Genomic DNA, 72,089 nt, shown 5'->3' with positions numbered 1-72,089 from the left:
AAAAAAATATATATAATATGATAAAGTCACCCCCTGAGATGCTAGTGATGACGTCACATCTGTCATCATGACGTCACATCTCAAAACCGGTACCTAACTCGAGATTCAAATTACAGATCTTTATTTAGAAATTATTACACATAAGTTTGATTATATTGTATTATATTTATATTTTTTACCTCATATATCATTAGAATATAAGTGGACATCCAATAATACACTTGTGTTTGCGAGATATTAGTGAATCATTACGCCATGCGCTACAACACTCATATCTTCCAAGTAACCTGAATTAATGCACAGTTTTTTGTGTGAATAAAAATAGTTATATTTAATATAAAAACCATCACTTATTAAATAAACTTTGTCACTTTATTTACATCAACGGCTTCGTTAACTACTGGTGATTGTGGTTTTAGTTTAACTTGTTATTTCGAGGTTTATTATATATCCCAGGTCACCCAAGTGTTATATTATATAAAACTATAAAATAAATAATCCAATAATATTAATATATCTTAAGTTTGCTGAATAAATTAGTTATTATAGATATTATCCATTAACCGTAGATAATATGAGATAGGGTATTTAGAGGTTATTAAGGCATGGTATTATATTATTAATGAGGTAATATATGGGCTGGTAATATATAATAGGAGGTGTTAGAGGCGGTAATGACCTCATCTCTCAGAATACCAGGAGAGAGCTTTGCCGCCAACCTATGACGTCATACCACGTGACCACCAGGGGCTTGGTTGTTCCAATAATATAACGAATACATCAAATAAATAATAAACTTTTTGAGTTATTAAAATATAAATAATACTTTTTTATAATATATTATATTTTATTATATGATATTTGATGTAATTTTATCTTTTTAATGGTTGTTTTAATAAGATAGTTTTTTTTAAGAGTTTTAGGTTTGTTAGTTTGAGTTATGGGGTGGTAGACGCTGTTTACACTGTGAGCGGCGGTTCATGAGGTGATACATTACCTCCTTATTTCCTCCATATCTCCCGCTATAAACCTTCAAAATGTCGACACGCAGTAGCAGAAAAGTCACAGTAACAACCACTACATCATCAAGTAGCGGTACAGAGACACCTAAAGCCGGAACAAGCAGTAGTACACCAGGAGCCTATAGTAAGCCACGTTCCTCCCCCCTGAGTCCAACAAGGCTCTCACGTCTCCAGGAAAAAGCTGAATTACAAAGCTTAAATGACCGCTTGGCAGCTTACATCGACCGTGTACGACATCTTGAGACAGAGAACAACCGTCTTAACATCCAAGTTGAGACAATACAGGAGAGTGTGACCAAGGAGGTGTCATCTATGAGAGGACTTTATGAACAGGAGTTAAGTGATGCCAGACGGTTATTAGACGACACTGCTAAGGAGAAAGCTCAGCTACAGATTGATGTTGGCAAGTTAAAGACCGATAATGAAGACCTAAGGCTGAAGTAAGGAGAAACAATGAGTTTTTATTAATATTAGTATTGTGTTATAATCATAGGTACAGATTAACCCAAGTTCCTCTGTCTTAAGTAACTCATTAATGACCCTTAAAGACCGATAATGAAGACCTAAGGCTGAAGTAAGGAGAAACAATGAGTTTTTATTAATATTAGTATTGTGTTATAATCATAGGTATAGATTAACCCAAGTTCCTCTGTCTTAAGTAACTCATTAATGACCCTTAAAGACCGATAATGAAGACCTAAGGCTGAAGTAAGGAGAAATAATGAGTTTTTATTAATATTAGTATTGTGTTATAATCATAGGTATAGATTAACCCAAGTTCCTCTGTCTTAAGTAACTCATTAATGACCCTTAAAGACCGATAATGAAGACCTAAGGCTGAAGTAAGGAGAAATAATGAGTTTTTATTAATATTAGTATTGTGTTATAATCATAGGTATAGATTAACCCAAGTTCCTCTGTCTTAAGTAACTCATTAATGACCCTTAAAGACCGATAATGAAGACCTAAGGCTGAAGTAAGGAGAAATAATGAGTTTTTATTAATATTAGTATTGTGTTATAATCATAGGTATAGATTAACCCAAGTTCCTCTGTCTTAAGTAACTCATTAATGACCCTTAAAGACCGATAATGAAGACCTAAGGCTGAAGTAAGGAGAAATAATGAGTTTTTATTAATATTAGTATTGTGTTATAATCATAGGTATAGATTAACCCAAGTTCCTCTGTCTTAAGTAACTCATTAATGACCCTTAAAGACCGATAATGAAGACCTAAGGCTGAAGTAAGGAGAAATAATGAGTTTTTATTAATATTAGTATTGTGTTATAATCATAGGTATAGATTAACCCAAGTTCCTCTGTCTTAAGTAACTCATTAATGACCCTTAAAGACCGATAATGAAGACCTAAGGCTGAAGTAAGGAGAAATAATGAGTTTTTATTAATATTAGTATTGTGTTATAATCATAGGTATAGATTAACCCAAGTTCCTCTGTCTTAAGTAACTCATTAATGACCCTTAAAGACCGATAATGAAGACCTAAGGCTGAAGTAAGGAGAAATAATGAGTTTTTATTAATATTAGTATTGTGTTATAATCATAGGTACAGATTAACCCAAGTTCCTTCTGTCTTAAGTAACTCATTAATGACCCTTAAAGACCGATAATGAAGACCTAAGGCTGAAGTAAGGAGAAATAATGAGTTTTTATTAATATTAGTATTGTGTTATAATCATAGGTATAGATTAACCCAAGTTCCTGTGTCTTAAGTAACTCATTAATGACCCTTAAAGACCGATAATGAAGACCTAAGGCTGAAGTAAGGAGAAATAATGAGTTTTTATTAATATTAGTATTGTGTTATAATCATAGGTATAGATTAACCCAAGTTCCTCTGTCTTAAGTAACTCATTAATGACCCTTAAAGATAGTGGAAACCTCAAGTAAGACCAATAAGTAACACCAATTACCCCATAATTGGTGTTACTTATTGTGTTTCATAGTTCATGTGGTCGCTGCTTTACGTGGGGGAAATATTTGTACATTTTATTAATTATTTCCTTATTTATTGGTGCCATTGTTGTTCATGCTCATTCTTTAGTTATTTAATCCTGTCATTTTGGTGCTAAATTGGTATTACTCACTGTTCTTCTCATTGTACCTAGTTGGGCAGTGCTTGTTAAAGGAGGCATGTTCTTGCTTACAGGAAGTACACCTCAGCTTGTGTGTATGTTTACCTGTGTGTATGTTTGTGTATGACTGTGTGTGGACGTGTTATGTATGTACGGTCCGACTAATTTCCCAAATGTAGCTGGAATGAAGTCAAATAATGGTCGTACAAGCGTAATTCGGGCTGTGAATCACTTCTCGATTATTATTTGGTGTCATAAAGTAAAAAAAAAATTGGTAAACTTAATTTAATCTGAGTTGAGTTGTTAGGTTAGGTACATGCACTTGATCTGTTAACTCAGATTAAAGTAAGTTTTCCAATTTTTTTTGACTTTATGACACCAAATACTAGTCGAGAAGTGATTGGCAGTCCGATTTATTCATGTAGGACCATTATTGGACTTTATTGCGGCTACATTTGGGTAATTAGTCGGACCATCTGCTGTATGTGTGTGTTTGTCATTCTAACTCTTGTCCTATTTATCTGTCCTTCTTTATTATTCTTTAGTTTTTATCACTTGTCTGTTTGTCTGTTCTGGGAGAAAAATGAAGGAGGTCACGAAGATGTTGAAAATTCCTGAAGGGGGTGAAAAAGGTTGAGAACCACTGGTCTAACCTAACCCATTGTTAACCTGATAAGAAAATAAGGAGTCTGCAATAGGCCGGTTGGTCAGTTCATGGCAGCTCCTGTCGAGAGTTACTACCACTCTTTATCATCCATGAATCTATCCAGCCTCCTTTTAAAACTTTCCAGAGTTCCCGCACTTACTACAAAGTTGCTAAGCTTGTTCCACTCGTCCACCACCCTATTTGTGAACCATTTCCTTCCTATCTCCCTCCTAAACCTAAACTTATTCAGCTTAAATCCGTTGCTCCGAGTCCTATCCTGCTCGGATATTATAAGAACTTTATCTATATCCCCTTTATTGATTCCTATCACCCACTTAAATACTTCTATCATATCTCCCCGCACTCTTCATCTTTCTAGGGAATGCAAGTTAAGTTTCTTTAACCTATCCTGATATGGAAGGTTTCAAAGTCCCGGAATCATTTTCATCATTCTTCGCTGCACCGACTCCGGCGAATTGATATCCATTCTATAATAGGGGCACCAGAACTGAACCGCATAATCGAGGTGCGGCCTGACTAGCGCAAGATATAGTTGCAATAAGACCTCTGCACTCTTATTACTTACACTTCTAGATATAAAACCCAATACTCTGTTTGCCTTATTTTGAACATTAACTCATTGTTTTCTAGGCCGTAGGTCCGGGCTTACAAGTACCCCGAAGTCTCTTTCACAAGTCGACTTCTCTAGGTTGATGTTGTTAAGGCTGTATACATTGACAGTACTGTATTTGTTCTTCCAATATTAAGTATGCTGCACTTGGTGTTGAATTTCATTTGCCATTTTTCAGACCACCCCTGCAGTTTATTTAGATCCTCCTGTAGTGCATTTGCCTCCTGCCCTGAATTAATCTGCAGCCCTATTTTGGTGTCATCCGCAAACTTGCTTATGTCACTGCTGATCCCAGTATCTAGATTGTTTATATAGATTATGAACAAAAGTGGGCCCAGTACTGACCCCTTTGTAAACCCATGTTGAGAGTCGTAGGTTAATTTCTTTTTCTCTAAATGCGATCGGATGTTGTTTGCTATAATTGATTCAAGAAATTTCCCCACTACTGACGTCAAACTGATCGGCCTGTTTCCACAAGTCTGGCACAACTCCCGTGTCTAATGATTTTGGAAACAAATTTACAAGGGTTCCGCTAATATTTACCTAACCTGTTCTTGTCCGTCTTTAGCACCCTATCTGTTCCACCCTCTGTTCCACCCTATCTGTTCCACCCTCTGTACTTCCTCAGGATTAGGTCAACGTTATAAAAATGTCATTCCCAATACTGTACAAATTAATGTAATAATTTGTCATATATTTTAACAACAGCAGAAATTAACGTAGCAATTTGTCATATATTTTAACAACAGCAGAAATTAACGTAGCAATTTGTCATATATTTTAACAGTGGAATTTAACGTAACATTTTGTCATATATTTTAACAACAGCGGAAATTAACATAATATTTTGTCCTATATTTTAACAACAGCGGAAATTAACGTAGCAATTTGTCGTATATTTTAACACAGAGGATTTTAATTAGTGTTACAGGAAATGTTATAATCTGTGTTAGTTATCATGGTCGTTACAAGACTTGATGTTTGTTCCAATTTACTTTACTTGTTTATTGTTTTGGTTGTGTTGCTGTGACGTGTGTGTGTTGTGGTGTGTGTGTGTGTGTGTGTGTGTATGTTGTGGTGTGTGTGTGTGTGTGTGTCTGTCTTAGGTAAAGGTTTTAGGGTAAGTCCGGGATAAAACAGGATTTAAACCAAACATTAACCTAGAATTCGGGTTTATTGCGTAAGGTCGGAGGTTTAGCATTATCTGAGCGTGGTTTATTTGGAGATGTGCTGTGATTGGTTGCTTTGTGTACCTGTGTGTTTGTTTACATAGAGGTGTGCTGTGATTGGCTGCTTCGTGTTTAGGCATGTTCCAGTGTGTATGTTTATATTTAGGTCTGCTGTGATTGGCTGCTTCGTGTTGCGTGACATTATTTAGGATTTTGTGAGATAGAGAGAGTAGGCGTATTGAGAGAGAGAGAGAGAGAAAGGCGTATCTACATGAGAGAGACGGAGGGGAGGCGTATTCCCACCTTAATAGTGTGGGAACCTCAGTATGAATGGCTTCGTTGGGGGGAGGGAACTATATTTTATGAATGGCTCGATTTAAATGACCACAATTGTATGAATGAACTTACTACAGTACTACTACAATAACTACCACCACTACTACTACTACTACTACTACTACTACTACTGTGAATGAATAGACCCAGAGAAGAGGGTAATACCTACATAGTGTGGTGAGGGTTTGAATATAGGATGGCAAGCTGTGTGTGACCCTGAGAATTAGTTGTTTAGAGGTGTTGGGTGAATGGATGATTAGGATGAGTTGGGTGAGGTTGGATGATTGTGAAAGACTGGGTGGGAGTCATTCTCTCTCTCTCGTGGGTGTGTGTGTGTGTGGTTTTAAAAGTACTTTGGCAGGTTTTACACACACACACTCACTCACTCACACACTCACTCACTCACTCACTCACACACTCACTCACTCACACACACACACACACTACAGTAAGACACAACCTTATCTCATACTGATAACATATCCAATAATATTGTTCTTATCTATAGCGGTTGTAGGAAATTGTGGTATTAATATAGAAATAAATACCCAAGACAACATGGTATTAAGTAGGATTGGCCATAAGGGTCAAATACCTCCGTGTAAATACCAAAATGCCGACCTTAATCTCTCCAAGAATGGGGTCGGCACGGTCTAGGGTATGACGTATCTGTGACGTCATCGATGGTCTAGGTTCTAACGTCATTGGTGGAGCTGGTCGTGACGTCATATCCGGGTGCCGGCTGTATTGTACTATAGGGCGGAAATTCTAGGTGGTGGAATGTTGATGTTAGGGGGGGGAGGTCTCTCTCTCTCAGTGCCGCACCTAAACCTGTCCACTCACGCACTCAACGCCTACGCACACACACACGGTCACTGTCCAGCCCCACCCCCACCCACTTACGCCCACACACGTTCATACATACGTTCACCACCCTACCCGTCCACCCACACGACCCACGCTACACCCACTCAACGCCTACACATAACCCCCACCCACGCCACCCCCACATACCCAGGCACGCCATCTTTCACCACCCACACGCCCATGGTGACCCTCGGCATTAGGTTTGCAAGTCACCCACGAGAGAGGGGGTCCAGAGAAACTTGTTCTCTCTCTCTCTCTGTGGGTCCTTATGTTCAGTGTTTACCTAAAGAATAACCTAACCTAACCTGACTTCAATCTAACCTAACCTGACTTCAATCTAACCTAACCTGACTTCAATCTAACCTAACATGACTTCAACCTGACTTCTAATCCAACCTAACCTGACTTCAATCTAACTGACTTCAACTAACTAACCTGACTTCAATCTAACCTAACCTGACTTCAATCTAACCTAACCTGACTTCAATCTAACCTAACCTGACTTCAATCTAACCTAACCTGACTTCAAACGACTTCAACTCCAACCCTAACCTGACTTCAATCTAAATAAATTGACTTCAATCTAACCTAACCTGACTTCAATCTAACCTAACCTGACTTCAATCTAACCTAACTTCAATCTAATCTGACCACACCTCATCTATCTTAAGCTTAACCTAACTAAATACACATATATTGTACATTTATAAGATACACAGTCAGACATATACAACTGTAAACATTGTGTGTGTGTGTGTGTGTGTGTACATGTCATAGCAAACTCTTAGGGATGGCTGGGTAGATTTTTAATAGCGGGGTTCCTTGTGTGGCTGTTTCAATGGCCTTCCCTCCCCTCTAGTGAACAGACCCTAACCCTGGGTATAATAGGGGGGGGGGGGGCACGTGTGTCGGCCATGGTGATATTGTTTAACGTTATGGGTGTTGGGTCGACTCTTCTTCCTCCACTACTACACCTGGTCACGCCATCATTGATTTTAGTGGAGCAGCAGCAGTCTTTCTTACCTGTCTTACAAGGTCATCCATCGTGGTGGTGGATGAGGTGGATGGCGGCGTATGGTACTGGTGAAGGCTGCTGTGGTGGTGGTGGTGGCAGTGGTGTTGTGGTGGTGGTTGTTATTGTTGTGGTGGTGGTGTTAGTTGTTGTTGTTATTGTTGTTTCCTGGGGTGCAGGTTAGGTTAGGTTAGGTTAGGTTAGGATAATGGCATTTACTAATCAGGTCAGATAAGCTGGCGGTGTTTAATTATTACTATCAGACTCACTAACTACCAATTACCCTTTAAAAGTCACATTAAACGACCCAGTTACATTTAAGGGGGCGCTCCCAGGTGGTGGGGGTGACGTCAGGTAGCGGTAGGGGAGGTGGCGGTGTACTTCAGGTGGCGGTGAGGTGCACTTGATCACCTGGGGGTTAAAGGCAGATGTGTGTGTATCACCTGATGATTAGACACCCTTAACCTAACCTCTGTGTGTGTGTGAGAGGGACTGTGTGTGTGTGTGAGGCTGTGTATGTATGTGTGAAACTTGGTCTGTGTGTGTGTGGCTAACTGGCTAGGCATGTGTGTGTGTACAGTGTGTGTGTGTGTGTACGTTACTCCCACTGATCCCTTGGTTCAATTAGTGTATTGTTGCGTACAGCAGAAGGGGGGGGGGGGGGGCAGACTCAGCGACCGTTGGTAATAAATGTGTGTGTGTGTGTGTACGTGTGTGCGTGTACGTGTGTGCGTCTGTGTGGTGGGCAGGGTCGTAACGGCTTGCCCTCTTAAAGTGTTTTTTCATAACAGTTCAAATTTTTTTTCATAATCGACAAATATTTCTTATAAAACTCAAGGTGTGTTTGATTGTTTGTTTGTTTGTTTGTTTGTTTGGTATTCCTACACACCACTACCCACCCACACATTAACCCCCATCTGTGTGTGTGTGTGTGTGTGTCTGTCTAGTCTCTACGCTAAGGATGTCAGGGGTTGGCTTAGGTCAGGGTAAAGTCTCTCCCTCACTCCCTCCCTCTCTTTCTCCCTCACTCTCTCCCTCTCTCTCTCCCTCTCTTTCTCCCTCCCTTTCTCCCTCCCTCTCTCCCTTCCTCCCCCCCTCTCTCCCTCTCTCCCCCTCCCTCCCTCTCCCTCACTCTTCCCCTGTGTGGTTAGGTTAGCGTCGGGGTGGTTAATCTTCGGGTGAGGGAACAGCTGTGGGTAAGAGGTGAAAGTTAGCTCACAATTCTGCATCTCCTTGACCTGTTGAGTCTCTCTCTCTCTCTCTCTCTCTCAGCCAAGACCCACAGCGGCTTTGACCAATATAGCGACATATACCTCCACCTATTGCTAAAGGTGTGTGTGTGTATGTATGTATGTGTGTATGTATGTATGTATGTGTGTGTGATGCCTCCGAGACGCCTGCCATCTAACCTAATCTAACCATTTTTTTTCCCTTGAACTTTGTGGTGAATGGAGGTGTGAAAAAAAAATCGAAATTATTGAATATTTTTGTGTTTTATTTTTGGTTTAATGAGAGGAATTTAAATATATACGATGGTTTATGTGTTTTAACCCCCCCCCCTTCCTTCCTTCCCCCTTAAATGGTGTCTAGGGGTGTAGTGGGTGGTTTGAATAGCCGTAACCCTCCCCCCCTTTAACGACGTCTTTCTAAGCTATTCCCAACAACGTGAATAAATTTTTTTATCAATATCAATAAAAAAAACCCAAATTATTAAAAAAAAATAAAGATATTAGTTTGTTTTTATATATATTATCGACTAACGGGGTCGTGTTTGATATACCGGGGTTAGATTGTCTTAAGGCTGTAATGCCGCATGTGGTAAGTTAACTAGATGGATATATTTAGTTTATTAATTAATGTACATACGTGTTTGTTATAGATTGGTATGTGTTTGTTAACCTGTGTTTTATAGAGAGAATAGTGATGTAGTGTTGTGATGCTGACAGTTGTGTGTTTCATCTCATCTTGTGGGTTTTTTTAGCGTCTTGTCAACTCTGAGGTAAGGTCTTAGCGCCCCGGGGGAGTGTGTGTGTGTGGGGGGGAGACAGAGTATGTGTGGAGGGATGTGTAGTGCATATCTAAGCCGTGTGGGGGGAGACTCGTACAGTTTTAACCCCCCCCCTAATTCCCTTGGTTAACACACACACAGTCTCTCTCTCTCTCTCTGTTTGCGTCATCATGGGCGTGGCTAGGTCCCCCCTATTGTCACTGCCACAGCTGATAAACACATTAATATTTATCAACACTGTCCCAGAATTAAAGAAATGGCAACCTAACCTAACCCTAGGCTGTTTAACCTAATCTAACCCTACCCTAGGCTGTTTAACCTAATCTAACCCTAGGCTGTGTAACCTAATCTAACCCTACTTTAACCTAGCCTACCCTCACCTAGCCTATTTAACTTAACCTAACTAACTTGTGTAAACATTAATTTCAACTTGTTATGGGTTTCCTGTTTGTTGATTGGCTGGTTGGAATGGTTAGAAACGGCCGTTAGGCAAGGAGTAATGGTGGGGTGGGTGGGTGGGGTGGGGGGTGGGTAGGGTGGTGGTACAGTTGGTAATCTGATACACCGAGACCTACTATTGATGGGGTGAGAAGTGAGGTAACAGGGGGGAGGGAAAGTTGTCTCACTAAGGAAAAAATTAGTTTGCAAAGTTATTTAAGAAACTGTTATAAGTTTTCAGGTGTGTGGCATTAGCTAGTAACCTCAACTTGCTAGTTCTCTGTAGGATAATGAACATAGAACATTGTGAGCGCGTGTCTCCAGGAAGTGAACATCAAGCAGGTGAATCCCCACTCCCCCATCAACACCTGCCATCATAAGTAACACCTCCCCCATCAACACTCATCATATAACACTTCCATCAACACTTGCCATCATTAAGTAACACTGTTCCCACCACCAACACCTGCCATCATTAAGTAACACTCTCCCCCATCAACACCTGCCATCCTTAAGTAACACTCCCCCATCAACACCTGCCATCATTAAGTAACACTCTCCCCCATCAACACCTGCCATCATTAAGTAACACTCTCTCCCCATCAACACCTGCCATCCTTAGTAACACTCTCCATCAACACCTGCCATCATTAAGTAACACTCTCCCCCCTATCAACACCTGCCTTCATTAAGTAACACTGTTCCCACCATCAACACCTGCCATCATTAAGTAACACTCTCCCCCCATCAACACCTGCCATCATTAAGTAACACTCTCCCCCCATCAACACCTGCCATCATTAAGTAACACTCTCCCCCCTATCAACACCTGCCTTCATTAAGTAACACTGTTCCCCCATCAACACCTGCCATCATTAAGTAACACTCTCCCCCCTATCAACACCTGCCTTCATTAAGTAACACTGTTCCCACCATCAACACCTGCCATCATTAAGTAACACTGTTCCTTTTCTCTCCCTTAGGCTCATCAAAAAAGAGCGTGACTTGTCAGCGGCGCAGAAATCCCTTACCTCAGCTGAGGAGCAAGTTGCTGAGCTGACGGCTAAGCTTAACAGCTCTGAAACTGACCGGAAGAAGCTTATTGCTGAGATCAGGGTAAGAGGCTGTTCAAGGTGTTGGCACATAACATAATCTAACCTAACATGACCTGACCTAACATAACATAACCTAACCTAACATGACCTGACCTAACATAACATAATCTAACCTAACATGACCTGACCTAACATAACATAATCTAACCTAACATGACCTGACCTAACATAACATAACATAACCTAACATGACTTGACCTAACATAACATGACCTGACCTAACATAACCTAACATGACTTGACCTAACATAACATGACCTGACCTAACATTACATAATCTAACCTAACATGACTTGACCTAACCTAACATAAGCTAACATGACCTGACCTATTTATCTATTTTCCTACGCGTTTGTTTGTTTGTTTGCAGTCGTGTGTGTTTTTTGTGCGTTTATTGGTTACGTCAGGAGGTGTTTCTGGTTATGTGAGTAGGCTTAAGAGTGTGTGTGTGTGTTTTACCTCAAGGTGGTGTGTGTTTCACCTGGTTGTGAGGAACTGGTTCTGGCCTGGTGTAGGTGAGGATGACGGCCTTTGTATCAGTCCAACTCTTGTAATGGTGAAGTACAGGAAGAAAAGTGTCCAGGGATCGGCCAAGATGTGTCGTGAGGAGGTGTGTGTGTGTGTGTGGTGTTCCTGTAGTGTAGATGTAACTTCCTGTGTGTGTGTTAATAAGTGTGGCGCTATACAGTTTTATCCGTGTCATAATTTAAGTCTGTTTGTTTTATTGTGAGTTATTGTACAGAACAGTTAGATGTACTTTATCAACCATCCTGTGTTAATAAAGGATATCAATGAGTATTTCTATATTACAATTATTTTATTTATTTTGTTACTTTTCAGGATCTCAGGGATGAAGTGACCAAGCTAAGCCGGCAGCTCGGGGAGGCCAAGCAGCAACTTGAGAGTGAGACGCTGATGAGAGTTGACTTGGAGAACAGGTGCCAGTCTCTGAAGGAGGAGCTCCAGTTCAAGCAACAGGTGAACGGCAGTTATCACCAGTGGATAATTCACATACCTTTAGTTCGTTCTGTCCAAATATATTTAAAAAAAAAAGAATCGAGTGAATTTGTCGCAATAAACGTAAATTCCAATTGTAAACAGTGCGAGATTGTCGTCACCGTTCACTTAACCTTACACGTGTATACCGCTCCAGATTTACGAGTCGGAGGTCACGGAGACCAAGAAGAGGAAGCAGGTGGAGCTCTCGGAGATCGACGGCCGTCTCCAGTTAGAGTATGAGGCCCGGCTTCAAGACTCACTCAGGGAACTTAGGGGGCAGTATGAGGAACAACTGAAGAACAACCGCACAGAGGTGGAGTACCTGTATGAGACTAAGGTAGGTGGTGTGTTAGAGAGCGATGTGAGTGTATTTATTGCTATTTGAATCTAACCAACCCTAACGTAATCTAAACCGCTCCCTCTTTATTTGTTCCGGCCAAAACAGATCGATGAGCTTAACAGGCGTGACCAGCGAGTGAGCGAGGGAAGTGACGCTCTCACCAGCACACTCCGGGACTCTAAGAGGAGGGTTCAAGAACTAGAGTCACGCCTCGCTTTCCTCGAGAGCACCAACAGTACCCTAGAGGTGAGTTTGTTCTCGTCGGGTTCGTCGTAGAGAGGTTTTCACCGTGTCCATTATAGAGAGGTTTTACTATATCATAAACGACTTGATCCTCGACAGCAACGGGTGCTAGACTTGGAGGCCCAGCTAGAGTCTGAGAGGGACGGCCACTCCAACGACCTTTTGATCCTGAAGGAAGAGATTACTCGCCTACAGACAGAGATGAACACCCAGCTGCAGGAGTATCAGGACCTCATGGACATTAAGGTCGCACTGGACATGGAAATAGCCGCCTATCGCAAACTTCTGGAGGCCGAGGAGGCGAGGTTGGTCGTCCCTTCCTAGATCTATACACTAGCTATGGGGTCTGTCCTGTAGGTCAGACACACATGTACAGGGTGTCTTATAGTTCACACACACATGTACAGGGTGTCTTATAGTTCACACACACATGTACAGGGTGTCTTATAGTTCACACACACATGTACAGGGTGTCTTATAGTTCACACACACATGTACAGGGTGTCTCATAGTTCACACACACATGTACAGGGTGTCTTATAGTTCACACACACATGTACAGGGTGTCTTATAGTTCACACACACATGTACAGGGTGTCTTATAGTTCACACACACATGTACAGGGTGTCTTATAGTTCACACACACATGTACAGGGTGTCTTATAGTTCACACACACACATACATGTACAGGGTGTCATATAGTTCACACACACACATACATGTACAGGGTGTCTTGTTTTGACATATCCATCACAGGTTAAATATATCCACCAGTTGAATTACACACGTACGGATAGATTTATATTAAAGAATTGTATCATTTCAGCCACGTTTTGAAATCCATCCATCCGTTTTTTCTGCGTTTTAATTTGATTTCTTTATCACAGGTTGAATATGTCCGTTAGAAGTTTAACAGAGAATGACGGAAAAGATACCCTATCAGACGACAATTTTAAGGTCCTCAAACGCAAGAGAACCGCCCCTCGAGAAGACATCACCAGAAAACGCTCTCTGTGGCTCACGTTCTCAGGGGTCCAGTCATAGAGATCGCTGAAGATTGTCCTGAGGGCAAATTTGTTGCTTACAAAATAAGAGCGACAAGGTGTGTGTAGGTATGAGGTCTATACACACACACACAAGCACACATCATCTCACACCCCAAACACACACACTTCACCACACTTGCCCCCCACACTCAACCTCCACACTTGTACCCCACACCAACCACCACACTGTACCCCCACACTCAACCACCACACTTGTACCCCCACACTCAACCACCACACTTGTACCCCCACACTCAACCTCCCCCTTGTACCCCCACACTCAACCACCCCCTTGTACCCCGACAGGACTTCTCCATCGGGGGTTTCCAGATCATACGCTCAGCAGGAGAAGCAGAGACCACCTACAAGTTCCACTCCAAGTCTAAGATCCCCGGCGGCGCCACCGTCACCATCTGGTCCTGCGACACAGAAGCCATCCACGAGCCGCCTCTCACCATAGTCATGAAGAACCAGAAGTGGGCAGTCTCTGATAACATGACCACAAGGCTCCTGAGCACTAGCGAGGTAAGGTAGACAGATGACCCAACCTAATGGTCGTCCGTAAGAAAGTTTTTTGAGAGTTACTGAATTATAGTTGAGATAAAATGAATAAATATATATGTATAATTTTTTTTAGTCATCTAGTTGTGAACCTCCTCCCCCCCACCCCTACTTCCTACCCCATACACACAATTTCCCTTCATTTAAACGTCGAGAAATCCTCTTAGGAAATGGCCGTCCGAGAGAGTAAGCGGGAGACAGAGTCGTCGTCAACAACCAGGGAGAGAGAGTTCCAACCAGGCTCTCAGGTATAACACTGCTTAAGTCTGCTTCAGTTTTGCTTCATCCTTACGGCTACTTTAGGGTCGGGATATATCGCCATTTTATATAAAGATTTTTTTTTTATCGCGGTTACCAAGATTATCAACGAATTTCAATATATAGCGATAATTTGTCTTTATTTGGTGAGGGAAATCGGGCGGGAAATATTTCAAGTGTACCGCCATGGCAAACAAATGTGTTATTTACTAATTCACGCTCGCCCTCTCGGTCTTTCTGGGCGAGTGACGAGAAAGCGGCCGACTGCTGCAGATTCCAATTTCTAAGGTGGGAGTAAATGGGTCGCTAGTAATGGAAAGTTTAATGGAAAAGATATAATACTTTAACTAATGTAGGTGTGGGAGTGGCAGTGTGGCATCTGGTGTTCCTTCATATTGAAACACCCTGTTGTTCACTGGTGCTTTAGTTAGTAAGAAAAGAAACTCGTTAAGTCAAGTTTAGTCACGTTTTTGGCCTCCAGAACCTAACCTTATTTCCTCATTGATTACATGTAATTGTATATAGCGATTTAGCATTTAGTTGGGCTCTATCTGGCTATATATCCCGACCTTACTCTATTTAGAGCACTCTTTGTGGGCTGATACCTTGATATAGAGAACTTTACTCTCCATGTAATCCATTACTTTAAGGCTTTACTTCTAACAGAACCTCGATATAACGAACTTTCATCTGTATATAGTCCATTATATAGAGGTTTCACATCTAACAGACCCTCGATATAATGGACTTTCACCTAATATAGTCCGTTAAATAGAGGTTTGGCTGTTATAGGGAGGATGCATGGCATGAAGGTATTTAATATTATTAGTTTAATTCTCTTGTGGATTGTACCAACTGGTCAAGTGATTTAAGTTCACTATTTTGTAACTTTAACGGCTACACTAATGATGGTAGGTGATTGGTGGGTGGTGGTGATACTCTATGAATCCAGTTCTGTGATTGGTTGATGCTGTCACACTCCACTAAATCAGCTTCTGTGATTGGTGTGTTTGAGGTTAAAGATCATTGGAGCTTAATCTATTAGTCAGTTGTGCTTTTATTACCAAGTGCTGCAGGCGGTCTAACATTAAAGCTTAAGTAAATGCTTAATGCCCCCTTGTCCACCCTCTAAGCTGATAAGTAATTGCAACTTAACTACACTACCCCCATTGGTTGCCGTCATCCACTCACTCGTCAGGGCTTATATATTTTTCTCTTTCTGGATCATACGGCGGCCCCGATCGCCCGAAGTTTTGTAAATAAATAAACAATCTCCGTTCTTCAGTTAAATTACTGTTTAGGGCGACTCGGAGGTCTCGCAGCGTGTGGAAATTAATGTTCTGCGTGTTTTCTTTCTCTGGGGTCACTTGGGAGTCTGAAGATTGGACACCCTAGCTTATTTTACCATTAGGGTAGGTTAGGTCAGGGTAAATTAGGGTAGGTTAGGTCAGGGTAAATTAGGGTAGGTTAGGTCAGGTCAGGGTAAATTAGGGTAGGTTAGGTTACCATTAATCTTTAGGTGAGTTAATCTTGGGAGTCTCATCATCAGGTCAACCGAATAATCTCCTCCGAATAAATTAAACCCAAACTACCACTGTTAATACGATAATTAAACCCCTAAGTTAAATTCTAAAACCATTTAACCCTGTTTACTGATTAACATTTATTACGAATAGCATTTTAAAAGTTTACATTTGTTAATATTTTGTGAAGATTAATTAAAAGTTTATATTTCTTGTTAATATTTTGTGAAGATTAATTAAAAGTTTATATTTCTTCTTAATATTTTGTGAAGATTAATTAAAAGTTTATATTTCTTGTTAATATTTAGTTTAAAAAAATGATAAAACGTAAGAAATTTTATCCCGTTTATGATCTCCAAACTAAATGGCATTGTGGTGTTTAGAAATGTGTTGTGATGATAAATAATTCTCTCAATTTTTTATTTTTGGCTGATTTTTGTGTTAATTTGACTTGTATGTATTTTTTTAGACAATTTCTTATTTGTTTGAAAGTTTGTCTTCATTCCTTGTATAATGCATGAACTTACATTGTCTGGGGAGAGAGAGGGGGGGTGTTGGGTCACATGAAGATTGACACCTCACCTAACTTTTACCTAGGGATTAGACACCTTAACCTAACTTAAATTAACCTAACCCTCCCTAGGTAACATTAGGGTGTTTAATCTTCAGGTGATCATTATTATTATTATTATTATTAAAATTTTCCTTATATATATTTGTGTGTTCTGTTATGGTGTTCACAGATCATGTACAGGGTGTGTTATAGTTCACACACACACATGTACAGGGTGTGTTATAGTTCACACACACATGTACAGGGTGTGTTATAGTTCACACACACATGTACAGGGTGTGTTATAGTTCACACACACATGTACAGGGTGTCTTATAGTTCACACACACATGTACAGGGTGTGTCTTATAGTTCACACACACATGTACAGGGTGTCTCATAGTTCACACACACATGTACAGGGTGTCTCATAGTTCACACACACATGTACAAGGTGTCTCATAGTTCACACACACATGTACAGGGTGTCTTATAGTTCACACACACATGTACAAGGTGTCTCATAGTTCACACACACATGTACAGGGTGTCTTATAGGTCACACACACATGTACAGGGTGTCTTATAGTTCACACACACATGTACAGGGTGTCTTATAGTTCACACACACATGTACAGGGTGTGTTATAGTTCACACACACATGTACAGGGTGTGTTATAGTTCACACACACATGTACAGGGTGTGTTATAGTTCACACACACATGTACAGGGTGTGTTATAGTTCACACACACATGTACAGGGTGTGTTATAGTTCACACACACATGTACAGGGTGTGTTATAGTTCACACACACATGTACAGGGTGTCTTATAGTTCACACACACATGTACAGGGTATAGTTCACACACACATGTACAGGGTGTGTTATAGTTCACACACACATGTACAGGGTGTGTTATAGTTCACACACACATGTACTGGGTGTCTTATAGTTCACACACACATGTACAGGGTGTCTTATAGTTCACACACACATGTACAGGGTGTCTTATAGTTCACACACACATGTACAGGGTGTAACAGTTCACACATATGTACAGGGTGTCTTATAGTTCACACACACATGTACAGGGTGTCTTATAGTTCACACACACATGTACAGGGTGTCTTATAGTTCACACACACATGTACAGGGTGTCTCATAGTTCACACACACATGTACAAGGTGTCTCATAGTTCACACACACATGTACAGGGTGTCTTATAGTTCACACACACATGTACAGGGTGTCTTATAGTTCACACACACATGTACATGGTGTCTTATAGTTCACACACACATGTACATGGTGTCTTATAGTTCACACACACATGTACAGGGTGTCTTATAGTTCACACACACATGTACAGGGTGTCTTATAGTTCACACACACATGTACAGGGTGTCTTATAGTTCACACACACATGTACAGGGTGTCTTATAGTTCACACACATATGTACAGGTGTCTTATAGTTCACACACACACATGTACAGTTCACACACATGTACAGGGTGTCTTATAGTTCACACACACATGTACAGGGTGTGTTAGTTCACACACACATGTACAGGGTGTGTTATAGTTCACACACACATGTACAGGGTGTCTTATAGTTCACACACACATGTACAGGGTGTCTTATAGTTCACACACACATGTACAGGGTGTCATATAGTTCACACACACATGTACAGGGTGTCTTATAGTTCACACACACATGTACAGGGTGTCTTATAGTTCACACACACATGTACAGGGTGTCTCATAAGTCACACACACATGTACAGGGTGTCTTATAGTTCACACACACACACACACACACGAGGTCCCCAAATCATGTCAGGAAGTGTTTACATCTCAAGACATTGTACGTATTGGCTTAACTTGAATCAGCTTTTAACATTGAGTGATAAATTAATTTTAACTTGTTTCTGTGCTAAAGATAATGTTAGTGTCTTGAGTTAAGTTTATGTTATGATAATTATTTGTACAGTGTTCTGGGTTTAATATGATGCTGAATACTTATACAGCAAGACGTCAATATAACGCACTTCTTTCTTCATACACTTCGTTATATGGGGGTTTCACATCTAACGGACCCTCGATATAATGGACTTGCCTCTATATAGTTTATTATATGGAGGTTTCACATCTAACGGACCCTCGATATAATGGACTTTCCTCTACAGTATATAGTTTATTATATGGAGGTTTCACATCTCACGGACCCTCGATATAATGGACTTTCCTCTATATAGTTCGTTAAATCGAGGTTTTTGCTGTAAAGACGTCATCCAATCTTTTTTATTTTGGGTTAATTAATATTTATCGATGCATTTTATACACACACACACACACACGCTTCTCATTAAATAACTTCAATGCTGCGTTTCCAAATTAGTTTAACCTCAGCTGCGTTTCCATATTACTTTTACCTCAGCTGCGTTTCCTCCTCTTTGGCCTCTCCAGCAGTGCACTAAACACCAATTATTGTACCATATTGTAATTTTTACCTTTGTATTTAACCTGAACATCAGCTCCACTCCCATTCCAGGTAGTTAGGGGGGGGTAAATTTTAGGTTGGTTAAGCTAGGGTTGACTAATCTACAGGTGAGCACTTGGGGGTTAATCTACAGGTGTGCACTTGGGGGTTAATCTACAGGTGTGCACTTGGGGGTTAATCTACAGGTGAGCACTTGGGGGTTAATCTTCAGGTGAGCACTTGGGGGTTAATCTTCAGGTGAGCACTTGGGGGTTAATCTTCAGGTGAGCACTTGGGGGTTAATCTTCAGGTGAGCACTTGGGGGTTAATCTTCAGGTAACCACTTGGGGGTTAATCTTCAGGTGAGCACTTGGGGGGTTAATCTTCAGATGAGCACTTGGGGTTAATCTTCAGGTGAACACTTGGGGGTTAATCTTCAGGTGAGCACTTGGGGTTAATCTTCAGGTGAGCACTTGGGGTTAATCTACAGGTGAGCACATTTGAGGGTTAATCTACAGGTGAGCACTGGGGGTTAATTCTACAGGTGTGCACTTGGGGGTTAATCTTCAGGTGAGCACTTGGGGGTTAATCTACAGGTGTGCACTTGGGGGTTAATCTACAGGTGAACACTTCGGGGTTAATCGTCAGGTGAGCACATGGGGGTTAATCTACAGGTGAGCACTTGGGGGTTAATCTACAGGTGAGCACTTGGGGATTACAAAGATGTTTTGGTATAAACTTTCATTAATTTACAAAGAACTAATTTACAGTGTGGGTTTCTGGAACGCTGTGTAAATCGGGTGATGTCTCTTGCTATATATTGTCTAATGTTTTTTCTTGATTATTAACACCAGCACATTAATCAGTGATACACACACACACACACATACATACATACATACATACATACATCACACACCTACACACACACACACACTCTCTCTCTCACTCACTCACTCCCAAATGCTTTATTGAGATAGTTGGCTGAGCTTGAACACACACCAGATGGCATATTAGCTGTCGGCTGCTTAAAGACCTAGGGGCTGTCCCCAGCTTATTGTTCTGCTATCCTTCATTATCTGTTACACTGAGAGCAGCTGTCAGGTTTGGGACCATTTTTTCTTAATCATTGGATAATTCTCTTAAATTCTTTGTTTATTTTTTGCTCAGTGTTTACAAAGTTTGGGGCTCTCTTTCTGATTGGTTGGGTGAGGTTAGGCCGCCCGTGTTCTCGAAGACCTCATTTTTCTCTTCCACTCTGCAGGAAGAGGGGGAGGTATCGCGACTATACACTGGTTGCATCCTCGCTTAAACCACCTAGTGTACCTACCATCTAAGGCTCCTCCTCCTACATCGTAAGTAGCGTTAGGGCGTACTGTCTACCAAGTCCCGCCTCTCTATCATGCCTACACTAGTTCCATTTTCTTTTTTAATAAGACACAAATTCTTGGTTTTCCTCCCCAGTGTAAATCATTACTGTACTGTCTGGAGGTTCATGATGACTAGGGATATTGTGTGATCTGACAGCTGCTTTTAGTAAACTGTGTGTGTATACAGGGAGGGTCGCGGGCGGCACAACGTACCGAGCGTCGTTGCCTCTCTCGCGGGCCTCCCGTACGGCGATTCCCAGACCCGGTTCGTGTTATTGTGTTTGTTCATTGCAGAGAAGTGCCCAGGGAACCTCTCCGGAGAAATGCAGCATCATGTGAGGGGCGAGCCGCCGCCGCCCACCCAATGTTACGTACAAACGACCTCCATCCCCCTGAGCTGCACTCTACTGGTGGACGTCCGGCCTCGCCACGGAAGGATCGAGAGAACGGATCGAGGAAGGCGTCGCTCCTCAGAGTGTTAATGTAAACTAACTCTGGATGGTTTTATTTTGGTCTAAAATGTTGTCTATCTGTTGGAAGAGTTTGGTCCACCACTGCTGCCGGCCACCCGATATAAACTGGCCACGATACGTTACTAAAGATGAGTGTTGCTTCGGACGTGTGATGGGGTCAAAGTAGTGTGCTCGTGTCGACTTAATTGTCTTGAGGGATGTTTCGGAGACGTGCGGCGGGGGCCGAGTGACGCCGCCGGTCGGGCCGTCGACGACTCCGGACGTCTGCGTTACTCGTCCCCCTGCCCGAACCAATCTGACCTTCCCTCGAGTTAGTGGAGAAGGATTAACTTTTATTTCCGTCGAGATGCCGAGTGGGACGCCCGTTGACGAGAGTGTGTTAGGGGGGTGAACACGATGCAGTACAGTAGTGCACCGGACACTAATAGTATTGGTAAGTGTCTCTGTTCCTGGTCAGTTTCTCGCTGGCAACAGAATTTCGCTTTTTAATAGTTTTTTAATTTTATCGTTTTAGAAAGTATCTTAATATTTTGGTTGCTCGTTTATAAACCAAATTACTGTACTGTGGTGGGGCGAGTCTGACCGGGTCGTTGTTTTTATTTGATCGAAGGGGGCGTCCGTCTCCCGAGAAACTCTCCCAGCCGTAATTCCTGAAACCGAGGTCAAAATATTTAGGCGAAGCCCTGGCGGCACTCATAACCCCTCGACCTAGCCCGGCCGGCACGAATGAAGTGCAGTTGTGGCGGTTATGCCGGGCCGCGGCGAGACCCCAGAGCCCTCTCGGCCCGTCACTTGTTTATTTGCTTCGTGCGCTTATCGTCGTATATCGGCGAAAACAAAACACAAAAAAAACGTAACCGTAAATTCGCCAAGCTTACTAAAGTGCTTACAGGTAATGAGGGATCTTGTCTGTTCTAAGTTCGACCTGGTTAGACGAACTAGACCACCCAAACGACCCATTCGTGAGTCTACGTGTGGTGTAAGATGGTCAGGTTTTTATCGTGAGCGGACGACCCACCGCGCCCTAACTCTGGCTGCTGTACTTCTCTTTGGGGTCGTACGTTCTGTTTACAAATTATAGTGAATTAATTTCTTTAGGAGTCGAGCTCGTTTAAATGTGACTTATTTTTTTGGGGTGGGGCGGAAGTGTAAGACTGTATATGGGTACTACTGCAACGAAGTGTAGGGGTGATCAATGATGTACAGCGGTAATTGAATGATTTATAGGGGTGATTAACGATGTACAGCGGTAATTAGGTGATTTATAGGGGTGATTGCGCATTGTATCGGGGTAATTCAGTGACAAAAAAGGATAATACAATGAAAGGTGCCAATAGTTTGATTGTAATTGCATATCGTTAAGTAGTTCATTAATCCTTAATTGTGAACCAAACCCGACGTGCGTTGGATCGCCCAGAACACTACTTGTAAACAATGTCAGTCGAGGGACCAGGAGATATAAATCATTAAATGCCGTGATTTCGTAGCTGATGGTTGACCGAGGGCGTTAAAACCACCAAACGGGAATAGAAGGATAACAACGTCGTTTGTATTTGACCGTATAACTAGACCTGAACGCGTATCAGAGATGAACAGATTAAGAACGTTATACCCCGTGTCGCCTGTACTCGATTATGAAACTAGACTTGAACGCGTGTCGGATTATTTTACCGAGAACACACAATGGGGCCACGATTTAACCTGTGCCATTAGGGTAGGGATTTAAGTGGTGAGAGAGGGAGAGAAAGTGAGAGAGAGAGAGGGAGGTGTCAGTTGTCCATCCTGTTCTCTACAATTAATCACTGCCATTATTTTTTATTTTTTTCCTAATCGTCGGTAAAGTTTCGGCTGATGTGGCGGCGATTTAACTAAGGCTAGGTCAGGTCTGGGGACACGCTGCTGAGTCATCGAGTCTCGGGTCGTGTGATGGGGTAACGCAACTGTATTTGTGGCGGAGAGAGAGAGAGAGTGTGTGGGGGAGTGAGAGAGTGTGTGGGGGAGAGAGAGAGAGTGTGTGTGTGGGGGAGAGAGTTTTATGGAAATAACAAACCGTTGTTTCCCCAAACAACTCGAGGCGTCGTTCACCCAGTGCGGCCGTCAGACGTGGCTATGAGAATTTTAGGCAATATTTCAGGGGATTTGTTTCCTGTACTTGTATCTGTAATAGCATCTTTTAGTTGAATTATGGAAGTAAGTCTTTTATGTTAATGTGAGGCGGTGTATGTGCAGACCGCGGCCTACTGGGTTGTTTATTGTTTACAGCCAAGAATGTTATTATTTTTATTATTATCGCTGCTACGCCTACTACCACTATTATTGATGATTCTGGTGTTAGTGTTATTATCAGTCACCGTCTCAAATATGGTAACTCGGTACATAACCCCAGAGGTGTGACGTGGAAGATCTCCTGTCGCGACTTTTCCTTGGGGAGACTCCGTGTATGGGCCGTCCTCGAGGCGCGTCGCCGTAGAATGAAAGTTAGCCCGGGATGTCTCTGGCACAGTACCCCCTTGGGACGAGCTATTGTTTAGGCTGTTAACACGCCTTCAGGAACGGCCCAAGCGGGAGTCCAAGTAATCATCGACGCTACCAGAACTTTGAGGTGTTTATTATTGTTATTAATCTCGGTAACCCATTGGAGGGACGACTGTTTTGTCTTGTCTTAGGGTATTGTTTTGACCGTTGCTCGTAGGTGAAGTTAACCCCCAGTCTTAGTCGACCTTAAGCTGTTGCGATCGCACACCATAAGGACTAATGCTGCCTGTGTGGTTAGGTTAGGACTGTGGGAGGTTTACTTCACCCGCCAGTCATAAAAGACGTATCGAAGGGTGGGGGGGGGGTTGAGTTACGTCCGGTCGCGTAGTAAACTCGTCGTGTACAGTAACACGACGTTAAGGAGCGTCGAGGTTCACAAATAAACAAAAACATTACTCTTTTTTGTCGTGTATTTTTGCCAGTCATTATTATTATTTCTCTCCCCCCCCCCCTCGCTGGTTCAGGATAACATCAGCCATCTCTTGAGATCGAACAATTCCTTTTAGTCATCACAGATCATCGAAGAAATAAACAAACTCTCCCAAGTGTGTGGTAGGATTAGTGGCGTTGAGTCATCGTTGGGGTCTTGTGGGGAGGAGGGGTGGGGGCGTGTGTGTCTTGGTCTATGGGGACAAAATAATTAGTTTTATTTTTCTTATCGTTTTTTCCTGGATTTTAGTAAATACCGGGTGTCATAAAGTCGTTTAATTTACCTTTCACTTGTGTTTTTTTTTTTTTTACACTCAAATTACCAAGGTGTCGGACATCCAAGTACGATGTCCTAACTATTTTACCAAGACTTCCAGATCCCCCCCCCTTCCCCCCAACCAAAGTCCCCAATATTGTAAAGCATATTATTATTTTTTTTAGACCCAAGACTGATTATTAGGTCGAAAATTATTCTTTTTCATATTAATATAAGGTCCAAAAAAAATATGATTAATTTTATTATTAGGACCGATAAACATTATTATTATTGATTGCGGCCAAATATGATTGCATACTTACACCGGCTTCATAGCTTGTACTACATTAGTTATTAGTGGTGTGCCTTCAATTGGAAAGTCTGTGAATCCCCAAAAAAGGTTAAAAAAAAATAATAAAGTATTTCTAATGTTAAATAAAAGTGGATCTTCTGTAATAAAAAGTTAAATAGACTCATGTTTGTATTTTATTTGTGTTCCTTGCGTTTGTTTTTGTCGATATAATGGACGTTCATCTGTATATAGTCCATTAACTGGAGGTTTTACAGCTAACGGAACCTTGATATAATGGACTTTTATCTCTATAGTCCATTAACTGGAGGTTTTGCAGCTAACGGAACCTTAATATAACACTCCTGTATATAGTCCATTAGTTGGAGGTTCTACTGTATAATGTATATGAGTTTAAATATTTATACACTAATATTATTAATTGATATTGAATAAAGTGAGTGTATGAGTAGTCTTACATCTATCACCTTGGAAGGATGAATAATAATGCAAAAAGTGATTAATTAAGTCATTTATTGAAGTTTAGGACCAATTTTAGGTTTTATAAATAATGTACACAATTGATTATTATTTATATACAAAAGAAAATTGGAATGTGGACTATTTTGGTAGAATTAAACGCACACATACATACATAAAAGTATACATAGTCACTGGCATAAACACACATACATACATTCACACATACACACTCTTATAGACATTCTCACAACCACACAACCAAAAAAATATTAATTACAATGAATAACAACCATTTTTTTATAGTTGAATAATAAAATACAAAGAATTTAATGGAAATAAGTAGGAGATATGTTCTTCACTTTGACCACTTGGGAGACAATGAATAATTTAAACATGTATGTAGATTAGTAGTGATTATTATTGTTTGGTTTCATATATAAAGGTGTTCCTCTACTTAAGAACATTCAACTTACAAAGATCATCACTGAGGGGGGGTCACCTGCCAGAACAGGTGGATGAGACTGGATTATTCTGAAGAAAATTCCAGATAGAACAAACATTACCTAAGAGAAGAGTGAGCCAGGTTTTAAGGCTGTATTAAAGGGTATAGCTGGACTAAATATCCATAATCTCTTTATTTTTTACGATATGTTTGGTATCTGCAGGAGTAAAGTTGGACTTACAAACAAGCCTCAAGAATGTAACTCGTTGGTAAGTAGAGGAGCTGTACTGTAAACAATGGAGTGTGTGTGTGGTCATGGTAACAGCCTTGTGGTTATGTGCATTAATCTTGAAGTAAAATAAACTGGGGGTCTAATCTTCACATGATCCCACACCAGGGACCAACAGCTAAAAATGGAATGACAATAATTACTGTATAAGTTATTACTCTAAATTGTCCTGAACAAATATGGCGATGCAGTCACCATCTACTCCTGTTACTACGGCCGTGTGACTCCCGCCGAACTGTCCGCCACCGTGGGAGGCGTCCAGCCCACTCTGTGCCAAGATGATAGTCCCGGGAGGCAGGTGGTCGCTCGTCAGTCCGGTATCGGCAGACTCGGAGTTCGTCATCATTGGGGGCGAGTCGACCGCCGCCGCCCCACCGAGGCTCACGTCCGCTTCGCCCGCGGCCGTCAACGTTTCGTCCGCGTCTCTACCGGGGGTTAAGCCGGCCGCGTCGGGGTTCATCCCGGCTACGATACTCCCTCCGTCGCCCACTAGGTCGATGCCGGTGTACTTGAGACCTCCGGGGTAGCTGTCGTCGGCCATCATCTCCTCGGAGGCCATCTTCTCGTGTTTCTTGAGGTGGATCTTGAGTGTCACGAACTGGATGAACTTCTTGGGACAAAACTGTCAAGGAACATCAGGTGAATTAGTTGGTTATATTGTGTGTGCGTGTATGTGTGTGTGATCTATGACACCCAATTCATGAATACACCCTCAATACTCACAGGACAAGCGTGCGGTCTCTCGCCAGTGTGGACCCTCTCGTGGCGATGTAAATGAGACACATGTGAAAACTCCCTCCCGCAGGCGAAGCAGATGTATGGGTGTTCTTTACGGTGGACTCTGTGGAGGAGGTGACAGCACTGTGTTATATGAGATAAATTATGGATCTTTGGGTTGACAATTTATATCTCTCTCTTACCACACCCCATACACAACACAGGCATCCAACACACCTCATGTGGTATTTGAAGTCGCTTTTACTGAAGAAATCTTTCCGACACATCTCGCACACATAGGGCCGATGACGCATGTGGTCACGTTTGTGGTGTTGCTTGAGGGAGGCCAGACACTTGTACTTCTGAAGAGGAAATGATGCGAAAATTATAGAAGCGAGAGAATGTATTTAATTTGAAGCGAGAATGTATTTAATTTAAAGTGAGAATGTATTTAATTTGAAGCGAGAGAATGTATTTTATTTTTTTTATATATCACCCGAAGTTACAAGCCGTCTCGCTTCACATCGTCTCGCCTCAAGAGGTTAACAGCGCTTAATCTAACCTGATGATGAAATGCTTTAACCTAATTGAGGAAGGGGTAAGGTTAGATCAGGTGAGTAAGGTTAGATCAGGTGAGTAAGGTTAGATCAGGTGAGCATTAGAGTTTAATGATGAATTAATATATGGGAGATAATGTTAATATATGGGAAATAATGTTAATATATGGGAGATTATGTTAATGTATGGGAAATAATGGTAACATATGTTAGAGTTAAGAGAGCAGCAGCATGTTACCTTGTTACACTGCTGACAGGCGTGAACCTCCTGTGTGGGGCGGTGTTTGACCATGTGTTTGTTGAGGGTGGAGCGGTAGGCGAAGGTAGTGCTACACATGCCACACTTGTACCTGTGTAGGGAGGCGTCGTGGGTGGCTACGTGCTGCTGGAGGTTCCACTGCTTTTGGAACTTTTTGCCGCAGTCTTTACAGGTGAGCGGCGCCACGGCCTGACCCTCGGTCTTGGCTCCGCTCTCCGAGTCTTCGCTCCTGGGCCCGAGGTCTCCGCCGTCTCTCTTCATGGAGATGGGACGCAGGGCGGCCTTCTTCTTGACCCTGGAGCCGGAGTTCTGGGGAGCCGACAGTTCCATGGAGGTGACGAGGGAGAGGAACGATCTGTCCGCGAGCCGTGAGGCGTCGACGGCATCTGATGGGGTGTCGGTGGACGGCCGAGGCTCCAGCTTGATGCCGTGTACCGGTAAGGGAGAGTCCGGGTCGGCGTCCTCCGGCTCGGTCGGATCGGCGACGGGGACGTTCCCGTCCGGGGACGAGACAGCGGCCCGGTGGGGGGCGAGGGCCGGGGGGCGGTCCTGCACGTTGATCATTATGGTCTCCTCCGGCCGGGCTGAGGTCTCCTCGGCCAGCTGCTCGGGTCGGGGGGCGTCGACCTGCAGGACCTCGTCCCGAGACGCCCTGTTGCCCTTCTTCATGACGTAGGAGACGCTCTCTCCCTCGGAGGTGATGTACACCACCAGGTACTCCTCCTCCTCCTCCTCCGCATCGCTCTCCCGTTCGGAGTTGGCGGAGGCCGTTATGGTGGCCTCGGGCGTGACGGAGACTGTCGGGGCGGCCCTCTGCTTCACCTCCTTGGTGGTGAGACAGGCGTGGGTCTTGAGGTCGGCCACACAGTACACCTTGTCGCAGGAGGCACAGCGGTGCTGCGTGCCCTTCCCGTGTTCCCGCTGCTCGTGGACCTTCAGCTCGGACTTGACGGAGAACTGGGCGCCACACACCCGGCAGTAGTAGCTGCGTCCCCCGGTCCCCCGCCGCCCCCGGAGGATGCGTCCGGCCTCCTGCAGCGTCATGGACTTGTCGTGTTCCGACTTGGCGTGTTTTCTGAGTCCCGCCGCACTGCGGAACGAGGAGGGACAGAGAGGACACGTGCCGGCCCCCGGCTGGTGGGTCGCCCGGTGTTTGTGCAGGAGCGTGACCTGGGTGAAGCGCTTGCCGCAGGTGGAACACACGTAGGGCTTGATGCCCGTGTGCAGGCGGTGGTGACGGATGAGGTTGGACGGATGGCTGAACTGCTGGCCGCAGACGTAACAGACGTTGGTCTTGATGCCCAGGTGCAGGTTGAGGTGCATCTTGAGGTCGTGAGGACGATAAAAACCTTTAGTACAGAAGGAACAGGTGAAGGGCCTCTCCTTGTTGTGTACAGACCTGATGTGGTCCTCCAGCATGAGGCTCTTGGGGAAGGTCAGGTGACAGTTGGGGCACTTAAAGGGGCGAGCATCGTGGTGTAGCTCTGCCTTGTGTACCCTCAGCTCCACGGCAGAGTCGCACGTGTACTGGCACATGTCGCAGTGCCACACTCCCTGGCCCCTGTGGACCTGCAGGTGCCCGTGGTAGTGCCGACCAGACTTGAACTGCGTGTGGCAGACGGGACAGGTCAGTTTGCCGGGGTCGCCGCACCGGCGGTTACGCCTCGGGGGCAGCAGGGAGTCCCGGGTGGCCAGCCTGGCCTCGATGGTGCTGGTCTCGTCCTCCCGGCGACCCGTCTCCCGACGGACTCTTCCCTCGGCGACGCCCTCCTCCGCGGCGCCCTGCTGCTCCGTCGACTCCTGCGCGGCGGAGGACAGCGCGAGGGCCGGCCTCTCGCCCTCGGCCTCTAACCTCAGCGGCCTCACGGACAGAAGCAACACCCGTTTGTCCTCTTGGCCGCCGTCCCCGGTCCCCGTGACTTCTCCGACGGCGGCGTCGACCGTCCCGCCGTCTCCGCCCCCGACCAGCACCAGGTCTCCGTAAGCGTGCTCCAGGTGTTGGGTGTAGGAGGCCGGCAGCGTGTGGAGCGTCGACCCGTCCGCAGAATTGAGCGTGATGGTGTGACCCTCCCCGGTCTCCGTCTCTCCGCCGTCCCGCGCGGTCTCCGCCTCTCCCTGGATGTAGATGTACGTCATGGCATCTCCGGTGCCGGCCTCCCCGACCACCACCAGTCGGGGACACTCCGCCCCGCCCCGAACGTCTCCGTCAAACATATCCTCGGTCTTACCGGCGGTCAGATCACACTGGGAAGGTTCAGACTCGAGACCTTCGGTCTTCAGCGGCTCAAGGACGATATTAACGGCCGTAGTATCTAACGTGGCGTAGGTCAGCTGGTGAGACGCCGCCTGCTGGACGCTGCCATCAGGACACAACAACAGGGGGTCTCCGTCAGGTAGTGTGACCATAGTCTCCTCGTCTCCCAGCATAACGTGGGGCGCTGGTTGGCTGAGGGGCTCAAGTGACAACACCTCACCTCTGCTTCCATTCTCGATAATAACATTGTTCATCATATACCTGTAATATATAATATTGTTCATTATATTCCTGTAATATAACATTGTTCATCATATACCTGTAATATATAATATTGTTCATTATATTCCTGTAATATAACATTGTTCATCATATACCTGTAATATATAATATTGTTCATTATATTCCTGTAATATAACATTGTTCATCATATACCTGTAATATATAATATTGTTCATTATAACACTGTTCATCATTTATCAGTGTTCATTATAATATTGTTCATCATATACCTGTAATATATAACATTGTTCATTATAACACTGTTCATCATTTATCAGTGTTCATTATAATATTGTTCATCATATACCTGTAATATAATATTGTTCATTATAACTGTTCATCATTTATCAGTGTTCATTATAATATTGTTCATCATATACCTGTAATATATAACATTGTTCATTATAACACTGTTCATCATTTATCAGTGTTCATTACATCATTGTTCGTCATATACCTGTAATATAACATTGTTCATTATTTCTGTAATAAAACATTGTTCATTATAACACTGTTCATCATAACAGTTCACCATATATCAATGTTCATCATATTATTTACTACAAGGTTTAATCTAACGTTTGTAAGTTTTAATGTGTAAAAAACGTTGCCAGGGATTTAATGAAACGTTTAAACGAGTCAATTAATAAACGTAGGAGGAACGTTTAATAAAGGCTCGCTGGCGTAGACTCGTTCATGGCTCCTCTTAACACACAATCGAGCCTCCGACCCTCAAAATGAGTCTATCTATTAAAATGTTCATAAATGGCGGTTTTAAGATGGCGCGGGATTTATTATATATGTCAGGAGGTGATTTATTCCTCGGTGGTTCATTTCGTGGTGGGAGGATTAAATTATAGTGAGTTACGGTGGAGAACAGAGGAATTATGTCTGACCTTTGAGGAGGAGGATGATGGTTACAATGGCGGGAGACGATGGTGACTACCAGTCAAATGAAAAACCTTTTGTAAATATTGTGTTTGTTTACTGTTTATAATTATTTTCGGTACAATTTACAATACAAATTTTATATATAATTAGTTTTTATATTAATTTAAATGTTAAAAGTTTTATTTTAAATTTATAATTGAAGATATTGTGAAATTTACTTTAAATTCTCAGTTGATGCAGTTTAATGTTAATAAGGTACCACGAATGACATGAGGGACGTCAATATTTTATCAAATAACCATAAAAAAATATTTTTCGGTATTAAAATACCTGAAATTTATTAAACGTATTTATAAAACATTAATATAATAAAAATTAATAATGAATACATAATAACAACCAAAGACATTATGGTCGGATTCAAACTTAACATGAGTTTACCGAACAGTGATAGACGCTTTTCCCGCCGACCGCTGTCATTCGAGTTGAGGAAGGCGAGGGAGCAACACCTGCGAGCTGAACCTTGGGGAGCCCAGACCTTCTCTGCTCCCGAGGTACCCCGTGAAGCTCAACTGTGACCAGACACATGTCCGTCACGCAACCAACTAAACCTCCTTGTCCTGAGGAAGTTTTTTGACTCGGGAATCAAGGGTCGTCCGTGGTGGCCCAGACACTAGTGCCAGTTGGCGTCATCTCCCACACTGACTCCCATCCTATAACATAAACGTACGTAACAAGCTCATTCAGTAGTTAAATAGTTGGTGAGTATAGTGGAGTTTGAACATGTAGTGGCTCTCAAGGGTTTACCTCCTGCTGCAGTGTGTGTAAGCTGTTAGTCTCTATACTGCCAGGTCTGGGGTCACTAATTCTAAGGTGAAATACTTAACTATCCACCCTATAGGCCTACAGTTTCCAATCTTTAATTTTTACTTTTATTTCTTACGGTTCTCTCCTGTATATTGTCACTCATGCCTTATAAACACATATTTTAATCCTAAATTACACACTAAGGTAAGGTTCTGGTTTGCTAGTTCGTGGGTAAATTCATTGGGGTGTAACAACTTCACTTAAAACTGTAATGAGGGATCCTTCTCTCACACATTGAACACAGACATAAGATTCTCTGATCACTGTACCTGTCGTAGGTATATGTGACGTGAGGATACGAGGTGTATTAAGTTCATACCGACGCATACAAGATATTTCCTTTCACGTATAGTTTCTGGGTCACTTCCAACACCCCACATAGTTCTGATACATTTATCCTTTTTCCAGATCATTGTTCTCATGTATTTTCATATGATATCTGTGGAAGTTATGTTCGCCACACGCTCACAGACGTAAATAGTATGACCTTCAAACCCTGATCCACACTTACACTAGTCCGGCTCAACTGGACTTTAACATTCATCTTATGGATACCCTGAGTTCTCCTTAATGCAATGAATACATACAATTAACATTATATAACTGTACCTGGGTACAATACAACACATGGTCTAGTAACATTGAGTAGGTGAGTTATCCTTTAACAATGTTTCCAGTTTTCTGAGGTTCTACAAGCGCGGTGGATTTGAATGTTATATAGCGTAATATGAATTTTTTTTTTTTTTTTAGGAATGACAATGATGTGCGCAGTACACAGCAACACGCAACATCTCTAACGGAGCTCCTGCGCAGATACCTCCTCCAGCACGCTACTCACAACGTGTCTCTGGGGCAAGCTCCTCACCACACGGCATCTCCAGCACCTAGAGTTCCCATCCTGAGTGCTAGACATGGCATACCCCTACAACACCATCACCACGAGTTGTTGTAAGTGCCAGGACTTTTTTTTTACGGGAATTAGCCCACCCGGGCACAGGTCAACGGAGCCGGGGGAGAAAAAGAACGGAAAGAAATTGAAAATATAGAAAAAAAGGTTATACTGTATTAATCTACACCACGAAGATGCCGGAAAACCAGCTTTTTAAAGTGAGACAGATTGTAAGAGCATGGAAACACAGAAGAAGGCAGAGCATTCCACAGTTTGGCTGTGTGAGGAAAGAAGGAGGCACTGTACTATAACGGGTTATTATAGTGTGACCCACATCCACACAGACACAGCTTGACTGTGTGAGGAAAGAAGGAGGCACTGTACTATAACGGGTTATTATAGTGTGACCCACATCCACAGAGAAATGGTGGACACCGCGGGCAAGACGAGTGTTACGAACCCACGGCCTTACCGGCGGTACACAGAATGCCAAATCCACTGAACATTGCCCGTTAAAGAGAGAGAGTGAAGCAACATTGTGGTGAAGAGAAAGGGAAGAGAGATTGTCGACGAAAGGAGGAGAGTTATTAAGACGAAATGCCTCTGATTCCACCCTATCTAATAGTTGGACAGACGAAGAGCGTAAGAATGGATAGAATTAGTTGTAGTGTGAAGTAAATCATTGACATCATTGAAGTAAATGCAGAGAAAGCATATAAAAAACTTTGTGGAGCAGGGACAACTAGCTGTGGGTAGTTTGAGTTTTCGTGGTATTTCTCAACTGTTCCGTGCTAGGAACTCAATCATCTCATATTTAATGCAGAAAGATGGGTCATCCAGGAATAAAAGACTCCAAAGCCCAGTCAGAAGTCTGGATTACAAAACAAAAAGTTTAAAAAGAATGACGTCCAAAAGTACAAACTTTCCCACCACAAAGTACGAAGGTCAGGCCAGATCACAGACATTGGCCTCTTACACGATATGGAACGTGATGGTGAAGTGAGTGATGATGGATTAAAGCTCAACAGGCTTTATAAGTCTGTATAAGTCCTTCATTACTCCCCTGAAGGAGGTATTTTGATGGTGGGGGTCTGAAGCTCTTCCAGATCCCATACCCTGCCATATTATACACTGGAATACCCACTTCTTAATGTATATACAAATGCCCTGATGAATAATGTCCCCATCACCTTAAACTCAAGAGGCATTAGCAAGAAGTTTCCTCATAGCTGTGGGTAGTTTTCCTCAGTATCATTTGGTGGTGGCAATAGAGAAATGGAGAGATTCAAGGAGGAAATGCTATAAGAGGTAAATCATGCCTACCGCCAGATATTGTATTCATACGACGGCCCTGGTAGTGTGTCCTAGGGTACACGTGGAGATGGCCGACTCTTGGATATTCTTATTCCCAAAGTGAATGGAATGGTAATTTTCGTGACGTTGTCTCGGTATTAATATGGGAATTAATATAACCCAAGAAAAACGAATGAAAGGTGCAGTTGTTGGTGCGTGAAACCCAGGGTGTTGTGTAGTGACGTAGCTGGAGTGTGTGTTACCCCCACAAAAAATACATATTGCACAGTGACTCACTCTTATATATATATTAAATAGTTTGTGTACCATTATAATATTACTGTACTTTCACATACTCAAGTATAGTATGCTTTAAATACACACCAAACATACTTAAACTTTACAAGTAACAGTTAAACAAAAAGCAAAAACGACATAAAGGATAGGGAAAAAAGTGTAACAAATTAGGACCAATACTTTAATATTTCTTACCTTATAGTATTATGTCTTCCAACCAAGTAAATAACTGGATAGAAAACACAAGAGAACTTAAAGTAGTCTAGCCTCCCCTCGTCTTGTCACGATGGAGACTTGTGCAGAACTGAAGTGAATTGTGTTAGGTCAGACACGACAAGGATTAACTTGCCGCCGATACAAAGGGAAGGATTAACGTCTCCAGTAGCTGCAGATATGGGTGATGAGCAGACCCAAAAGTGCCGGGGCCCCCTAGCTACGCTAGTGGTGTGTGTTGCCCAGGAAAGAGGTGACTGCCAGTCACTGGGGCGGACACTTCTAGCTACGCTAGGTGGTGTGTGTTTGCCCAGAAAGAGGTGACACTGCCAGTCACTGGCGGACCTCTCCCCTAGCCGCTAGTGGTGGTGTGTGTTTGCCCGGAAAGAGGTGACACTGCCAGTCACTTATTGCTAGTGGTGGTGTGTTTGCCCAGGAAAGGGGTGACACTGCCAGTCACTGGGCGGACACTTCCCCCCTAGCTACAGTGGTGGTGTGTGTTTGCCCAGGAAAGAGCAGTGACACTGCAGTCACTGGGGCGGACACACTTCCCCCAGCTACGCTAGTGGTGTGTGTTTGCCCAGAAAGAGTGACACTGCCAGTCACTGGGGCCCCCCCAAGCTACGCTAGTGGTGGTGTGTGTTTGCCCAGGAAAGAGGTGACACTGCCAGTCACTGACAAATGGAGTGGCACTATTACAAGAACGTCTGTTCGGCTGGTTAGCTACCTCATGAAGCTACCAAGCACCACTTTGCTGGGATGGGAGAACATCTCAACACATGAAGAAAGACGACCAATAAGTTGTTACAAATGCCAATGGGTACAGCCATCTGGCGGGGGAGAAGTGTCGTGCTCGGGAGGTCTGTAACACCCGGGCACCAACTGCTTTAGGCAACTGGACAGGGCAACAAGAAATGCACAGCTCGTAGTGGCCCTCACTCCTCCTCCTCCGACCGGGAGTGTCCCAAGTGGAGGGTGGCGAAGTGTTCAGTAATCCCCAAACAAACCAAGGGAGAGAGGATGTTGTTTTGTTGTACCACGTGTTCAACCATTCTATAGTGGCTCAAACTGAAGGTTTAAATGACTCCCATCCTAAAACATGAGCGTAAGTAACAAGCTCATTCAGTAGTTAAATAATAAATAGTTCCTGAGTATAGTGGAGTTTGAAATGACAATTAGAAATAGTTAATATTAGGAATTATTGGTGAAGCAACAGTTATATTGGCAACTTTAGCGAGATGTTCTTGTATGAATTGATGTATTACTCGTGATTCAGTTATTTCCCACACTAATGACTGACGACAAAATATATATGTATCATTTATCTCAATTTATTTTAGTTCTTTATTATTATTATACCTATACTGTGTTATATTTATTTAATATATTTCATAATTTATGGTGTATGGGGTCACCTCTGAGTTGAATAACATCATATGTTGTTAACCATATATTAAAAGTGAAAGTGTATTACGTGTTTTGTGATCTATAATAAATAAAACATTTGTACCTGTAACTGTTTATATAATGTGTTTCTTTGGTCCATTACTGTTGAACTATCTGTCTATTGTGTGAGTATCAAGGGGTAATAAGAAGGAACTGTTATCTTAGAGGTTGAGACAGACTCTCTCTATTATGAGTACCGCATCAGAGGCTGAAGAGAAAAATTAAGGCTCATGGTATCGAGGGGAAAGTTTTAAATTGGATAAAATCATGGCTCACCGATAGAACGCAGAGGGTCAGCGTAGATGGTGTTAACTCTGAGTGGGGCCGTGCAACCAGTGGGGTTCCCCAGGGGTCAGTACTAGGCCCACTCTTGTTCATAATCTACATAAACGATCTAGATACTGGGATCAGCAGTGACATAAGCAAGTTTGCGAATGACACCAAAATAGGGCGGCAAATTAATTCAGGGCAGGATGCAGATGCATTACAGGAGGATCTAAATAAACTGCAGGGGTGGTCTGAAAAATGGCAAATGAAATTCAACACCAGCAAGTGCAGCGTACTTAATATTGGAAGAACAAATACTGATAATGTATACAGCCTTAACAACATCAACCTAGAGAAGTCGACTTGTGAAAGAGACCTAGGGTACTTGTAAGCCCGGACCTACGGCCTAGAAAACAGTGCGTTAATGTTCGAAATAAGGCAAACAGAGTATTGGGTTTTATATCTAGAAGTGTAAGTAACAAGAGTGCAGAGGTCTTATTGCAACTATATCTTGCGCTAGTCAGGCCGCACCTCGATTATGCGGTTCAGTTCTGGTGCCCCTATTATAGAATGGATATCAATTCACTAGAGTCGGTGCAGCGAAGAATGACGAAAATGATTCCGGGACTTAAAACCTTCCATATCAGGATAGGTTAAAGAAACTTAACTTGCATTCCCTAGAAAGACGAAGAGTGCGGGGAGATATGATAGAAGTATTTAAGTGGGTGAAAGGAATCAATAAAGGGGATATAGATAAAGTTCTTATAATATCTGAGCAGGATAGGACTCGGAGCAACGGATTCAAGTTGGATAAGTTTAGGTTTAGGAGGGAGATAGGAAGAAACTGGTTCACAAATAGGGTGGTGGACGAGTGGAACAAGCTTAGCAACTTTGTAGTAAGTGCTGGAACGCTGGAAAGTTTTAAAAGGAGGCTGGATAGATTCATGGATGATGGAGAGTGGTAGTAACTCGACAGGAGCTGCCATGCACAGGCCAACCGGCCTATTGCAGACTCCTTATGTTCTTACTGATGGGTGAGGAGAAAGACGTAGAGATAAAGAGAATTATAAAGACAGAGAGAGGAAGACAAAGTAAAAGAGAGGAAGACAAAGTAAAAGAGAGGAAGGGTAAAGGAAGGTAAATCAGGGGTCTTATAAGAAGGTCGTTCAGATATCTAGACGGTCCGTCCCTCGTGACGATCTTCAGGAGTGAAGTGCTTCCCCATCTGGAGTACTGTCACCCCATCTGGTCCCCGAGATATGCTAGGGACTGTCAGTTGGTTGAAAATGTTCAAAGGAGGGCCACCAGACTGGTGCCTGCACTTCGGCACCTCAGCTAACCTGAGAGATTGGAGCGCCTGAACTTGCCTAGCTTATACTACAGACGGGCAAGGGGGACCTAGTTGAGGTGTATAAGCATCTCAGGGGGCACTACTCAGTTGAGTATCCTTACTTGGAGCTGGCGGACGCTCGCCCCACAAGGGGTCACAGCTCAAGATTGAAGAAGCCGCAAGTCCAGAAAACTGTGAAGGCAAACTTTTTCGGAGTGAGGGTTGTAAACTCTTGGAACAATCTACCAGAGAGTGTTGTGACGGCACCGAGTGTGAGCTGTAAACTCTTGGAACAATCTACCTGAGAGTGTTGTGACGGCACCGAGTGTGAGCTGTAAACTCTTGGAACAATCTACCAGAGAGTGTTGTGACGGCACCGAGTGTGAGCTGTAAACTCTTGGAACAATCTACCAGAGAGTGTTGTGACGGCACCGAGTGTGAGCTGTGGAACAATCTACCTGTGGAACAATCTACCAGAGAGTGTTGTGACGGCACCGAGTGTGAGCTGTAAACTCTTGGAACAATCTACCAGAGAGTGTTGCGACGGCACCGAGTGTGAGCTCTTTCAAGAGAAGACTTGACCAACACTGGAGCGGGTTCAGGTACATTCAGGAGCCGGTGCATGCCCAGTATTTGCCAACAGTGCGTGACAGAGACGTGACCGATCGCCCGGGCGGCTAGCGAGCCGATCAGTGGCGAGGAGGATAAAATTAAAGAAAAAACAAATCTTATCTCTGGAAAAGTAACTTAAGCCTGATGCTTGTCTTATCAGTATATGGCCTAAGACATGAGATAAGGAAGGAGAGGAATATGAAGAGAGAATGAAGCTTAATAAATAGAGACGGAAAGGAAGGAACAAATATATAAAATAAAGAAAATTAAGGAAATATATAGTAAGACAAGTTTTTTTAAGTATAACAATAATGCCAAGATGTACGATATGCTTGTATCTTATCTGTAGTGAATGTTTAAAATTACACCACGAACATATCAAAATATATTCAAATAATAATAAACCAATTAAGTTAGATTTGATGTATATAAATAACTAAATAATTAAATAAAGTTTATTATATTAGGTTTATTATATTTTTAATTATTATTGTTGATTTATATTGAGGAAAAATATACTAGAAATTATTTTATTCGATTGTGGTAATTCGGGCAACACTGACTATCGCCATCATCACAACACAAGCACAGGTGACGAGGAACAAGACGAGAGACAACTTCCCAAATAAATGTGTAATATTATCCTCCAGAGACTTGAAGACCGCCGAGTATATGACACAAGACACACGCCATAATACAACTACCATGTGAGTATAATAATTCCCTTAATTTATGTCTTAATGGAGGAATAACAGCCTTAAATATACGTCCATCAGATACCCAAGACAATGAGTCAATTTTGATATTTTTCAAGATTAATTTATATTCTTTATTTTAAGACATTTTTCGACATATTTTCTGTAATTTATCAGAACAACAATATAACCAGAAGGAGTTGTTTGATTTGGGTCATATTTTCCTTCGTATATTCTTATCAGTATAATAAGTATTTTAAAACACGACAAATTTATATTTTAATTATTATTTTTTGTTAGTATTTTTATATAAGACCATAAGTCACCTATAGTGGGCAGGTCATGAAGGCTGGGGGAATCACGGTGAAATAACTGAACATATGACACTAAAATGGTGTCTGTATTTGTTTTATTCTGATCTGTTGGTTTATTAGGACGTTTGGTTAGGTTAGGTTACATTCTTGGGTTGGTTTGGTTAGGTTAAGTTAGATACTCACAGATGATCTAGGAGAGGCTCACAGCTCCAGCTCAGTAGCCTCTTCTCTACTCAGACGGTGGCTGTGTGTGGCGGATAATTGTGCCCTATAATTATATACCTGTTGTTGATTTTTCCAGTATTTATCTAATTTTGCTTCAAACTTTTCCACATTCACTACCCACTCAGGTAAGCCATTCCAGTTGTTGACGACCCTACTCGTGAACGAATGTCTTCTGAGATTTAGCCTCTTCTTTGTGTTCCCCCGGGTAGTGTCATCTGGAACATTCCTGCTGTACATGCCTGGTCTTATATGCCACACACTATCTTGTATGTTTCCACTTGGTCCCCATGAGATCTTCTGTACGTCAGTGTCGGTAACTGTAATTTCCTTAGTCTTTCCTCATAAGATAAATCCTTGATCTGTGGTACTAGTTTGGTAGCCCTCCTCGGTACATTCTCTACTGCTTCAATATCCTTAATGAGATATGGGCACCAAATTTGATTAGCATACTCAAGGTGTGGCCTAACCAGAGCAGTGTACAGAACCTTGAATACAGGTGCATCCAGATGAACAAACGTTCTTCTAATAATGCCCACTATTTTATTAGCCTTGTTGATTTTCTCAGCTAGATGGTCAGAAAACGTCAGCTTATCATCGATGACTACCCCTATATCCTTCTCTACAGAGGTCTTCTTGATCGTGGTGTACATATGATATCCATGGTCAGCAACTTTTGTTCTTCCTATCCTCAATAATCGAACCTGGGTCCACTGGAATATATATATAAGCACGTACATAAACACTAGACCCTAGACTAAACATAATCATTCTCCCGGCAGTAACAGACAGCGTGGAGAAGCCTCATAGATCACGAGAGGACCGTACAGGCGGGCGGCTTCGACAACATCCCCCCCCCTTCTTTCCCCCCCCCCCCCCCCACCTACCGGATAAACAATGACCACTACGGCATTCTCCCACGAGCCGGGCACAGCTATGGAGTGTCTGAGTATACCAATCACACTCGAGAAAGAGGCGGGACTTGACGAACACGGCAGACAGGTGAGTCAGTGTGTCTTGAGTGTGTCTTTGAGTGTGTAGGTGTAGGTCATGTTTTGCTTCATTCGTCACAATTGGTAATGGTGAAATGATGATAATGATAATAATAATAATAATGATGATGATGATAACCATTCCATATTCTAGGTCCTCAAATGTGGTTTTAAAATTGGTGGAGGAATTGACCAGGATTTTATGAAGAGTCCTCAAGGCTACACAGACAATGGTATCTACTGTACTGAGGTGAGCACAGTACAGCACAGTATGGCACAGCATAGTACAGTACAGTATGGCACAGTATAGTATGGCACAGTATAGTACAGAATAGAACAGAACAGCACAGTACATTATGGCACAGTACAGCACAGTGCAGTACCCTAACCTAACCATGTGTAGGATTTAGGATTTTTCAGAAGGGGAAGGATTACAGGCAGGTATTTTTCACAGGATTTTACGAGATCAGGTCAAGGTGTTGGATCATCAGGTGAAGTAAAGTGGGGTGTCCGATCTTTCTAAATATCAAACTGTTCTCAATGTAATAATGTCAGTAGTAATTAATTTGTCAACGTTCTTTCAATATTTGTGTATGTTGTGATGACCTTATATACTGGGTTTTAAATATAATGGTGATTATTAACAGCAGTAGAGATATATAATTTGAGGTATAGACGTCCAGATTTTTTCGAGGGTAAATTTCATGTAAAAATCCTCGAAAATCTGACCAAAAGATGGATTACCCTATAGAAGTCGTCCCTAGTTTACGAAAATCCAAAGATACAAAAGAAAAAATCCCATATTTATTTACGTAAACGATATTTTTTATGATTTTTTTTTATTTTTGACAATATTGAACGACCTTTGGCATTTCTGTACTGGATATAGTCAATTATGAATACAATACACAAACCATACACTAAGTACAATACCCCACCTGTGCTGTATAAATTAAGTAAGATAAGAGTGTTTAGGTCGTTAGATGAGACAGAAACAAGGCTATTAAGTGTTTCAATGTCTGGTAGGGTGTTAATGGAGAGAACACATTACTGGATAACGCATTAGATCAAAAACTTTTATATATTAAGGGAAAATATCTAACTGGATGTACAGGGTGACCCAACATGAGAGCTTAGTGTAATCATTTATGGACACCCTGTATATGGAGCAATGGATTGAGGTCCCTTCATGAACCCAAAAGATTCAGACTTATGAACCCGGGATGATGAACTGATGCGGTGTTGTGTCCATAAAGGTTCCCGATTCGTGAGTGTGGGTCTCGGGGTTCGTGGTTCAGGAGTGGACGTGACGAGAGGAGTTTTGGGGTCGACTTGTCTGGGTCTTTCACTCCGCCTGACGATCATTGCCGCAGTAGTTGAGGTTAAAGACAGACGGCAATAGTTAAGGTGATAGGTTAAGGTTACGAGGCAATAGTTAAGACGTAAACATTGACCAGGTCGTTAAGGTTCTGACAAAGGGTTTACACACTCCTTTAGGTCCACGACGGGAGCGCAGCGGCACGAGCCGGCCTGCGCGTACACGACAAGATCCTACAGTGCAACGGCTACGACTTCACCATGGTCACACACAAGAAGGCCGTCGACTACATCAAGAAACATCCCGTCCTAAACCTTCTGGTGGCCCGTAAAGGCGTCACGCACTCGTAAATCACCCCCCACCCTCCCCGGAGACCCCCCCATCGTGTGTTTATCATCACCATATATTCGTTATGTTATTAATCAAGAGATCGGGTTTTTTTTTATATATATAAATGACAGAATATTTAAGAGACCTCTGGTGGGAATTACCGCCAGTTAATTGTTGTTGTTGTGTAAATTAATAAATTCTTCGTTTATTGACATTCCAATTTGGTGTTATTTATGTAGTCGTCTTGATGGTGATCTTTCTGCTCTTCTGTGCCGTGAGCTGACGACAGTTTACAGATACCCTGGGAGAGATCACGAACAACATAGTAAATATTATGATTAACCAAGATTAGAAACTGTATAATAATGCTTTATTGAGTTAATATGGCTGCCATGTTGAGTAAATATAGCTGCCATGTTGAGTTAATATGGCCACCATGCTGAGTTAATATGGCCACCATGCTGAGTTAATATGGCCACCATGCTGAGTTAATATGGCCACCATGCTGAGTTAATATGGCCACCATGCTGAGTTAATATGGCCACCATGCTGAGTTAATATGGCCGCCATGATAACAGCATAATCCACTTGAGACTAAATATGGCCATAAACACTACAGCCACTAAACATTGAGGCCGGGCCATTCCCAAACAGTCCTGGCTCTTCCACCTGGCCATGTGTGATATTTTCCTTTGATTCGTAGTAAAGATAAATTGTTGGCAGCTTAATTTTTTTTTCTGTGCTTTTATAATGTTTGTGAGGGCCGTGTTGGTGGCCGTGTTGAGGGCCGTGTTGAGGGCTGTGTTGGTGGCCGTGTTGGTGGCCGTGTTGAGGGCCGTGTTGGTGGCCGCCTTAGTGTATATTGGGAGCACATGATGATTAACCCCCCCTGGCTTATTTCACCTTGAAACAATGTATCCTAACCTAACCTAACTTAACCTAATCTAACAGTAACTTAACCTATTATAACCTGTTGCTAACTTAACCTATCCTAACAGTAACTTAACCTAATCTAACAGTAACTTAACCTATCATAACCTATTGGTAACTTAACCTATCCTAACGGTAACTTAACTTAACCTTTTGGTAACCTAACCTAATTTAACCTAACCTTTTAAGATAATATTAATGCATTTTGTTCCACAGGTGAAATAAACAAGTGGGGTGTCTAATCTTCACATAAGCCATCGACATGTTAAGTTAAATAGTTACGGCGTCCCCTAGCAATGCAGTATTAACTAAAGGGTCGTTGAGTAATTACCCCCCGATGTCCGTGTATATAAACCGGACACCGGGAATGTATATATATATAAATGCCCAAATATGATAGGAATTAGAGGAAGATATACATGGTTTGTTTATTTGATTGTGTGATGTGTTTTTTTTATATCTCTGGGGACATATAGAGCGACAGGAAGCATATAATTGTTTTTGTCTTTTAACGTTCTTCAGTTGTTGTTGGGATGTAATAATATATAGGTTTATTTGTCTCATTGATTCATTTCACGAGTTTTTTTTTTTTTATGTCCATCGGCCATTGTGACGGTTGTTATTTGTGCTCTCGGAGACGTCTAAGAGCCATGATATTGAAGCCATTTACTGTACCTCTCGGAGACGTCTAAGAGCCATGATATTGAAGCCATTTACTGTACCTCTCATCATTATGTCCTGGGTTCATGTCCTGGCCCGAGACACACATGAGTGGGGTGTTAGCCAGTATGACCCTAACTATCAAACTATGGGTACAATACTCAAGTTTCCTCTTGTTATAACACTGGACAAAGCATCAACGACCAGACTAACTGCTAGACCACAATAAACTGATTAATAGTAAATTACAAAAACAGCTTTCCACTTGTGTTTTAGATTTTCATGTTAACTTCTCAAACACCGAACATTATTATGAATTGTGTATTACCCATAATGCCCTGAAGGTAAATATGTTTTATACATTAGTTTATTGATATGAATGACGGCGATCGAGTCGTCAGTCGAATAATATATTTAATGGCGGATATTCTGGCGTTGTTGATGTCTGCGGAGAAGGTTGCTCGTGGTGCTTTTCTCGGCTTGGAGAGGATGGTGTATACTAGGGTCGGGGGCTTATTATCATACGCCACATCATGTTGAATCATACGGCTTAACGTTGTATGTTTAGGTTAAGATTTTTCATTCACGTTATCATACATTGGGTCATGTTAAATGTTGAATCATACGGTTTTATGTTGTATGTTTAGGTTCAGACTTATCATACAGCTCATGTTAAATGTTGAATCATACGGCTTAATGTTGTATGTTTAGGTTAAGATGTTAAATCATGTTATCATTCAGTGCATCATGTTGAATGTTGTATCATGCAGCTTGTTCTCTGCAGCTCGCCTCATTCTATCATTCTTGGTTTAGGTTAGGTTTAGGTTTAATTTATTCCCACCTGAAGATTAAACGCACCAGGTTAATCATATTTAACCTCAACTTAACCTAACCATAATCTAACCTAACCTAATCACACATTTCAGCCATTCTGCTTGTCACAAATTTCCAGTGTGTGAATAAATTGGGAACCTTTTCCTTGTTAACCCCTTGTGTATGATGACTTAACCCCTTGTGTATGATGATTTACCCCCCTTGTGTATGATGATTTAACCCCCTTGTGTATGATGATTTAACCCCCTTGTGTATGATGATTTAACCCCCTTGAGTATGATGATTTAACCCCTTGTGTATGATGATTTAACCCCTTGAGTATGATGATTTAACCCCTTGTGTATGATGATTTAACCCCCTTGTGTATGATGATTTAACCCCTTGTGTATGATGATTTAAGAGGTTAAGTAATTGCTTAAAGGGTTAAATCATCCTACTCAAAGAGGTTAAATCATCGTAAACAGCTCTGATTTAGCGAGTGAGAGACACAGACGGACAGACACCTCAGCCATCCAACAGACAGACACAAAAATCTATACTAATTATGCCATTTTGACAATTATGATTATGCCAGGGTTTATTATCCTTCTGTAATACTTCATTAATAAACGGCAAAAAAAAGTGGGTTGTATATTTTCCACCAAGACCACAGTTAAGTGGTGGTTATTTAATGATTTGTAATGAATAAGTGAAAGGAAATGAAGAGTAAGTGGTAATAAGTGAAGGGAATGGATAATAAGTGGTAATAATGAAGGGATTGCTTGTGTAATGTATATTAAGTGTAGATAATGGTTAATAAGTGGTGTTTAAAGACTTCGTACAAACGCACTCACACGTATCCACTCAAACACGTATATATTCACCCAAACACACACTTATTTATCTACCCACACAGACACCCGCCTAAACATACACACACACACACACATCCAAACACAATAAAACAAAACAATATGGAAAAAGAGATTTTATTTTAATATCATTCTATACAAATATCAATGTCTTATATTACTAAATTCTACACACTCTCTAATATATTCCCCCCCCCTCCCAACCCTGCCCTCGAAAAAAACAAAATTATGTAAACAAAATCTAAATTACTTAATATATAATAAGTACTGTTTCATATTACACATTATTGACTGTTTTTTTCCACATCTCAATTGTCTCGATGCGTTTTAAAACCGTCATGTAAAAAATATATATATATACTGTATGTACAAAGTCTTTTACGGCTCGTGTGATAATTAGACACTAGTAGTTTATTTTTTGCCTGAAAATTGGGACGCACCTTATGTCACCTGGGGTCTGGTTAGATTGGGTTAGGTTAGGTTAGTTTACGTTGGGTTAAGTTACGTTACATTGGGTCGGGTTACGGTGTTCAATCATAAGGTTGCAATAAACTAGGGTGTCTAATCTTCACATGATCCTAATTTTTCCGATGAATAAATAAACACAAGATAAAACTGAACAATCCTTCCGTGGACAGTCATTTAAGTAACCATAAAACAACTCAATTAATTAAGTCAGTATTAGTAGCTTATATAAACCTAGTACCTATTAAATGAGTGGTGTAGTCAAGATTATATTGGCAGTGTTAACCTTTGTCGCTCACCTGAAGATTAACCCCCAAGTGCTCACCTGTAGATTAACCCCCAAGTGCTCACCTGAAGATTAACCCCCAAGTGCTCACCTGAAGATTAACCCCCAAGTGTTCACCTGTAGATTAACCCTCAAGTGCTCACCTCAAACTCCCCCAAGCTTTACGACCCTCAAACTATCTGGGTGGGGAAGGGGGGGGGGGTGGCTAATGCTCAGGTGATTCACAGAGGCTAAAGCCGCCAACGGCATCGTTAGTGACCTCGACTACCTCACTGCCGTTTATTTACCTACAAAAGAAAACCAAAAGAGAACATGCTTCGAAATGCCTGGGTTTGTTTACATGGCGACCGAAAGAAAAACCCCCCCGAACTGCAAAGCGTTTAGAAAAAAGTTCTTCACGTGACTTAAAAGACAATATTCTTTATCAAGGCTCGACACCTCCACCACATAACACCTTTACCACCAACGAGCTTTAAAACAAACTTACTCTTTCCGCTAGTCGCGTTTGTCGACATTCCGAAATAGCAAGTCGGGGAAAAATTTTTATTTCTACACCAAAGACGAAATTCATGTTTGTAAATTTCATTCCATTTGGGGAAGGAGGAAATATATTCCTTTTTTTAAGTGTGAAATTGATCTATACAAACACTCCATCACGCACGATGATAAACAAAATCTCACTGTCTTCAACAAACTCAAAATTGAACCCCCCCCCCCACAAAAAAAAATTCCAAAAATACAAAAAAAACAACTCAAACATTACAAGACAGAAAATAAGAACTTGATCCAACTCTTGTCAAAATGAATCATCTTTCATAACTTTGTACCGTACAAATGTGGAATGACGCGTCGATGAATCATGCAAACTTGGTTTTTTGTATTTTTTTTTGTTTTTTATCTAAGTACAAGACAGTACGACTATGACTAGATGATACATACAGAGTATTCTTATGACTAGCTATTGCTCACGGGGCCACTGCAGAGTATATGGCTGCACAGTGATGGCTAAGAGTATGATGGGGGTTATCACATGCGGTACGACGTCTTATTAGACCGCTCTAGATATTCCTCCGTAAACCTCTATCACAATATAGTCTTCGCGAACAGTGTGATACGGCCGTCAGATTATATAACGGGCGGTGGTTTGGGAATTTGGCGGCGACGTCGGTCTTGTGGGATGATCGACGATGACGATGTTTTTTTTCGCGACCGTCGTACGTAGGCCGTCCACTCTCTCTCTCTCTCTCTCTCTCTGGACCGCCGCGTCCCTTTCACAAATTCCAAAGCTCGATACATTGTACAAAGACGAACAATTCATCTCGAACTCAAACGGGAAAACTACAGCAATGAGCGACGCCTCACAACGACGAGAGCGGTGGTCGGCCACGGCAGATCTCCATAACGGGATTATTAAGCCATCACTAACATACCCCAAGGTCACTGCAAGGGGCGTCAATAAATCTAGTCGCACGTAGAAAATAATCATATTCTTTGAGACATCTTTTAAGACACACACACACACACAGGGAGTCAATTTAATCTCCGTAAATAACGATATTTGACGAGGAGCAATCTTCTGTGTTTAAAAAAAAAATCCTGCCCCCATGACATCTAGCAGCACAAAATCTAACCCCAAATAATAAACAAAACTATGAAATATCACCAAAAATAACCCAAAATATATATATTACTTTACATACTTTCACCTCTTGTATAATATAAAAGTCCGGTGAAACTTTTGTGGCAGTTAAAGGGCGTTCGAAGGTTGAGTGAGTTAGTTAGTGGATCACAGAGCAACGCCCATGACCATTTGGTTACGTTAAAGTTAGCTTATATCTGGAGTGGTTAGGTTAGGGGTGGTTTAAATTGGGTTTAATAAGGGGGTAGTTTAAATTAGGTTAGATAAGGGGTAGGTTAAATTAGGTTAGTTTAGGGGTACTGTATGTCAAATTAGGTTAGATGTACGTTAATTATGGATACATTTAATTAGGTCAGGGGTACGATAAATTAATTGACAACGGCTCTAATTGTCGGAGTTAGGAATCAACAAACACTAACACAATTACCCAAAAAAAATCATATTGTCTTTTGAAACGTTTAATACAAAGGTTTTTTTAAATAATGACACAAATGTGTTGAAAAACGCTGAAAATGGTCATCGTCTTCGGAAAAATATCGTATATAGGATATTTTGTATTATTTTGATATCGATCGGTTTTGAGTTTAAAAAAAAACTTGTATCGGTAACTTTGAAGACTTATCGGCGGTTTACAAGATATGAGAACAAAGTAAAACTCGAAAAGTTTTATTTACAAACTACTGTATATGAGAAATATACAAGTTTACTATACGTACGTTCCTATTAAGACATGGAAATACCACTCTGTTTCCCTCGATATATTTTGCACCATAGCCTAACCAACCTAACCTGACCTAAACTTTCTTTCGTGTTTTTACAAAGTTGCCGGAACAAACGTTACATTTTTAACATTGTCCAAGAAGAAAAAGTTTGAAGGGGACTGAATGGGTTAGCTCAGGAATGGGTGGATGGGTTACCTAAGGGCCCACACAACTGCCCACATGTAACAGGATACTATATATGCAATGAACTTTAATCAATGGTGTCTCAGAAAAATTTAGTCTCATTACAAATACATCTCGCACTTTTAGTATTGTTTTAAAACGTCAATAAGACCATGAGCCATCCACCGCTGTGAGAACACTGCTGTACACGGTGGAATTATTGTTTATTACCCAGTGGAATACTTTTATACTCTGGACAGACTCGTGAAAAATGTAGTCTAAATCAATTACGGAGACAAAATCGACAAAATGCAATTAAAAAAGTATTATTACTGTTGTTTAAATCATTAATGAGAAAATAACAACAGAATACAGCTAAAAAGTATTAAATAACAAGAGAAATTTATATAAAAATTAAAAACACTCTGATTTTAAAACTCAAATGATGAATTATGTTGTTTTTAATGTCTAGTAGGAATTATCTGTACAAAGTTTTGACTTTTATCACTAAAATTCATTATATTATTAATAAATAATAACCCTAGTCTCTCCCCCACACACCACCCAAAAATGTCTTATTTCTCGTAACATATTGTTATGATTCATTATATAAGTATTTTATAGTATGATAATGTCATGTGCACGACACACTGCCAGGGTATACAGTAGTGTCATGTGCACGACACACTGCCAGGGTATACAGTAGTGTCATGTGCACGACACACTGCCAGGGTATACAGTAGTGTCATGTGCACGACACACTGCCAGGGTATACAGTTGTGTCATGTGCACGACACACTGCCAGGGTATACAGTAGTGTCATGTGCACGACACACTGCCAGGGTATACAATAGTGTCATGTGCACGACACACTGCCAGGGTATACAGTAGTGTCATGTGCACGACACACTGCCAGGGTATACAGTAGTGTCATGTGCACGACACACTGCCAGGGTATACAGTAGTGTCATGTGCACGACACACCTTTAGTACTGTGTAACCGACCAATCAAACGCCCCCGTCTGCTTCTGATCAATGCACCGAAGTGAATTATCCCGTCCGTGTGGTCCGATTCACCAAAGAAACGGCATCTGTACGTTTGCATCGCAGGAAAGGCGTACAGTAGTCATCATAACATCGACTAAAAATTAAGAGAAATGGTTCCGTTACGTGGAGGAGCCAGGGCACTGACTGTGTGTTGATCCGTCGTCACCCTAACGACCGATCTGTATATGTGAGCTGTCCCGGTCGTTAGGTGCGAAACGACAGCGTCCGGGACACAATTGACCGATCGGTTCACAAACACCCTCCCCCCCCCATATTGAAGCTTATATACATATTTAATAAGGTCACGTTTATATTACATTACACGTCTATCATCTCTCTGCTGCCTTGGGTCACGACTCATTCATTACAAGGTTAAAAAATATTCTCAAGAGCCGGTCGGTCGGGCACCCCATACCGGACGTCTCTTTAAGTTCGGAGATCTTCCCAGACTCGGTGCAGATCGGGCCAGAGAGTCGTCGACAGACCGAGTCGTATAAGTCGAGCGAATTTGTGCGAGGGACGTGATAGTGGGTTCGTGTGGCGCAGCAACGGTAAACCAAATGGGGAATAACGACCGTAAAAACACACACAATAAAACGACAACGATGGAAGGAAAAAACATTACCTCGACATAATAAGACTTTGAACTATTTTAATATCACAATTCTGTACAATATTCGGCTTTAGGACAATTCTGAAAGGTTGGGATTCTGGCGTGACTCTCTGACCCGACTGATTACGAACCCAAGAAATGAGCGACTTTAACGAGGGTAAAAACACACACACACATATAAGACACCAGAGAGATAATAAGCTAGTGACTGGCAGGTATGGGGTTAAACCGACAACCTAAAAGTACACCGTAAACATGGACTCGGAAAAATGTACATTCCGACTTGGGGAGATTTTTCGTGTCGATCAAAAAGATGATTGTGGGAACATTGTCCACGGGTGACAGATCAATAAGCAGAGACAATACTGTACATCGGAACAAAAACACTGTCCTCGTACACAAAAAGACAATATTGCCGTTGTAATCAAAACATTCATGCGATCAACACACAAAACCCCCAGTTGGCACATGAACAATTCCCCCGAGACAGCGAGTGTTTAGATGGCATTGCATAATAAAACTTAGATCTGTCACTAGTATACAATAGATCTGTCACTAGAATACAATAGTAACAAGATAACTACTGAATTGTGTCCCTGTGATCAAATTACCAACAACGTTAAACCCCCCATAAAATAATCGTCCCCATGTTGGCCAGCCGACCCGACCTGGATTCTGACCGATGTGTTTATGGTCCTTCTCCCTCATAGCCGGAGATCGGAAAACACATCAGCTTAGGGTATAATCTCGGAGGTTATTTTGCACAGTACCGGGTCTTGGTGACTTTAAATACGTTTGTCTTGGGTTAAATAACTTATCACCGTCCATTAAGGGAGAATATTAAGTGCGTGTGGAGCGCTTACTAGACCAATGAGGTGTGTTTCAAGGTTAAACGAGGTGGTCGGATACGTTCCAAATCTCCAGCTAACGACTGGGAGGGCAATTAACCGCACGATCTTATAAGAATCCACGGCCGAGTTGCTTTAGTATTAATACATCACAAGGGGACACAATTCAGTACATTCAAAGCTGCATTTTTCTTCATCTTATACAAAATAAAAAATTCTTATCAAAATCGACTCACAACTTTTAAACTGTCTTTGAAGAACATGGTTTAGCTAGACACACAAACGAGACACGTCGAGATCCTCGCCGTGTTGACCTTCATGTGTAAACCCCTCCCTCCCTCCCCCCCGACACTTTAAATAAATTCATATCACTTTAAATAAAACGACACTGAAGATCTGGTCTATTTTTTCTTGAACGCCTCGTCGACTATTCCACCGTTGTTCGAGACTTTAATCTTCGCTTAAATAATCTCCTGTGCGTCAAATCTCGACTGGGGTATAATTTCAGAGTACTGTATTAAAATATCAACAACACACTACAGAAGTCACTTACAAAATCCAACAGTTAAGAGTCAAGTTAAGAAGATTTATAAATAGTTAGGATTATAAATAACATCTAGGGCATTACCAGCTTAGGGCAGCGGTTCTTGTAGTCACCTGAAGACAACGCAACTCAGGGTTTACTTGCTTGATAATTAACTATTTCAGTGTTAATATAATGACCCCATGTTGTTATTAATTGAAGATTAAACACCAAAGTTTAACTATACTGTATATGAGTGATGAATTATATACCTACACTGTCTAGGTACACTGTTTGTATATATGCTGAACTATATACTGTTTACACCCACAATGAACCAACCTAAACTCTTGGTGATAATTTTACTGAATAAATATCAACGTGTGAGGAGGTCTAGTTGTTCCCTCCAGTGAGACACATAACACAAGTGAGAGACGCAACACAAGTGAGAGACCCAACACAAGTGAGAGACCCAACACAAGTGAGAGACTCAACACAAGTGAGACGCAACACAAGTGAGAGACCCAACACAAGTGAGAGACTCAACACAAGTGATGTAGAAGCAACACAAGACCTTCACTGCTCTGGTTGACCCTCTGAACAAATGAATAATACTCACATTAATAACAGAACATTGGTACAGTGTTTGTTGTTAAGCCGTTGGTACAGTACATTATATATTGTCTGTTAAATACGAAACTATAAAAATATTTCTTATAATGCTAGAGTGAACTTTACCCCTTCATCGTCCCTAATACACTTTATGGCGCCACCGCTCACTTGGTGTGGATCTTCCGGTGTTTTTTCATGTGGTCTCTCCTGGCGAAGGCCTTCCCGCAGAAGTCGCAGACGTAGGGTTTCTCCCCGGTGTGGTACCTGAGGTGGACGGTCAGCTTGTACCCGGCCTTGAACTCCTTGGCGCAGTACTCGCAGGTGTAGATGCCGTCGGACTTCATCACTTTGGTCTTCTTGGCCTTGGGTTTGGGGGCGACCGGCGCCGCCTGGTGGACGGTCTCCCCGCCCGGGTGCTGGTACACCTCCGTGCAGTAGGGAATGTGTTTGGACTTTTGGTGTATGCGGAGGACGTCCGAGCGACTGAAGCGGTCGCCGCAGAAGCACACGTAGGGCTTCTCCCCCGTGTGGGTGCGCAGGTGTCGCGACAGTTTGTAGATGGAGCCAAACACCTTCTGGCAGATGTTGCACTCCTGTTTGTTGACGTCGTCGAAGGTCTGGCTGTTGAGCTGGTCGCTGTTTTCCGCCGGCTCCTCCTTTATGTTGAGGATGTCTTCGCTCTTCACCTGGATGCCCACGTCCGTACGCTGCTTCTGGACGATGCCGGTCTCTTGGATCTTCACGGAAGTCCCGATCTGTTTGTTATTTTTGGCCTCGAGCAGCATGGCGCGGCGGACTTCTGGGTTGATCTTGTGCTTTAGGGCGTGGATCTTGAGGTGGTCGCTGCGGGCGAATCTCTTGCCGCAGAAGCAGGCGTAGGGCTTCTCCCCGGTGTGCGTGCGGCGGTGGAGGGTGAGCTTGTCAGAGCGGGAGAAGGACTTGGTGCAGATCTCGCACAGGTGACGTTTCCCCTGATCCTGGCCGACGGGGCGTTTGGTCTGATCCTGATTTGCCTTGATCGTGGGCAGGACCTTGGGCATCGCCGGCGTACGTACGGGCACCTGACCCGCGGCGAGAGGAGCGGCCATCGGGTACGTCTTGAACACCTGCGGCTCACCTGCCACCACACAATGAAACAGATGATTAAAACAAGACCAAAGATACAACACTAATTTTCACCACAAACACTTGACACATTACCCAAAACTTGTTTCACCTGAAGATTAACCACCCTGACCTCACACATTAAAGTTGGTCAGATCAAGCTTACAAATGGTTGTTTAATCAGGTGAAATAAACCAGGATGTCTAAGTTAAACAAAAACTCGTCTAACATCTGTCAAATAAAATGGTAAAGGCGTCGTCCCTGTAGTTAAAGGGTCAATGAGGTCAAATGAGCTGGTAATAGGTGGAGGGATGGGTATTTAAAAGGGTCAATGAGGTCAAATAAGCTGTTAGTAGGGGGGTGGGGTTATAAGCTTGACATGATCCCTCTATAGTGAACCCGTACTCACCCATAGTGTTGTTGGGGTTATGAGAGACCAGCGACATTATACTGAAGTCGGTGTCTCTGGACGGCGCCGCGGCTAGTGTGTCCCCGACCCCAAAGACACTATGTTGCATCACCTGACTCGCTTGTGGGGGCTGTTTACCCTCCTGAAGCGCCAGACTGTCCTCCTCCGACATGTAAATACTGAGAAACTGGGCAATGTCTGGGAGTTCCGTCGAAGGCTGGGGCAGTGTCAGGGATCCGATGTCGGTGTCCATATTGGCTGTCGGTATAGGCCTGAGGGAGAGGGGCAACGGTTAACTTGATGGAGGTAAACGTAATCATCGTCCACACACACTACCGACCACCTCATGATTAGACACCCTAGTTTATTTGATATATACGGTGTTTTAGTTAGATTAGGGTAAGTTAGATTAACATTTGCAGGGTTTAGTTAGATTAGGAGAAGTTAGATTAACACTATGGTGATTAAGTTAGGTTGAATTAATATGAGGGAGATTAGCTTAGCATTAGAATGATTAACTTATGTTAGATTAAGGGGTGGTTTAGGGTAGGGGGGGGTGACCCAATCTCCTCATGCTTTTAAAATTACCTCACGTAGAGAACTTTCCTCCTCACATAAATAATTACTCCTACGTGTTTTCCTTATCTCAAAAAGCTTATCTTCTACGACGTGTTAAGGAATTGGCAGGACGTCCGCTGATAAGATAACCCCGACGAGACAGTTAGGTGGAAATCCTGTTACAGTATCCTTCAATGACGTTGGGGGTAGTTTAAGAGTATATGGACGTCCTGATGATTAGACACCCCTAGTGCTATCTTGGGGGTGGAGGGTTAGTGTTGGGGTAAGGAAAGTTAGGGTGTTTTAACTTAGTGTTAGGTTAGTATAAGGGTAGGTTAGGTTAGGTTTGAGAGAATAATCTAGCCTTCAATAGTAATTAAGTCACTGCTGGTCACAAACGGTACAGCATGACCCAAAAGTTTCCTATAGTGAAGATGTTTTGGGAGAGGGAGTAACATTTATTTTACCTGGAGTAACCTACCTTAACCCAACACTAACCCAACCTACCCTAACCTAACACCAACCTAACCTAACCAACATGAGAGAGGTTAATCTCCAGGTTAAATTCGCTGGGGTGGTTATTCTTCATCTCCCTAATAGAGAACTACCATACTAACCTAACCTAACCATAACTCCCTGATCTCTGAGATATTTACACACGATAATAAGGTAATTAACGCTTAATAACAGGTAATTATGACTTATTAACAGGTAAGATAAGGTAATAAATGGTCTATAACGTCTATAATACCAATAACCATTTAACAACCTTCTAAGATCACCTAGATGATTATAATAACACTAATATATCTCGTTATCAGGTAATTAGGGTATATTAATGAGGTAATCACCATAAGGGTTTAATTAGGTGGTTAACTAGCAATAAATACTGTAATGACTTTGTTAGTGTTGTTTCAGCTGCCCCCAGGCCACAACACTCCCCCATCTTCTCTCACACTTTAACCTACTTTATACCTCACTTAAACACTTATATCCTCACTATTAGTATACCTGGTGGTTTAATCTAGCTCCTGATACAGCACTTACAAGGCCCAGATGACTGTGAGTGGAGTAAATGGAAGATAAAGTGGGGTAAGTCCTTCACAACATCAAAGGTGTCGCCATTGTTCTTTATAAACAAACTGACGACGCTTGTACTTAAAGGACCATTAATATAAACCATAATATATCCTTCCTATATCGTCTATATTATCTCTATTATATTATTTAATTAACGGTGTTTATTATTATTTAGTTATTAAAGTATTGTGGGGTTATATTATTGATGTATGTGTTATAGTTGTACTTTTATATACTGTAATGTTCTCGTCTATGGAGTATAATGATATATTTACATCCATCGGTAATAGTTATTAATTAATGTAAAAATATAATTATTTAATATTTTAATAAAAGTTATTAGTTAGTGGGAATAATTAGTATAGTTTTTGTTTCTTTCATTATGACAAGGATTCATTACACTCTATATCGACTATAATTCTTGATACTTATACTTAAATAATATTTCATATACTTAAATATAATTAAATAAGTAAAAATAAGTGTTATTTATATATCAATAACATATAATATCTGTAAATATAACAGGAAATATTTATCATCAGACTGCCTGAAGGAACTGCCATGTAACTCAAGGGTAAAACCCGCTGTTGTTCTCACAGTCTGAAAGCTTTATAATATTTATTTTCCTTTTAAATAAATAACCTTATAATGTCTGTATTATATCACGTAAGGAAGGAATAGTAAATGTTTTAGTCATGATAGTATAGTTCGTGATAAATAATATAACATGGTAAATTATGTTTGGTTGATTTAGATTCGTTTTGAAGTGAATAAAAAATAAATTCATTATTTTAATTTAAATCTGGATTAATTATTTTTGGTTAATTATCATATAATTCCCACAAATGATAACAAATAAAATGTTTTAGGTAGATTAATATCCTTGGTACTAGCAGCAGTAACAGGCTAAATTAATTTCAGTTAATTAGTTTAAATTAATATTGGTTGATTTATTACGGTTGATTGTGGTTTAATTCCCTACGGTAAAAAAAAAGTAATAATAACACTTTTAGGCAGACATCACTGTTCGTGGTAATTAAGTCAACAAAAACTAAACTGCGCGGAAGAGGCTGCGCACTATTAGCAGTGATGCCAACCTAGTGTAAGGCCTAGGGTAATTATACTGAAAAGACGTCGCAACTTAGGGTAATTAACGAGTACAAGTCATCAGCCAGGTATTTATCGCTGGTTATTAATTATTTACAGATGGGAAAAAAACTATATATTTCTCACACAGTTAAAAAGACAACTACATTAACCCCTTTATTTATAATGGAGATTAAATGATAGAATAAAAAAAAGAATACTTATTTTGGGAATATTTTGATCAGGTTTAATAAAAGTTGAAGATAAGATAACTTTAAAAACTTACCATACTTAACCAAACTAGTAATTACCCTTATTTATATAATAATTCCAATAATACCCCAAAATATTAATAAATGACCTAAATTAATATCACAGTTCATATATATCTTAAAATAATAATAAAATAATATCCTAATAAATATATATAGTATTTAATTTATAAGTCAAAATATATCGAGGTTTTTTTTAATTGACTCTGGGGTTGACGGCCGTCGAGGGTTGGCAACACTGCTCACTACACGGTCATCGATGAACCAGTCAAAATGGCGTCCAGTGAGACATCCACCGACGACTCTCTTTACCCAATTGCCGTGCTAATAGACGAACTACGGAACGAGGATGTACAGGTACGCGTTCATTAACAATTAAAGATTATTTCTGAGGTGATACAGAGGGATATAAAGGTAATAGGAGAGAGATATAGCGTTATAAATACCTCTTATCTTGGGGGTAAGGAAGTGTCAAAACATTAGAGATTATTATATTATTTTTGACCCCTATATTATCATCTATTTTCTCTATGTTATTTTAATCCTCTCACTTTATATACCAAGTTAATATTAAACCACTAGATAAGTATTTAATATAATATACAAAGTCATTATTTATACGAGAATTTTATATATAAATTTATTAACATGTTAGAAGGGTCTGACTAATTACCCTAATGTAGCCAAATGAAGTCAATTAATGGTCCTATATGAATAAATCGGACTGCTAATCACTTCTCGACTAGTATTTGGTGTCATAAAGTCATAAAAAATTGGTAAACTTAATTTAATCTGAGTTAATAGATCGAGTGGATGTACCTAACCTAACACAACTCAACTCAGATTAAATTAAGTTTACCAATTTTTTTTTACTTTGACACCAAATAATAATCGAGAAGTGATTCACAGCCCGATTTACGCTTGTACGACCATCATTTGACTTCATTGCGGCTACGTTTGGGTAATTCCTCGCTCCCTCGGTACATGCACTTGATCTATTAACTCAGATTAAAGTAAGTTTTCCAATTTTTTGTGACTTTGTGACACCAAATACTAGTCGAGAAGTGATTGGCAGTCCGATTTATTCATCTAGGACCATTAATTGACTTTATTGCGGCTACATTTGGGTAATTAGTCGGACCCTTCTAACATGTTAATACAGCAGTAACATGTTAATATAGTCTCCTAACATGTTAATATAGTCTCCTAACATGTTAATTTAGTCTCCTAACATGTTAATTTAGTCTCCTAACATGTTAATATAGTCTCCTAACATGTTAATACACAAGTAACATGTTTCTCAACCCACCCCATAGCTGCGTCTAAACTCCATCAAGAAACTCTCGACCATCGCCTTGGCCCTCGGAGTGGAGAGGACAAGAAGCGAACTCATCCCCTTCCTCACCGACACAATATACGATGAGGACGAGGTTTTGTTGGCCCTGGCCGAGCAGCTGGGCACGTTTACCCCTCTGGTCGGGGGTCCAGAGTACGTCCATTGTTTATTGGTGAGTACTGGCTGGAGACTGTGGGGTTAGGTTAGGTTTTTTCTGTTAACTCAAGGGGTTAGGTTTTTTCTGTTAACTCAAGGGGTTAGATTTAGTCTGTTAATTCTCAAGGGTTTAGGTCTTCTGTTAACTCAAGGGATTAGGTTTTTTCTGTTAACTCAAGGGGTTAGGTCTTCTGTTAACTCAAGGGGTTAGGTTAGGCTAGTAGAATAATTGATTGTATTGTTTTTGTCAGTACAGTAGTTGCACTTGGGGAGACATTTTCAGATATATAACACATCAAGTCAATCCTGTGAGTGTTTGGACGTGTGTTAATTGACTCACACTTACAGCCGCCTCTAGAGTCCCTCGCCACAGTGGAGGAGACGGTGGTGCGGGACAAAGCCGTGGACTCCCTGCGGAGAATATGCGAAGAACACAACACGGAGGACTTGGAGACGCACTTTGTGCCCCTGGTGAAGCGGCTGGCCGTAGGAGACTGGTTCACATCGCGTACCTCCGCCTGCGGCCTCTTCTCCGTCTGTTACACCAGGCTCTCCGTGGCAACTAAAGGTCAGGGGTCAATCCTTCCCTCTCATGGTAGTTAGGTCACATAAGGCACTCTTGTCCCTGTTGGTAGCTCTACAGAATGAGTTAAGTGTGTGTGTCTTGACTCCTGTAGGTGCCAAACATGTTGTAATGTATGAGAAAATAGAGCAAGTTAACTCACTCAATGGGAGATCTGTCCGATGAATTTGAGAATGAACATCGCGGCTCCTGTGTCATATTGTCTTGCATAAAATCATGGAGATGGTTTTTAGAGTGAGTTTACAGACCATTAGTGTAATATGTACCTTAATAGATACAGGATAGTATATATTATAGGCAGAGGCTACATGGCCCACAGTACAGACTATCCATCATTACACTGGGTTGAGGTTGTCCCTTTACCACACCAGCCTGCCAAATAAAAACAACAAAATAATTAAATTCTTTTCAGCAAAAACCCTAATATTTAACCTAAACTCAAGACTCCACGATGTAAAGTAAACATTTAGCTATAGCGAACGACCCCCTAATCATATCTACTAACCACCTCGTTCCCCCCCTCCACAGCTGAACTACGTTCCCACTTCCGTTCACTATGCCAGGACGACACCCCAATGGTGCGTCGTGCGGCAGCGGGGAAGTTGGGCGAATTCGCAAAGGTCGTTGAAGTGGAGTACCTGAAGACGGACCTCATCCCCATGTTTGTCGCTCTAGCGCAGGACGAGCAGGTGGGTGTATATGGGGGAAAGGACACGGGTAAACGGCGTCGTTAAGGCGTCGATCGTTAGTCCGTCCGACGAGGGAGATAATTGGTTAGGTTAGAGGGAACTCGGCTATCATGTTTAATGGGAACAATCGGATTACCTGCATGTGCTTGTGAGTGGTCGTTACAAGCATCCGACACCTATAATGGTCGTTTACCACCATTTGGAAGTCTTAATTAATATTGGTGGTGAAATAGCTGCCAGGTGACTTCAAGAAAGGTGTTATGAAAGGTAATTGGGGATGAATCACCTGTTATGAGGGTAATCACTACAGGGTCGACTCAATACAAGAACTGCTTAATTACCCTAAATACGTTATTCTTACCCCGTTAATTACACAGTTTAGGGTGGATGTAAAGTAAAGGTTAATGAATGTAGTCCAGATGTGTTTTGGGATATAGTTTGCACAGTATTAATGAATGGTACAGTTTACCAGTATATTGAAGATTAGGTAACTGTTTTAGCTTTTATGTAGGGGGGGTCCTTATTACTGTGATATTTTAGCTTTCAAGTTATGTAGCGCAGGACCTTTTTAGTGTGATATTTTAGCTTTTAAGTTATTATGTAGGGAGGGTCTTTGATAGTGTATTCTTGTAGCTTTTAAGTTATGTAGCGCAGGACCTTTTTAGTGTGATATTTTAGCTTTTAAGTTATTATGTAGGGAGGGTCTTTGATAGTGTATTATTTTAGCTTTTAAGTTATGTAGCGCAGGACCTTTTTAGTGTGATACTTTAGCTTTTAAGTTATGTAGCGCAGGACCTTTTTAGTGTGATACTTTAGCTTTTAAGTTATATAGCGAGGGAGAGGGGTGGGGGAGGGCCCTGGACAATAGTTTTAGCAGGTGTATTTATTTGAGTTCCATGACAGTGTGTCTATGACCATGTTTCGTACACAAGAACTTGAGTCAGGCATACGCACCCTAAAAGACAACCCCACAACTCTGGCAGGATTCCGTGAGGTTGTTGGCGGTGGAGGCCTGCGTCAGTATGGCCGGTCTACTGCAGCAGGAGGACACGGAGATGCTGGTCATGCCCACTCTCCGTCAGGCGGCGGAGGACAAGTCGTGGAGAGTCAGGTACATGGTCGCCGATCGCTTCATTGACCTCCAGAAGGCTGTAGGGCCAGAGATTACCAAGACCGATCTTGTTCCTGCCTTCCAGAGTTTGCTAAAGGATGTGGAAGCTGAGGTGGGTGTGTGTGTGTGTGTGTTGGGTGTGTGTGTGTGTTGGGTGTGTGTGTGTGTGTGTTGGGTGTGTGTGTGTGTTGTGTGTGTGTGTTGGGTGTGTGTGTGTGTGTGTGTGTGTGTGTGTGTGTGTGTGTGTTGGTGTGTGTGTGTGTGTGTTGGGTGTGTGTGTGTGTTGTGTGTGTGTGTGTGTGTGTGTGTGTGTGTGTGTGTGTTGGGTGTGTGTGTGTGTTGGGTGTGTGTGTGTGTGTGTTGGGTGTGTGTGTGTGTTGGGTGTGTGTGTGTGTGTGTTTTTGTGCAGTGCCGGATTTAGACCTGTGGAGGCCCATGGGCAGCCTCTTTGTGGAGGCCCCCCTCATTATAACTACCCAAGAGGGTGGGGTGGTGAGTGAAGCAAGCCTAAACATCTGGGAGTTCCAAGGGGCGCTGTAAGCTCCACCAGGAAAATTTTGAAATTTGAACACTTTGGAGAATTTTGAAGCCATATGCAGTTATATTAAAAGTATTAAAAATGTACGGTTCATAGGAAAACCAGGTATTCATGAATTTCAAGGAGTAGCTAGCCTAATTTCTATCACGCTTCTTGCTGAACATAGTTTTACGTGATGGAATAGATAAACATGAATTTTAAAGAATGAAAATAAAAATAATCCAAATGAATAAACAAATAAATAAAATATTGTAATATGTGGAGGCCCCTGGGCAGCTGCCCACTTTACCCACTCCTGGATCCGGCCCTGTGTGTGTGTGTGTGTTAAATTTACCCATTTAGAGAAGGCATCACAGATGGCCACATAACACAATCATCATTCACTCAGTTGCTTTATGAGTTCAGTAATGGTTCACGTGATATAGTTAATGATGTTCAACGATGGTTTATTGAGGCCGTTGAACGATGACGAGGCTCCCGTGTTCTTTCAGGTTCGAGCAGCAGCAGCGGGTAAGGTCAAAGACTTCTGCCAGAACGTCGATCCCAGCGTCCAGGAGAATGTTATCATGAACAACATTCTTCCCTGTGTTAAGGTGAGCCGTGTTTGGTGAATGTTGGCCTTGTGGGAGTGGGTTAGGTTAGGTTCTGGGGTGTTCAATCATCGGGTGAAATAATCTAGTGTGGCTAATCTAAACATTTTACACATTGGATAAAAAACACAAAATAAACGCCGCCCTCGATTTTTACCGGGGAAATTCGCCTCCATATCGAGTCATTACAATAAGTGTCGCTCGTGCCGCAGGAACTAGTAACGGACGGGAACCAGCACGTCAAATCTGCCCTGGCCGGGGTGATAATGGGCCTGTCACCGATACTGGGTAAGGACAACACCGTCAACCACCTCCTGCCACTCTTCCTCTCACAGCTTAAGGATGAATGTCCTGAAGTCAGACTCAACATTATCTCCAACCTCGACTGTGTTAATGAAGTCATCGGTATCCAGCAGGTAGGTGGAGGGATGTCTTCTTTGGGCTCTCTTGTCATGATGGGATTTATATTATCGTTTATGAGTTAATCCGTGTAAAGACGTCCTTTATTTTAGTCGTTTGAGGGACATTTTGTATGGGGTCCGCTGTAATAAACGATTGTTATTACAGCTATCCCAGTCGTTGCTGCCGGCGATCGTTGAGTTGGCAGAGGATACTAAATGGCGAGTGCGTCTAGCGATCATTGAATACATGCCCCTGCTGGCTGGCCAACTAGGGGTCGACTTCTTCAACCAATCCTTGTCTAAGTTGTGCATGACGTGGCTTGTGGATCATGGTGAGTGTGTCATGTGAAGGCTCAGCTGATAGTATGAATATTGATAAGATATTAGTCAGTATAAATATTGATAAGGTATAAGTCATTGTGTTTACTGATAGAAGGAATGTACCAGTGTCGGTCGAGCGTTGTGAGAAACCTACGACATGTTTATTATTTATACAAGATTATCACTACTGTTAGAATGTGTACAGGTTATCATGATAAATTCTTGATTATACTACAACTATTAACCATAATTAACCTTATTAATACTTTACAAGAATAAGTATTAGTAATTTTTAACCATATGGACTTCCCTATAAGATATAAGATAGTATTTATGAGGAATTTATTAATCACAAGACATTAATTAGTACTGTATCATAAACACACATAGTTAATGGCATTCTTATATCAAACCTTCGCTTTACCTTTCTCACAGGCAATTATTTTCCAACTCTCTAAAGTTTCCTGTGATTTCTTTGTCGGTGTTAATTATTCTTCCTATCGCTATATCTCACCAGACGTCTATTTTTGTGATTTATTCCAATGTTTGTGTGATGTTATCGTCTTGCTCCCCATCCCCCCCAACAGTGTACGCTATCCGGGAAGCAGCGACCAACAACCTACGCAAACTGGTGGAGAAGTTTGGGGCAGATTGGGCGTCTCAGAACGTTTTACCCAAGATAAACGCAATGTCTCGTGACGGCAATTACCTCCACCGCATGACCTGTCTTGCCTGTATAAATGTGAGTTACCTGGGACGTCCCTTGATTGGTCGATTCACCTGCCAATTATCACCAGTTTTTATCATTTACATCGTCGTCCCTGAGGCGAATTAGATCATTTCCCGCCAAGTAAAATATTAAAAGTGGCGCCCCCCCATACTGAAGGGGTGTTGTATAGTGAAGTGGTTAATAATAACAACGGCTGACCTCTCTCCTAGCCCCTCATACAGTTATCTCAAGGTATTATTATATAACATTTAGTATCATCTGGATTAGTACATGTAACTTGGTGTTTGTAAGTACATATGAAAATATTCTCATAATTATCACTTTATTTATATAATCTGGATGTTGTATAGTCAATGTGGATGTTGTATAGTGTATGTGGATGTTGTACAGTCAATGTGGATGTTGTATAGTGTATGTGGATGTTGTAATGTAAGTTATAATCGCGACTAACATTGTGGATGTGTTATACAGGTCGTAGGAGAAGTGTGTGGCAAGGACGTCACCACCAAAACACTCCTCCCTACTGTACTGGCCATGGCCAACGATAACGTCCCCAACGTGAGGTTTAATGTGGCCAAGACCCTACAGATCATTGGCCCCCATATTGAGAAGGAGTGAGTACTGTCTGTTGTGGGTACTGGTGTCTATATCATGCCTTAATAATAACAGGAATGGCTAAAACAAACAGGTTAGAGTGAGTGTTGTTTAAAGGGACACAGGATACAGTTAAAGGGGATATGTATCTTGAGGCATTGTTATCGAAGGGGGACACATAACTAAGTGTATACATAGAAGCAGTTTGGTTGGGTTATGTATCTTGGGGAGGTTCAGTATATGATGTCTTTGGTTTACTTGAGTCATGTAGCCAGATTGTGTTTAAGATAGATTGTCTCTAGTATCTCTCTGTGTCTCTTATCTCTGTGTGTTTCTCTATTTATAATGTCTCTGTCTTCTCCCAGGTCCCTCCATTCCCAAGTCAAGGCAGTGTTAGACAGACTGAATGATGACCCAGACACGGACGTTAAATACTTCGCCTCTGAAGCACTGACAGGTACGTATTGACCTGCGCGTTCCTCCTCCTCCTCCTCCTCCCCCACACCACCACCGAGAGTTTTGTTCGCTTCATTACATTTGATGTTCTGCCAGTTTGTTTGTTTGTTCTATGCTGAAGAAATAAAGACAGGTGCTGAATTAAACTGTTCATGATATAAATTGATACTCTATGGTGTTGTCAAAATTATGTTAAGGGGCCGTGTACAGATTCACGTCCCTCTGGCAGTACGTCTCTGGTTTTACGCTCAGTCCTCTCCTGCTCTGTCCCGGAGACCGCGCGAGACGCCAGATTCCCGGCCGGCCGCCCGCGCCGGGGCACGGCGTCGGGCGGACAGAGGATGCCGTCGAGTGAGACTCCATTGATTGATAAGCACTGATATTGTACAGGAAAAAGTTGATCGCTTACTGTGAGGGGACGGAGCTGTTGTACTGTACAGTAGTTGATGTTTTTGCATGGTAGAAACAAACCCAAAAACTTATAATCCAAGACTTCTCTCTTGCCTTTTCAGAAAATGGTCTTATATAAATGGCCTTATTTTTTCTAGCCTTTGGCTGAGAAAAATAAAAGGTGCTGCTGTAATATCTTCTGGTAAGTAAGATTAGAGTGAACTTCACAAGTGGAGTCTCATTCACTCAGTTTTCTTAGATGGTTGGCTGGTTGGCTCGCTCACTCTGCACCACAGTATTGTTGTGGACGACCTGTGTCGGCTGTCGGGCCCGGTCTGGGGTCTTCACACTGACTTGAAAATGACCCGACTAATACGGTCAAGTCCTCGTCCTCGCCACCTCACATAATGTACACACCCCCTGGCGGTCACGTCCTCGCCTTCCATCAATAAGTGGTAGTGTTGTAACGACCACACACAAGGTTCACCCAGTAATGTAAGGAAGTGTGTGTGTGTGTGTACGTTATGTGAGCGACCGCGTCTCTTAGGTAACATCCATTAAGTGTGTGTGTGTGTTGGGGGGACAAACATCACAGAGGAACCCATCTTAGAGCCTCTCTTGTCTGAACTAAACTATATAATAAAACATTGATCCCATTATAATATTAATAGTTTATTGTTGTGTTATGGGCAAATATCTTCCTCTATCTTGTTATTTTCCTCCACGCACACACACGATATTAGACTGGTTTCTATACTTGGATAAACAGGTATTTTAAACTCGACTGTCTATTGCTCTGATGTAGTAGTCAAGACCAATCACAATGTTAGCTTATGTGGAGCACCTGAAGATTAGCCCCCTCCCTCCCATATAGTTCAGGGGTGGTTAATCTTCAGGTGAGTACTGGCTGGTGGGGGCTAGGCTAATCTTCAGGTGAGTACTTGGAGGGGTGTTTAATCTTCAGGTGATCCATAAAGGGTTAACATCGCATCTGGTGACTAGTCGACAAATCCTGAGGTGTTGGTAAAATGGTCCCCTTACCTATTGGACTTAACCCTGGTTCTTGTGGTTAGGTTAGGGGCTATTTAACCAGTCACCTTCCGTAGACTAAATTTCATAGTCAATCGTCCTCGAAGTTTGTAATGATGTGAACGACCGTAAACCTCTTGGATGATTGATATATGACAACTTCCTGGCCAATATAACTGCAGTGTGAGCTATTTTCTACAACATATTAGATATATATAGTGTATATACTGAGCTTCCACATACAGTAGTTCACATATAGATGCCTTAGTGAAGTACGCGTGTAAATAATCACTTAATTGTTTTTTAAGTCATAGCGCTCGCCGCTCAGGTATTCGGCCCAGCGCTGTTTTGGCTACTGTACAGAATCCATTAATATTTTGTATGATTATTGTGTATTATAGTTATCTAATGAGCCTTATAGATAAACCAAGCAGGTGTGAAGTATTTTAATTAAGGTATTATGTTACCTGTGCTATACACATGTGGATTATATTATCACATTTCCTTTGATAGTTTGGTCAGTTTTCTGTGTGGGACAACACTGGTGAACTGGATATGTTGACTTCATTATCCTATATTGAATTATGTTGGCTTCATTATCCTGTGTTTTATCGAGGTGAATCCATGGCTTAGACACTTGCAGTCAAGATAGCGACTTTATTTCATTTGTACAGAGATGTGGTGTGTGGAATTGTCACGGTGTCTACAATCAACCACATACACACACCACAAACAAAGAGTAAACGTAAAGAATTACCCCAAGCCGGTGTATCACGCATGTGTGTTAATTTAATAGCCAGTAATGCCTTCGAATAGCAACATCATGAGATGGCCTACCTCCAATACACCACTGGCCAAATATACTACGATGACCTAACTACATTGTGACGATGTTTCTTTTGTGTAAATACCATAATACTGTATATCCGACAGAGCGGTATTAACACTTGCGGCTTGTGTTCGCTCCACACCAATACCCCAGTGGTTCTGTTACTTCACCAGTTCTCGAGTACGTCTTTCGTGGACAGATGTGTTGTGGTCGGGTTATGTTAGGTTAGCAGCTAAAGAAGATCATGTAACCACAATATGTTGGCTTGTTACTTGCCGTTTGTCTGTTATATGGAAGACGTTTGATATGCTAATGGGGCACCGATGTGTAGAGAATGTTGCCACCACGATAATACGTGTTATTTCACCTTTGTTTACACCCGACTGAACTGAGTTTGATTTTATTTTCATTAATATCCGAGAGAAAATATATATACATATATATATATATATATATATATATATATATATATATATATATATATATATATATATATATATATATATATATATATATATATATATATATATATATATATATTTTCATTTTAGGGTGTTTGACATCATAGCCCCCCCCCCCATAATAGATGTCAACGCTGGGGATGAGTTTGTCGTAGTCATTATTAATTATTTTCACAACTCGCGTAGTTTTTCATGACAAAATTTATAAAGAAACTTTATTTTAGATAATGATTCTTAGCGTTAAGTTGTGTTGAAATAATTTAATGCCTCGGGATAATGATTCGCGACAACTAATATATTTCTCGTGTCTCTACAGCCATGACTCCGCTCTTTGCAACACCATAGGGGGCGGAAAATCCATCCCAACGAGCACAACACAAGACCTAAGTCGGGGAACGTTTACTATTTCAACCACAAGATCTTGACGAGTGTTTTGGGATATGAGGAAATGGCATCTTGGTTTATCCCCTCCACCCACCCCCCCCCTCCTTCCCCCTCCCCCTCGTGTATTTACGGTGTGTTTATAAATCCCAGGTCGTGAGGCAGTTGGACCCAGCGGGCTTATCTGCTCTCCACTATTCTATCACAAATCTGTTTCAACGAGTATTTTTATTTGTTTCCTTTTAACGTCAACGGGGTCTATTAACCCACTCCTAAATTTTGTAAACCCCATGTTGACGACTTATCATTAAAGCCGTACTGATGACTGTTTTATAATATTTATTTTTGACATTGTATTAATTCTGATTTGTTTTTCCCTTTTATCAATTATTTTGTTTTTTTTTTCATCTGTAACATTGAGTTTGACATATTGGGAATAAACTATTATAGAGAGGATCATTTTGTTATGAGTACTGAACTGTAGTGGTCTATGTGTGTGAGGCACCACTAGATCTCTCTCAATGTTGGACGAGCGTACGGACGGAAAACGGAATGAACTTAGGGTCGCATTGTCCCCATAGACTATAGTCAGTCCTCCTAGAGCCCACAGTGGATTGAACCATTTATCAGATCCTTGGGGACGTGTAAAACTTATGAAATTTCCTAGTTCTGTTTTCTTATTCACAGTATGGTAAATATAAGGCTCACAAATATAACTTTTCTACGCTTGATGGACGGTCGATTTTATTGGTATTTCATTTATATATAGAGAGAGAGAGAGATAATCACCCTGTCCTTGTGTACTGTGAGGTGCGTCGGTGATTACGTCGACGGAATAAAGTCGTTTAAGCTCATTGTGGTGGCTATCGGCATATAGATGGATCACTGCGCACCTACAGTGATTTGTTTCATTAATTTGTGACTAGTGCAGAAGTATTGCCATCAATGCCCCTCTGTAGTTAATGTACTGTAGGTCACTATATATATATTGATCAGTTCATATTAGTGATTTTTTTATATCTATATATAATAAATATTTAATTTTTGCAGGAGATTATGCAAAAAAAAACAAAAATAGTAAACCAGCCATTCTTGTATTATTATTATTATTATTATTATTATTATTCATGTGACCAGCTCTCCAATGCTAATGTATTCTATAATTTTTCTGTACAAATACATATTCCATAGTGGATGTGGCGTTTGATATTTGACCTGCATGGTGAAAGGTGGTGATTGACACATGTACAGGGTGTCTTATAGTTCACACACACATGTACAGGGTGTCTTATAGTTCACACACACATGTACAGGGTGTCTTATAGTTCACACACACATGTACAGGGTGTCTTATAGTTCACACACACATGTACAGGGTGTCTTATAGTTCACACACACATGTACAGGGTGTCTTATAGTTCACACACACATGTACAGGGTGTAGTTCACACACACACATGTACAGGGTGTCTTATAGTTCACACACACATGTACAGGGTTATAGTTCACACACACATGTACAGGGTGTCTTATAGTTCACACACACATGTACAGGGTGTCTCATAGTTCACACACACATGTACAGGGTGTCTTATAGTTCACACACACACATGTACAGGGTGTCTCATAGTTCACACACACATGTACAGGGTGTCTTATAGTTCACACACACATGTACACATAGTTCACACACACATGTACAAGGTGTCTTATAGTTCACACACACATGTACAGGGTGTCTTATAGTTCACACACACATGTACAGGGTGTCTCATAGTTCACACACACATGTACAGGGTGTCTTATAGTTCACACACACATGTACAGGGTGTCTCATAGTTCACACACACATGTACAGGGTGTCTTATAGTTCACACACACATGTACAGGGTGTCTCATAGTTCACACACACATGTACAAGGTGTCTCATAGTTCACACACACATGTACAGGGTGTCTCTATAGTTCACCCACACATGTACAGTGGGGGTGTCTTATAGTTCACACACACATGCGTGGGTAAGTCTTGAGTAGTTCACACACATGTACAGGGTGTCTCATAGTTCACACACACATGTACAGGTGTCTTGTAAGTTCACCCTGTACAGAATTGTATAGTTCACACACACATGTACAGGGTGTCTTATGGTTCACACACACATGTGGGGTGTCTTCAGTTTCACACACACATGTACAGGTGTCCTCATAAGTTCACACACATGTACAGGGTGTCTTATGGTTCACACACATGTACAGGGTGTCTTATAGTTCACACATGTACAGAGTGTGTATAGTTCCACACACATGTGGGGTGTCTCATAGTTCTTACATGTGGGGTGTCTTATAGTTCTTTTTTACATGTACAGGTGTCTTATAGTTCCACACACACATACTTGGGGTGTCTTATAGTTCACACACACACACATGCTTTGGGGTGTCTTCTCAGTTCACAAACATACATGTACAGAGTGTCTTATGGTTCACACACATGTACAGGTGTCTTATGTACACACATGTAGGGTGTCTATAGTTCCCACACACACATGTGCAGGGTGTCTTATAGTTCACACACACATGTACAGGTGTGTATAGTTCACACACATGTACAGGTGTCATATAGTTCACACACACATGTGCAGGGTGTCTTATAGGTTCACACACACACACACACTGTGTGCAGTTGTCATGTAGTTCACACACACCCTGTACAGGGTGTCTTATAGTTCACACACACAGGTGCAGTGTCATAGTTCTGCACATGTGCACAGGGGTGTCTTATAGTTCACACACACGTGCAGGGTGTCTTCCATAGTTCACACACACACTGTGCAGGGGTGTCTTATAGTTCCTTTGCACATGTGCAGGGTGTCTTATAGTTTCACACACACACACATGTACAGAGTGTCTATAGTTTCACACACACATGTGCAGGGGTGTCTTATAGTTCACACACACACATGTACAGGGGTGTCTTATAGTTCACACACACATGTACAGGTGTCTTATAGTTTCACACACACAGGTACCAGGGTGTCATGGTTCACACACACATGTGCAGGGTGTCTTATAGTTCCACACATGTGCAGGGTGTCTTCTGGTTCACACACACATAGCACGGTGTCTTATAGTTTCCACACACATGTGGGTGTGTCTTATAGTTCACACACACATGCTTGGGGTGTCTTATAGTTCACACACACACACACATGTGGGGTGTCTTATAGTTCACACACACATGTACCAGGTGTCTTATAGTTCACACACACACATGTGGGTGTCTTCTAATTTCACACACCACACACATAGCACAGGTGTCTTATGGTTCCACACACACACAGAGTGCAAGGTGTCATAATTCACACACACACACACATGTACACAGGGTGTCTTATAAGTTCACACACACACATAGGGTGTCTCAGTCACACACACATATTTGAGGGTGTCTCATGGTTTCACACACACAGGTACCAGGGTGTCTTATAATTTCACACACACATGTGCAGGGTGTCTTATGGTTCTGCATGCAGGGGTGTCTTATAGTTCACACACACACATGTGGGGTGTCTTCTGGTTCCACACACAGGTGCAGGGTGTCTGGTTCACCACACACACATGTGGGGTGTCTTATAGTTCCACACACATGTGGGGTGTCTCCATGATCCACCACACATGTACAGGGGTGTCTCTGGATTCCACACACACACATGTACAGGGTGTCTTATGATTCACACACACATGTACAGGGTGTCTTACTGGTTTCACACACATGTGCAAATTGTCTTATAGTTCACATGTACAGGGGTGTCTTCTCATCTACCTTGGGGTGTCTTATGGTTTCACACATGTGGGGTGTCACTTATAGTTCCTGGCTTGTGTGCAGGGGTGTCTCATAGTTCCACACACATGTACAGTGTCTATAGTTCACACACACACATGTGGGTGTCTTATAGTTCCACACATGTACAGGGTGTCTTATAGTTCACACACATGTGCAAGTGTCTTATAGTTCTTTACATGTGCAGAATCTCTCATAAGTCACACACACATGTACAGGTGTCTTACTCAGTTCCACACACACATGTGCAGGGTGCCTCATAAGTCACACATACTTACAGGGTGTCTCTTAGTTCCACACACATGTACAGGGGTGTCTCATAGTTCCCACACACATGTGGGGTGTCTCATGGTCTACACATGTGGGGTGTCTTATGGTTCCACACACACATGTGCAGGGTGTCTCATAAGTCACACACATGTACAGGGTGTCTTATAATTCACACACACACATATGCAGGGGTGTCTCTGGTTCTACACACATGTACAGGGTGTCTCATGGTTACACACATGTACAGGGTATGTATAAGTTCCACACACACACATGTGCAGGGTGTCTCATAGAAGTCACACACACATGTACAGGGTGTCTTATAGTTCCACACACATATGATTATCTCTCAGTCCACACGCCAGCACAGGTGTCTTCTCGTTGCACACATGTACAGGGGTGTCTCTGGTTCCCACACACCCTGTGGGGTGTCTTGGATTCTGCATGCAGGGCTCTCATAGAGTCACCTGTACCCAGGGTGTCTTATAGTTCCACCACACATGTGGGGTGTCTTGCTAGTTTCCACACACACCTGTGCAGGGTGTCTAGTTCACACATGTACAAGGGTGTCTTGTAGTTCACACACACACATGTGGGGTGTCTTATAGTTCCACACACACACACATGTACAGGGGTATGTATAGTTCACACACATGTAGGTGTCTCATAATTCCACACACACATGTGCAGGTGTCTTATAGTTCACACACACACATGTGCA

The 72,089-nt window shown here is 41.9% G+C and overlaps 5 protein-coding genes across 8 annotated transcripts; 3 read left to right on the top strand and 2 right to left on the bottom strand.

Moving 5' to 3' along the window:
• Nucleotides 1–947: 947 nt before the first annotated feature.
• On the top strand, nt 948–24,886 carry LOC121870271 (lamin Dm0-like). Its single transcript, XM_042372053.1, is given in 12 exon segments — nt 948–1,462; nt 11,207–11,339; nt 12,179–12,316; nt 12,492–12,674; nt 12,783–12,923; nt 13,020–13,229; nt 13,897–13,999; nt 14,002–14,024; nt 14,275–14,493; nt 14,697–14,777; nt 20,616–20,706; nt 21,016–24,886. Coding segments are annotated over 11 exon segments (1,704 nt in total). The 5' UTR covers nt 948–1,037; the 3' UTR covers nt 20,664–20,706; nt 21,016–24,886.
• Nucleotides 24,887–25,218: 332 nt separating this feature from the next.
• Nucleotides 25,219–30,929, bottom strand: LOC121870276 (zinc finger protein 316-like). Its single transcript, XM_042372060.1, has 5 exons — nt 30,883–30,929; nt 27,430–29,965; nt 26,872–26,996; nt 26,641–26,758; nt 25,219–26,539 (listed from the first exon to the last, which is right to left on the bottom strand). Exons 2-5 carry the CDS (start codon nt 29,959–29,961, stop codon nt 26,072–26,074), a joined length of 3,243 nt encoding a protein of 1,080 aa, XP_042227994.1. The 5' UTR covers nt 29,962–29,965; nt 30,883–30,929; the 3' UTR covers nt 25,219–26,071.
• A 7,734-nt stretch (nt 30,930–38,663) lies between these two features.
• LOC121870275 (tax1-binding protein 3 homolog) lies at nt 38,664–44,538 on the top strand. 2 transcript variants are annotated; one of them, XM_042372058.1, is made up of 4 exons: nt 38,664–38,798; nt 40,111–40,324; nt 40,469–40,564; nt 41,812–44,538. In XM_042372058.1, exons 2-4 carry the CDS (start codon nt 40,220–40,222, stop codon nt 41,980–41,982), a joined length of 372 nt encoding a protein of 123 aa, XP_042227992.1. In that variant the 5' UTR covers nt 38,664–38,798; nt 40,111–40,219; the 3' UTR covers nt 41,983–44,538. The 2 variants fall into 2 exon arrangements, with proteins under 2 accessions (XP_042227992.1, XP_042227991.1); XM_042372057.1 differs by having other exon boundaries at nt 40,105–40,324.
• A 908-nt stretch (nt 44,539–45,446) lies between these two features.
• On the bottom strand, nt 45,447–55,370 carry LOC121870274 (zinc finger protein 2 homolog). Its single transcript, XM_042372056.1, has 3 exons — nt 55,273–55,370; nt 53,668–53,939; nt 45,447–53,271 (listed from the first exon to the last, which is right to left on the bottom strand). The coding sequence occupies exons 2-3, from the start codon at nt 53,918–53,920 to the stop codon at nt 52,319–52,321; spliced, it is 1,206 nt and encodes a 401-aa protein (XP_042227990.1). The 5' UTR covers nt 53,921–53,939; nt 55,273–55,370; the 3' UTR covers nt 45,447–52,318.
• Nucleotides 55,371–56,875: 1,505 nt separating this feature from the next.
• On the top strand, nt 56,876–68,456 carry LOC121870272 (serine/threonine-protein phosphatase 2A 65 kDa regulatory subunit A alpha isoform-like). Of its 3 annotated transcripts, XR_006089688.1 has the most exons (13): nt 56,876–57,023; nt 57,983–58,174; nt 58,507–58,726; nt 59,270–59,430; nt 60,393–60,653; nt 61,571–61,672; nt 61,882–62,085; nt 62,237–62,402; nt 62,979–63,133; nt 63,593–63,735; nt 64,081–64,172; nt 64,684–64,763; nt 67,197–68,456. XR_006089688.1 is itself a non-coding variant. In XM_042372055.1 (12 exons), exons 1-12 carry the CDS (start codon nt 56,940–56,942, stop codon nt 67,223–67,225), a joined length of 1,788 nt encoding a protein of 595 aa, XP_042227989.1. In that variant the 5' UTR covers nt 56,876–56,939; the 3' UTR covers nt 67,226–68,456. The 3 variants fall into 3 exon arrangements, 2 of the variants coding, with proteins under 2 accessions (XP_042227989.1, XP_042227988.1); XM_042372055.1 differs by lacking the exon at nt 64,684–64,763 and having other exon boundaries at nt 60,414–60,653; XM_042372054.1 differs by lacking the exon at nt 64,684–64,763.
• The last annotated feature ends 3,633 nt before the right edge of the window (nt 68,457–72,089 follow it).

The sequence above is a fragment of the Homarus americanus genome, unplaced genomic scaffold (assembly GCF_018991925.1).
Source record: "Homarus americanus isolate GMGI-L3 unplaced genomic scaffold, GMGI_Hamer_2.0 scaffold18710, whole genome shotgun sequence".
NCBI lineage: Eukaryota > Metazoa > Arthropoda > Malacostraca > Decapoda > Nephropidae > Homarus > Homarus americanus.
Note: the sequence above shows the minus strand (reverse complement) of the source record. Positions and strands in the feature narration are given on the sequence as shown.

Bases quoted from the DNA above. Each gene is read 5' to 3' on its own strand.
- LOC121870274 (XM_042372056.1), bottom strand. From the start codon at position 53,920: ATGGACACCGACATCGGATCCCTGACACTGCCCCAGCCTTCGACGGAA. The intron at 53,272-53,667 runs GTGAGTACGGGT...GTGTGGTGGCAG, and splicing joins TAACCCCAACAACACTATGG to GTGAGCCGCAGGTGTTCAAG.
- LOC121870272 (XM_042372054.1), top strand. From the start codon at position 56,940: ATGGCGTCCAGTGAGACATCCACCGACGACTCTCTTTACCCAATTGCC. The intron at 57,024-57,982 runs GTACGCGTTCAT...CCCACCCCATAG, and splicing joins TACGGAACGAGGATGTACAG to CTGCGTCTAAACTCCATCAA. The intron at 58,175-58,506 runs GTGAGTACTGGC...TCACACTTACAG, and splicing joins AGTACGTCCATTGTTTATTG to CCGCCTCTAGAGTCCCTCGC.
- LOC121870276 (XM_042372060.1), bottom strand. From the start codon at position 29,961: ATGATGAACAATGTTATTATCGAGAATGGAAGCAGAGGTGAGGTGTTG. The intron at 26,997-27,429 runs GTAACATGCTGC...TTTCCTCTTCAG, and splicing joins CCTGTCAGCAGTGTAACAAG to AAGTACAAGTGTCTGGCCTC. The intron at 26,540-26,640 runs GTGAGTATTGAG...GTTCCTTGACAG, and splicing joins AGAGACCGCACGCTTGTCCT to TTTTGTCCCAAGAAGTTCAT.
- LOC121870275 (XM_042372058.1), top strand. From the start codon at position 40,220: ATGACCACTACGGCATTCTCCCACGAGCCGGGCACAGCTATGGAGTGT. The intron at 40,325-40,468 runs GTGAGTCAGTGT...TCCATATTCTAG, and splicing joins TTGACGAACACGGCAGACAG to GTCCTCAAATGTGGTTTTAA. The intron at 40,565-41,811 runs GTGAGCACAGTA...ACACTCCTTTAG, and splicing joins ATGGTATCTACTGTACTGAG to GTCCACGACGGGAGCGCAGC.